Below are 72,089 nucleotides of genomic sequence, written 5' to 3' on the forward strand. Positions count from 1 at the left end.
TAATTGTAAAATAAACCATTTTTAAAGTTATAAATTAATTTTTTTTTCACTTTTTATATTTTCAATATTTATTATCTAACCACTTTTATAATTTTTTAATTTAAATTAAATTCATTTGACCATTTTAACTTTTTCAAATGTTTGTACTTTTATTGTACAATACTTTTTATTTATTTATTTTTGTTTGCAATGTTCGTTTTTATTAAGATCACTCGCCAATTGAATGACATATCTGCATTTTTACTTTTTGGGGTGGGTGGGTTGTGGTGAAATTCCCTATAAATTTATTTAAGCAAGATTTACCTCCTTTGAAAATCCTTCAAATTTCCCTGCCGTATTTGTAAACACTGGTTGCTATCGATATCTGTTATTGCCATGAAAGGAGGAGCTTATTGGTTGTATTGAACTTTGGTTCAAGAATTTCACTTCTGCTACTCTTGCTACGGTATATGTTGCCAGGCTTTTTTCGTACCCATGTATGGTTCCCATGTTTTATGTTGCCAGGCTTTCCCGTACCTGTATATGGTTCCGACGTTATATGCTGCCAGGCTTTCCCGTACCCATGTATGGTTCCCACGTTATATGTTGTCTGGCTTTCCCATACCTGTATATGGTTCCGACGTTATAAGTTGTCTGGCTTTCCCATACCTGTGTATGGTTCCAATGTTCTATGTTGTTTGGCTTTCCCATTCCTGTGTATGGTTCCGACGTTATATGTTGCCAAGCTTTCCCGTATCCATGTATGGTTCGGACGTTATATGCAGCATTGGCGTTGGCCTATATACCCGTTTCTTTAATAAGTTGTTTCAGATCGACATTTATATAGATTCTTAACAGACTTACTGGATCTGCCCAGTTTTTCAATTGTCTCGTTTCAAGGTTATGTTCTTTACTTTTCTTTTCACTTTTATCAATGATTCGGCTCCCATCAACAGCTAGAATGACTGTATATACGTTTGTATGTATATGAGTGTGTGCATATACGCATTAGTCCTTGTGCCCATCCATCAATATATTTGGTATGTATGTATGTATGTATGTATGTATGTATGTATGTATGTATGTATGTATGTATGTATGTATGTATGTATGTAAAATCAAAATAGCACCCTATCCTTTGTTTGTATAATAAATATATGTTTGTTGCTGTGGATGCATTTGTTAACAAGAATGCTTGTTAATAAGAATATGACTTTGTACATAAGTAGGTATTATTGAACCTCGCCTAGCCCATTTTCTTCCATTTTGTTTATATTGGTGGGTGTTTGCCTTTAAGATCACGTGTTGGTGACCATTTCATGTCATTTATCTTTCCATATTGGTTTATTTGTATGTATGGTTGTAATTACGTGTGCTATTCGCCATCAAATAAAACCTACTTACTCATCCTATTGTTTGAATATGTGGGTGTTTATCTTTCAGAACGTGTGTGGGTCAGTAAGAATACGTGTTAACCAACACAACGCGCTTTCTCCCTACCCATCTCTCTCACTTAAAATTTTACCGATTCCTTTCTAGTTCCCGCTAAATTCCAATTCAGTTTCGTGGTATTGGCATTGCTATTAGTCTCGGTCATTGAAATATACTTTTAATGGGTTTTTATTGTTGTTGATGTTGTTGTTTTACTGTTATTGTCTACGACAAATTCCGTTTCAGTTTCATAAAGACTACATAACTTTCAGTTTATGCTTCACCTTCAATATAATATTCTGGGAGTTTTCTTAGTCTCGGATGAATTCCGTTTCAGTGAAGATTTTAATAGCAACTTGTATCCCAATCATTTTAATAACATATTCAGATGTTTTCTTTTCCTTCAGCTTTCGATTTATTCTGCCTCACTTTCTGAAATTTAGTGATAATTTTAGTCTCAGTTATTTCAATAAAATATATCCGGAGCTTTCTTTTATCTCCGCTAGTCATCGATTTCGGAATTTTTCGAACGACCTTTAGCTTCGATCTAATGGCAGCTATGCTGAACAGAGGAGACCCTATATATTAAAACCACTCTTCTTTCACCAATAGAACACCATTACAGCCACCATTTTAATCTCAATTCATCTATTCACGCGAATGTTCATTAAGTCTTTAGGTGCTTATGTTGCTTTATGTCGACTGGTTGGTATGAATGTGTGTTGGATTCAGTATTAAATTCCTACAGAATCACATACCGACTACAATATAAAACCAGCATAAGCTTTTAATATTTCCATTTAGAATCTCATACTGGCCCACAATTTTAAATCTAAGGACGTTTTTAACATTAACTGCTCTTTGTAACTAGAGTGTCGCATTTTCAAAATGTTGGAGTTACTCTCAGAAGGTCACTTCTCCAGACTGTCCCCTTATACTACTGATAGTGTATACAATTGCCCCTTAAAATTATAAAAATGGGGTAAATTTTCGAGACCATGAAAGAACATTTTATTCCAGTACAAATATGTTTGCATTTGGAAATAAAAACAAGAACAAGAAATGCTACTATTATGAACACATAGAGAAAAAATGTGGATTCTTAAATTAAACTAAAACGATTTTGTATTGGCTTAAGTATTTGTTAACATAATTTATACATTTTGCTTTGGACAAATATTAAAGTGTATTTGATCATTTATTATCTTAACAATGTTTGGAATACTTTGAGATCTAGCAACTATAACAAGATAGTACCCTCTTTCTTTAGGCTTGAACACGATATTATCCACATTCTTTAGATTGCGTGTTCTGTCTAGAGATCAAAGATCAAGCCGAAATCATATGATAAGGTTCAGTAAATCTTTGTTTCCTCAACTTTCTATATATTGAAAACGAGGCATGCCTCAAAGTGTAATACATTCTCACTTTGCAATGACTTAAAACTCGATATTCATACAATTTAAACAAAATCGTCTGGGCCTCTAGAGCTATAAGACTAATAAAAAATAGTCGAAAAAGGCGAATCATATTCAGGATCTAGTTACGAATAATATTATCTCCGATTCCAGGAGGTCAATAACAGCCTTACCTTCGGGTACTCCGAAAGTGTGTGTGTGTCTGTGTGTGTGTGTGTGTGTGTGTGTGTGTGTGTGTGTGTGTGTGTGTGATTTGGATTTTTAACGTAGCTTTGACAATGTTTCAGTCATATCGCTACGATGCCTGTAGTGTGGCGGTTTATAGTGATGTCTAGCACTGGGGCATCATACCGCAGATATGTAGCATGATGTCCCACCCAGTCACATTATCCTGACACCAGGCCGACCAGTCCTGAAATTAACCTCTTAATACTGAGCGGTAAGAGAGGCAGCTGATATTACCATTTATTAGAGGTCTTTCGTACGACACGGTCGTGATTCGAACCCGCCACCTCCCGCATCCGATGCGGACGCTCTAACCACTATGCCATCGGAGCAGTCAGGTCCTCTGAAAGACATTTATATAAGTCGAAGTGATGAGGAATCACATGACCATTCTCCTCAAGATTTTCGGGAATAATTTATCACTGTTTTCAAGGGTGCAATACAATTAGTCAGCAAGTTCAATCAAAATCTGGTAAGAAATATCGCTGCAAGAGTGTTGATAAATTCAGCCAATCAAATGAAAGATCACATCCTTAATGTGAGTATTGGCAAACTCAGCCAATCAAATGAAAGATCACGTACTCAGTGCGAGTGGATCACGTTGGCAATCATAATCAACATATATCTTGAATATATATATATATATATATATATATATATATATATATATATATATATATATATATATATATATATATATATATCTTGACTATATAAGCTTTTATTTAACAACTTCATCAAAGTCATCTAAAATAGTGTGATAAACAAAAAATTTAGTGAATGATATTCAAGATGAACTAAAAATGTGTATCAGTCTGCTCATCATCATAATAAATCTTTTCAAATTCTGAAACATTAGAAAGAGTTTTGGATATAAAATTTACCTTTTTACACAGAATGAAGAAAAGGTGTCCCTGTTTGATTGCTAGATTATGTCTACTTAAACTGAACTCAAACGCATCGGACTAAACGACATCGTAAATACCCGCTTAAATAAGACTTGGACGTTGCAGGAATCTACGCTGAAACGGCACAAATAAACCTTTTCTAATATTGATAGCCAGACCTGTTTGAGTTTTAACCATGTTTTTAGATTCATATACGATCACGAGACACTGCCATGACTCATATCATTCTGTAGCAAAAACATCATTCCAAATTCAAACAGTCGCCGTATTTTCTTCCAAACTATATAAAATATTTTTTCTTCTAAAGCGCGCTGAATTAGCAATACGTTTATTAAATTATGTAAGTTTCGCCAAATATGATCTCTATATAAATATTATCTTACCCGACAAAGGAGGAAATAAGTTTCTACCAGCTTAATGCGCTTCGCAGACATAATAATGAACTCTTGTAGGAAAAATGCCTATTTTTGACCTCCAAACGTCTGGTCATTTTCCGCTTGATCCGTGTCGCTGGTGAGCTTGCATTTCTAGACATCCTCCTTTTTCTTATGAAAAACTGCTATTCCATGATCATCATTATACCTTTGAAAATAGCTGTCGTATCCTAAGCGACTCATCCGATTTTTTAGACCACTTATGTACATGCACTCGACTATGTGACTGAATTTTACGGTGGCAGGTAGCGATGGTTCCACCAGCTTTGTAATGGCCTCATGAAGCTGTTGGGTATCATGCGGAATATCTCCAAACTTTACGTCCTCAAAATCTAAACTTAAGGAATCCTTGTAATGAGTGATCCTAACGACCTCTTCTGGTGACAACGACTTACCCGATGCTTTTTCTGTGGAAAAGAAAACAAACTACGCTTAATATATCATGATTTAGCATTTATACTTGTGGTTGTGACGTAGCTTTAATTAATTCTGGCTAATGTTTTATTGAGAAGCAATCGTTATATTATGGGGGAGAGGGTTAAGTGGGGTGTACTTGTAAAGTTAATATGGAATTTTACCCTTTTAACTTTAACACTTTTCCGCAGAATATTACACCCTGTCATGAATTAAAGCAGGTTCGCAAGTTCAATACCCGCCTAAGCCAGGCCGGGTAGGCTGGCTCTGTCCTTGTGAAGGACACTTAACTCAAATTTCATCAACACGATCTCCCTCTCTCTCTCTCTCTCTCTCTCTCTACATATATATATAGTATGTACGCTGTATCAATGTTATACCTCGAGATGTATAAATGTTTCATTAAAAGGAACCGAGGCTTACCGAGTTTCCATTTAATGCAACATTTATACAATGAATGGTATATCATTGATATAGCGTACATACTATACATATAATTTATTTATATCACATACAAATACACATATTTGCACTTTGAACGGAGTTACGATATGGTCTGGGTAACTGTGTATTGACCGAGTGAATGAACTACTCCCTGCGAGTGTGTCCGCTACAAAATGTAGTTCACACATGCAAATTGATAAATTGATTGTTTTCTTTTTGATTTTCTATTTTTATTCAGATTTATTAAATCAGTATAAGACATACTCATGATTTAAACATGAAATATGGGTTTTATGAAGAAAGTAGTGCACTACAAAGCCTCTTGTACACTGAACCTGAACTGTCAGGCATTTACGTACAGGCGTATGGAAGTTAGCGTGGAATAGAAACTAAGCGAAATGACGAACCAGCAAGAGGTAATTAAAATATTTTAATATATTGACAGTTCATCTAAGTTATTATTCTGCTTTAATTGTCATTTCTATAGATTATAAAATTCTCTCTCTCATACACACACACATTCGTACACACATGCACGCGCACAACCCACTCCCCCCCCCCCTCGCTCGTGTTGTTTAACTGCTTTGTTAAGCACTATGTCCAAAATATTGCTGTCAACTTCAACTCTAATTTCTCGGAGGTAGATTACGTGAAATACTCGTCGCTACTTACGGTACACTCCCATTATTCCCAGCGTGAATTTCCCATTTTCATCCGATATGATTGTCTTTCTTAAAAGTGGACATTTTTGAATAATTTAAAATGTATTGCAATAACTCATTCCCGAACTTATATAAGTGGACTGTTTTAATGAATACTTCGATTTGTAAAATTAGCTCCAGGCTGGGCGTTTAATACGGAAATTTTAAGTGTGGGCTACAGAATCACAGATTAAACATCCGCATCGAACGCCAGATCAGCCATGTCAGATTAAATTGGTATGTAATAGATCTTTTTCTTTGCCTGACGTAGGAAAATCAAGATGTATAAAAATTGGAAAATGCTTTATATCACGACTGACATTCACCACATAACATCAACGAGAGTGTAACTTCCATGTCAAATTCGTCGAATATTTCATTCTTCTAACCAGAACTTGCTGAGTTGATTTTTCCCGTCATTTATGGTGTACCATGACTTTCAATTTATTATGTGCCGTTATTTGGAAGTACCACAATGTTATCACATATCTATTTCATTTGACTCGGTGGTAAGAGTTCAATAGTATAGTGTGCCAGCTACACGGTGTGTGTGTGCGCGCGCGTGCGTGCGTGCGTGCGTGTGTGTGTGTGTGTGTGTGTGTGTGTGATATTGTTGTTCTATGCTGTAGTAAGGACATTTTGTCAGTTTGTAATTCTGCTGAAGTAACGAACATGTGCCAGCTATAAGTATGTTCTTGATCGAATTGTTTATATTTTTGCGGTAGTACTAGGGCTATAATATCACGACGGTGGATGCTCTAGAAAAGGGGCTAATTGGGTGTTATTACAAGTCATGTAACTAGGCCACCATATTATTTTTTCTGTTGTGAATATGCACAACCCACGCCAAAAAATCTTGACTATTTTTGACACAACTACTCCTCCACGGCTCTCACTAGCCTGCTACTGACGAGTCTTTATTCACAAAGGGGATCACTGATTCTAAGAATAGTGTGCGCAAAATGACTGATCAATATGCATATCTTTTTGACGATGAACAAAATCTGTACTAAGTTGTAAAGCTACCTACTAGAACGTGCTGGAGTAATTGCATTCGCAGATTTCTAAAACATTACAGGCGACTGTATGTCAGCGAATGGGCACTGACTTTAACACACACATCATAACATCGTTAGATGATGATCGTTATATGCATCAAAGTTCACAGCGATCCATAAATAAAAGACTCTCGAAAGAACCTACGTTGTATTCGGCTAAAAGAATTTAAATGAATTCATAACAAGATCATTTATTCCTCGTAACTGTCGAGTATGGAAACCATCTCTCATATTCATCTGCGATAATACTATTTTATTTTAGATGATGTGGTACATATATTGGATATCAGCTTGAGACAATTTTCAAGCAATCTGTTTAAAATCAGATATTCACTATCCTAGGTGAAGATCTGTCAGCGACCGCTTAGGGATCATGTTCTGGTCACCTTTGAATTAGCTAATGAAAATGCACCTTTCAGAAATCTGAAAGTGAATCAAATCGTTCGGCATAGGACGCGCTCACTAGTTATGTACTTTTGAGAGAGCGACATATGTAAGGTGAAGTTGTTTGCATTTAAAACATGCACAATGGAGAGAATGTTGGCATACCTCTATGCTGCATTCATGTAATGTGGATGATATTTCTTTTGATATTGTACTTTGGGAAATTATACATGATCTAAGCACACTGCTAACTAAAATGACTGCTCCATTGTGCTAAAAAATCAGCCTGAATTAGTCGAAAGTACACTATGCATAGCAGTTATTAAAATAGGGGAAATGAGTTTTGCCAGACCAGACAATACCAGCTTCTGAAAGTGCAATGAATGAATTACCAAATATATAAAATGTAAAAATGTTATCGGCTCTTTTTTTTTATACAATTTACCTCTGAAGTTCAGGAAGTGAAAATGACCAAGTGGAGCTATGACGTTTTTGAAAGGTGCACATCTGGAGTAAAGCCAAGCTGTATACTCTATAATCCATATTACACCCATCAATCATATACCAAAATAAAGGGAATTAACGGTTCTTTGAATTACACATAAGATATTTGAATCCAACTGATTTTCAAGGAGACACCATTAGAAGTCTTTTGGTGAAAATCCCAAGTCATAATACAGTCAGGTGGATTAGTGAGAACATTATTTTAAAGCAATATTGGATGTTCGACTAGCACCGTTTTAATGTAGTACCAACTAGGTATCATAACATAAAACCCCATGTTTTTATCGCCATCAATCTGGAGAAGAGAAGAGATAACAATATCTTATAAATACGATTCAGGAGGAGTATCACAAACAAGATGTATAATATGTTAGTCGTGGCAGCCATGTTGAACGTCAGACCAACACCATTTTCGTTTAAGGCAAACCACATATCATTATAAATTTTCTGGTGAAATCCCAATGTGTGTGTGTGTGTGTGTGTGTGAGAGAGAGAGAGAGAGAGAGAGATTTGGATTTTTAACATAGCTTTAACAATTTTTCAGTCATTTCAATACGATGTCTGCAGTGTGACAGTGTATAGTGATGTCTAGCACTGGGGCATCATGCCGCAGGCATATAGCATGATGTCCCACCCAGTCATGTTATCCTGACGCCAGGCTCACCAGTCCTAACACTAAGCTCTTAATGCTGAGGGCCAAGCGAGGCGGCTGTTAGTACCATTTTTGTGAGTCTTTGGTATGACTCGGCCGGGGATCGAACCCACGACCTGCCACATCCGAGGCGGACGCTCTAACCACTAGGCCACCGGAGCAGTCTTGAAATCCCAATGTCAATATGAACTTAGAATTTGTGGCCATATTGTACGTCAGATGGGCACAATTTTTTAGCTAGGACTAGACATAATAAGAAGTCTTTTAGTGAAAACCACATAACCATCCATTCATCAGTAGTAATGATGGCAAGAGATCCAAAACAGCCGTTTTGGCGGCCATATCATACTACAACCATATCATTTATCACCAACACGACATCATAAGCAATCTTTTAGTGAAAACCCCATGTTGATATGACCATCCATTCAGGAAGAGCAGTGATAACAAGATTTTCAAGACAGCTGCCGTGGCAGTCATATTAAATGACATATCAGCACTATTTTCATTTAGGATCTTCTAGACTCTTTTTGTTGTTGTTGTTGAGTTTAATTATAGTGGCGTGCGCACAATTGTGCATGTGCCACTTTTTTCTGACTGCACCGCAGTCTGCTAGTTGTTACTGGGGAAGGGGATGGTGCCACCTCCCCAGGCTTTTATGGATTCAAGGAACCCTGATAGTTTGACCTCAATCTCGATTAATCGACGATATCACCACAGCACATCAATTAGTCGAGCTCATGTGGATACCGTCGCACATTGGAATCTCTGGCAACGAAACAGCAGACATAGTTGCAAAAACCAAACAAGGAGATCAAAATTCTATCAAGCTTAACTATAGCTCTACAGAAGCAATAAGCTTCGCACAAACATATATAGACCAAACATGGCAAGATTTTTGGAACTCCTCCACAAAAGGTAAAAAGCACCATGAAACCAAAAAAAACGTAGATAGGAACATACAGCTACCTAAGGGTACCTATTTAGAACAGAAAACCATAAACAGGATAATAACTGGAAAAACTAAACAAGCAAGCAGTTTTGGAAGGTTTATAGGACCCAAACCAGCAACCATTAACTGCTTTAGCTGCCACACCACCGAAGATCTACACCACGTATTCAATATATGCAAAAAATATCAACCCGCTCGGAAAATATTTATCAAAAACCAAAAAGAGATTGGATCACCTAACACATACCCAGAGTTGCTTATGGACTTTAATAAAAAATAAACAATCAGCATATAAAAATATAAATCAATTCATAGACTCAGCAGGACTTAGGAACATAATATAATTACTATCCCCACAAAACCAAAAGACCCAGTAACTAGCTAAATAAATTTAGAAGCCACCACATAAAAACCCATAACATATCATTCAGTTTTATAAAAGTATTAATAAATAATTCACTTACGAAGCACCTATAAAAAACTAAGGAAACCGCAAAATCGGATGTCCTAGATGTCCTTAACGAACCGAGTAATCAGCTACGATTCCGGTCCTAGATGTCCTTAACGAACCGTGTAATCGGCTAGGACTCCGGTCTCTTGCTAAATAAAGTATAAATAACATTCAATCTCTAAAAACATTAATTAATATATAACTGAAAGAGGTAATATCTAAAAACTTATAAAAAACATAACGTAGGAAACACACTCTAAACACCTCGACTAGTAATACCATAATAACCTTGAAAATCTCTCTTCATACATGATTTCTACTAAGAACCTCTATAAACAGCATAGAACATCCCCCTCCTTTTAGAACATTTTGAAGAAGAAAAAAAAAATCGAAAAAACAAAAGAAAGGACAAAAAAATCGCAAGAAACACCAGGCAAATGCAACAAGAAACCAGCGATGTAAAGCAAGCAAGACCGTTCCCGAGCTCTCCTTCCCACTAATGACAGCCAACCATTCAACTGTAGGGACCTTTATGGACCCACAGATTGAGGTCAAACAAACTTCTAGACTTCATAAGAAGTATTTCAGTGAAACTCCCGTGTTGATAACGGAAACCATTCAGGTGGAGTAGCCATAAAACTATTTGCAAGACTGGCCATTGTGGATGCCATATTGGAGGTCCGGGCAGCAGCATTTTCACTTAGAACCAACTCGACACTAGTATAATTGCTGTGTAAAGTTTCAAGGCAATCCTTCACAGAAAACAGAACATCCCATAAGCTCTTCTGGTCTATGGCCAATAGAGCTAAAATTACACAACATGTTACATACGAAAGATTTTACCTTACAACGCAGTCAGTTGCAAGGGCAATAAATCTGAAAGCAAGATTTTTGCGAAGAGATTGGTGTTCTACCGAAACGGGTTTCCAGGAATCGAAGATAAGATCATTTCTTCTTCCAACTACTGAGTGTTAAAATCAGTTTTCAACGATAATTTTTTTTTCTTCAAATCATCTGCTTTGGTGAACATCTTGGATGTGAGCTTGGCGCCATTTTCATTTATGACAAAGTAGACACCAGGAAATCTTTAGTGAAAACCCTATGTCATAATGAGCATCCATTTTCATGGGGAGTAGTGACAAAACCCCATGTCATAATGAGCATCCATTCATGGGGAGTAGTGACAAAACCCCATGTGATAATGAGCATCCATTCATGGGGAGTAGTGACAAAACCCTATGTGATAATGAGCATCCATTCATGGGGAGTAGTGACAAAACCGAATGTCATAATGAGCATCCATTCATGGGGAGTAGTGACAAAACCCCATGTCATAATGAGCATCCATTCATGGGGAGTAGTGACAAAACCCCATGTGATAATGAGCATCCATTCATGGGGAGTAGTGACAAAACCCCATGTCATAATGAGCATCCATTCATGGGGAGTAGTGACAAAACCCCATGTCATAATGAGCATCCATTCATGGGGAGTAGTGACAAAACCCTGTCATATTGAACATCCATTCATGGAGAGTAGTGACATTTAAATTTTAAGACAGTTGTCGTGGCAGCCTTGTCGGAGGAACGATGGACATCATTTTTATTTAGGACTAACTAGCTATCATAAGAAGTCTGTTGTTCAAAACCAAATGTTGATCAAGCTAACCATTAGGGAGAAGCAGAGATAACAATATTTTCAACAAGTCTACCAATGTGGCCACATTGAGGCATAGTCATTTTATTTAAGGACCACCTCGACACAATACGAACTCCTCTGATGAAAAGCCTTTGTCAAAGAATTATCCATTTAAGATGAGTAGCGAAAACAAGATGACCAGATACTGGACGTGAGATCAGCACAATTTTAATTAATAATCAACAAAACATTATAAGAAGTCTTTTTTAAAAAAATCTATGTTGATACGAGCAGGAGAAGTAGTGATAACAATATTTTCAATCTGACCACTGTGGAAGCCATATTGGATATCATAACGGCGCCATTTTAATTTAGGAGTGACTAGGCATCATAAGAAGTCTTCTGGTGAGTACATCATGTCAATATGATTTTAAATCCAGGACTAGCAGTGATAGCAAGATTTGTAAACTGCCACTTGAAAGGTCATACTACATATCAGATCGGCACTTGGGAGGTCATACTACATCTCAGATCAGCACTTGGGAGGCCATACTACATCTCAGATCAGCACTTGGGAGGACATACTACATCTCAGATCGGCACTTGGGAGGTCATACTACATCTCAGATCGGCACTTGGGAGGTCATATTACATCTCAGATCAGCACTTGGGAGATCATACTACATCTCAGATCAGCATTTGGGAGGTCATGCTACATCTCAGATCGGCACTTGGGAGGTCATACTACATCTCAGATAGGCACTTGGGAAGTCATACTATATCTCAGATCGGCGCTTGGGAGGTCATACTATATCTCAGATCGGCGCTTGGGAGGTCATACTATATCTCAGATCGGCGCTTGGGAGGTCATACTATATCTCAGATCAGCACTTGGGAGATCATACTACATCTCACTTGGGAGGTCATACAACATCTCAGATCAGCACTTCTGAGGTCATACTACATCTCATATCGGCTCCTGGAAGGTCATACTACATCTCAGATAGGCACTTGGGAGGTCATACTACATCTCAGATCGGCGCTTGGGAGTCATACTACATGTCAGATCGGCACTTGGTAGATTATACTAAATCTCAGATCGGCACTTGGGAGGTCATAACACATCTGAGATCGGCGCTTCTGAAGTAATACTATATCTCAGATCGGCGCTTGGGAGGTCATTCTACATCTCAGATCCGCACTTGGGGGATCATACTACATCTCACTTGACAGGTCATATTACATCTCAGATCGGCGCTTAGGAGGTCATACTACATCTCAGATCAGCACTTGGTAGGTCATACTACATCTCAGATCGGCTCTGGGAGGTCATACTATATCTCATATCGGCACTTGGGAGGTCATACTATATCTCAGATCGGCACTTGGGATGTCATACTAGATCTCAGATCGGCACTTGGGAGGTCATACTATATCTCAGATCGGCACTTGGGATGTCATACTACATCTCAGATCGGCTCTGGGAGGTCAAACTACATCTCATTGTCTCCATTTAGGACCAACTTAACATTATAAGCAGACTTTTGATGGAAACCCCCATGTCAATATGACTATCCGTTCAGACGCAGTAGTAATAATACTATTTTCGAAATGGACGTTAGTTCGGCACCATTTTCATTTAGTACCAACTAGAATATGTCTTTTGGTGAAACCCTACAGATATGATGTACTTCTGATAAACTAACAAGTGTAAGGTGAATCTTTTTGCATTTGCCTTTAACGTGTACTGTGGTTGAAATTTCGTTAAATATAGTACTCTTGTAAATTATATAAGATTTATTACACAAATTACCCAAATGACTCCTACATTGTTCTCGGAAGATCCGCGTGAACAATTCCTAATGTACACTAACGTTAGGAGTTATTGAAATCGGAAAAAAAACGAGTTTTGCGTTACCAGCGTATGAAAGTGCAGTGAATGAATTAGAAATATATAAAAGTAAAAAAGAAAACGAGTTATCGGCTCGGTTTTCTAAATAATTTACCTGTAATTTTCAGGAAGTGAAAATGACCAAGCAGAGAGAGCAACGATTTTTTAGGTGCACATCTGAAGTAAGGCCATGCTATACTCTATAACCCATATTCCACCCACCAATCATACACCAAAAAAGAAAAAAGAGAATTATAAGTTCTTTTAACAAGATCTAAGACATTCAATGTTATTTTGTAAATAGCTTGAATAACAAGAAAAGAAAGTGAGGAAATTTACTTTTCTGTCAGAACTAAACTGTATGCAGAGTGGTCACTGCAGAGCGCCATCTTTAGTGAAAACCTCGAATTGATAGGGCCATCCATTAGAAAAAGAAGTAGCGATAACATAATTTTGAAGATGATCAGTGTGTGGCAACCATATTTATACCAGATCGGCATTTTCATTCAAAACACCAAAAAGGGTAAAACGTCTAAAAGTAAGTCTGAGGGATCAAAACAAAGTTTTATGTCAACCTTTTTTTTTTTTTTTTTTTTTTTTTTTTGGTACGGTGATGAAATTATTATTACTTAGTTTCACGACAATCCATCAAAGACTACGATGATACCTACGCTAATAACATTGTGTGCCGCTTGAAAGACAAGAGTAAAATGGTAGACTTTTAATGTCTTTAACTCCCAACCACAAATCTTTCATTTCCGTTGTCTCATTTCATTAAGGTAACGAGTATCTACAGGAAAGAAATTCCTAATAACAGGACGTTCACCTTTTACCGTGGAGTCTTGGTCTCTCTTTTTCCATAGAAAAGCATTCTGCGTACTAGTATTTAATCCTTTGACCTAAAATAAAGAAACAATGTGTTATTTCACTTTTCCACGCACTGCAATCTTATACTAAGTATCTATATTTCTAATTTCCTAAGTGTCCCTAAACGTACAGGTTGCACCACATACGACTAGGGACATCTTTCAAAAATATCACGAGCAAGCAATTTCATATTGAAATAACTAGGGCCATCTTTCTATTCCAGACTATAACGAGCAAGCAATGTTATAGTGAAACAAATTGTTCGATATCTTCAACACAATAAGAGCGAAACAACTATACAAATTCCTCGTTATTTTCAAAACGATAATAGCGATACAACGATACGTTTGCAGGAGGATTCGAGGTGAAATGCTTTTGACTAGGAATAATTACGAAAGAAAAGAAAAAACCTGTACCAACTGGCGTAATGATTTATGATGTGGGCGAATACAGTACGTTACATAACTTCAGGTTTGTCGGCTGATGCGCATGCACGAAGGTGGCTAAAAATAAAACATACATACGTATTAATGTAAAAGATATTTAATTTAATTTAGACTCCATGGCGCATGTATACAATGACACACATATTAATTTAACATACAAAATTTATTGTAAACTTTTTAAAAAAAAGGCGATTTGTGTAATAATGCTGAGACAAATATACAACTACTATATGTATGTCAGTCAGGATGGATGTAAATACGTATAATCCATTATGGAAGGATGCAAATATGTATGTACAATCTACTGCCGGCTAGAGGATATAAAAAATACGATCTCCAGCACAGGCGATTGATTGAGGTAGAAGAGAATTGATAGAAGCTTCGCGATTAAAGATTCAAGATTCCATATTTTAGTAATTTAGGCTACCAGACAATACTGCAATCTGCTGGCTACCCAATAATATTTGACTGGAACAAAAAATAAATAAATAATAGAACAATATATAAATAAACAGATGTATGTATCCAAAAACATTATTCTTTGTTTCACATAATTTTCAAACACTTGCGAAATCTGTACATCTACATGTATTGGAGTGTCGGCTTTATTATCCCACAAGTCCAAATAAGTTATACAAAAGTAGGGAATTGGCGTGGGGAATCAGAAATAAGCAACGTTTTCCTACATTCCGATCTAAAACAAGTTCGTCAGGGGACTAGAAAGAAACACACTCGGACACAACGCACACAATTAACCAAGCGCACAAACTGAGCGAAGGTAAAGCAATCGATCAGCAAAGTCTCCATCCAATAATAATAATAATAATAATACTCACAGTGTTGTGTCCTGGGAGAAAATATCTTCGATAAGGAATGCTTTGCTCATCGAATCTCTGAACAGCAGCTCGGAAAACGTTTCTCAGAATTTCCATCGCTTTTGATGTCATGCAGACTGATTACAACACTCTGCTCACTCTGCTCTGTTGGCCAGTGACCCTATAAGCTTTTCTTAAATCTCGGTCATCCTGTGCGCATGTCCAAAATAGATTTTTCTGTGCACTAGCTGTTCCGTACAAGGTTGGTGTGACCTTGTTCTTACAGGACTCACGGTACTAATTATTTAACGGAATAGGAACCAGTCTAGTCATGGGAATGATCAATATAAAAGAGAGTATATACGTGTCTGGCTAGCCCGGATTGGTTTGATAGTGAAATTAATATTGTAGCAGAAAGAATCTTTTGCGAATTTATCCTAGTTGTAACTGAAAATAACGTAGACATTGATGGAATTTCAGTCCTTGTACAGACTTGAGTTTGGAAAACTCATTACCGAAATTAACCCTTGACTAAACACGTATAGATCCAGAAAATGTCACGACTCATATGGTTTTCTCCACACTGAAGCTGTCGTCAAGGATGAGTCTATACTGATAAATATAGGTTAGATCATGAGCATTCAATTATTTAAAGTTATTGATCTTTTTTATGTCAAGATGTTTGCACTATGGGGACCGAAGTATAGCCGCGAGTCCTACAGTTCTGCACCAAGCTTAATGTTGGAATAGCCTAGTGTCGAATAAAGAAAAGAAATATAATCATTTAAAAAATGTCCTCAGATACGCCTATGATCCGTCCTTAATCATTTCTACCTTTTCACACCGTTCTCAAATTGATGAAGGAATGTGTCTCATAGTCGCATATCTCTGTAAGTATCAGGAGTAGATCAACGTAATTTTTTGGGGGTAAGCAAAATGTGTGCGCTTCTTACAGTACGGGATCTCGTAACATCAATTTGGGCAACGCAGCAAAGTAAAAGATGACTTGATGAATAGAAAAATATACAATTAGTCACAGATTATGGCTGCTGAGTGTATTCATGGAAAGGAATAGCAACCTTTGATCAAGGGTCAGGTGTGGAAGTGAGTATTCCGAAGTTACATTTTAGACAGGGTCCGGTGTAAGTACGGGTCATGGGAGTAATCTGAGGAATTTTTTCAAACCGTATGATTTTTGTTTTCCAATAGGCTATTATTTTTATTCAATATTTAGCCTGCACCATGGTTTCCGGCCATGTGGATTTGTTTAAATGTCAGGTTATGAAGGTATCACGGTACCAATTGTTTTTCCATATACCTCAATGCTACTGTTTTGTGAAATAAATATATTTTCTATCCTATCTCAGAATGCATGTCACACACTGTCATAGAGAACAATGCTAGATTGTCAATTTGACAAAGACAAAACCAGGTACTCCATTGAATTTAAGAGAGATAACTCTGCTGGATCTAGACAGGGGTAAGAGTTATCTAGTCACAACAGATAAAGCTTCAGTCATGTGTACCTCATTCAGAAAAAAAAAAAAAAAAAAAAAAAATACAAAATATGATCTAGACATGAATTAACATAATCTCACATGTTGCCAAGAGGCACAACTTTTTTTAAGCCTAACAGAAAGTACAACTCTTGCATAATGCACCAATCACAGCTAGTGTTGTTTTGTATTTCTGAATGCAACACCTTAAGCTTCACCCACCTGGACTTGCGCAATTGGTACCGTTATACCTGAAAGGTACAATCGAGTACTATGCTTACATTAAGTTGTGGTGTTAGTTCATTTCTTTAGGCCTTAATCGGTTTAAAGTACATACCAAGAATATAATTAAAGAGAAAGCTAGTGAACTGTTGTATGAAACATACATTCAACCGAAATGAAACAGTTTTCTCACAGATACAAACTTTGTATCGTATGTGCTAAGAATGAACCAACAGGAAATGATATTTTGCCTGCTTCGCTTTCTGTGTATGAATAGTGGGGAAGGATGGTCAGCAGTAACAGAAACGTATAAAGCTGTAGTTTGAAAGCTAAGAACATGCTCTGAAACGAAACAATGACAATTCCCTTCAAGCTTATTCATCATATTTTCGTCATGGACATAATTTATGTTTAAGTGTCTGCGCAAATACATCGAACACTTTAAAGGGTCGGTTCGGAAAAGATTTACGCAATTTTGCATTAAAATTAGCAGCTAAATGGGGAGGGGGCACTTGCAGAAACAGTTTTATAAATGTCTCTAGCTTTTACTTTATATTCAATTTGCTTTTTTCTGTCTGATTCAATTTGTTGAAAAATTTTGAAATTAGGATTGTGTTCAACGAAACAAGCGAAACAGTGCATGTATAGAAGGTAATGTTTGATGAACGTATTTCCCATAAACGTAGAGCATGACTAGAGTAATAGGGTCGTATGACCCCTCAACGTTTAGCCTGAGATATCAATAGCAAGAATACTATGAGATCCTTTCACGTTATTTTTGTGGGAATACAGGACTAACTACTGCTGTATGAAATCGTTGTATGTACTGTAAAGTTTTCTTCAAGGAGTCAATCAGTTTTGAATCGCTTTTTTTTAGACCAATAGGTAAACAAGTCATTTGTTGTATGATGGCATCGTGGGAGTCATTTAATGTGTTAGCAAATAAAATTTTACGATAATATTACCGCCACCCCCCACCCCCACCCCCATTTAAGTTAGATATGTACAGAGATCAGGAGTGTCAATGGAAGCTGAACAGGCTATGTCAAGATTTTGGATTATGTACGGTTGAGACATAAATCAATATGATCTCCAGTAGGTCAATTCTCAGAACATTTGTATCCAAGTATAAGCTTGAAAGAAGAGAGAATTATTGCATTTCGATTGATTTCATGTTTTCACCTGGACTGATTTCATGTTTTTATTTGGACTTGTTTCAAGTTTCGTGCAATTTTTCACAAGCCTCTTCTTTGTAATTACCAGTTTTATTCTTGATTTTTTGGTCTTGTTAAACAAATTGTACAATAGTTTCTTTATTTTTACTTTTTATTTTTTTTAATGCTAACAGTTTTTTATATGGTAACTTTATAGTGGCTTTAGGCTGCGTGATGGAGAAAGATATGCACTGTGGATCAGAGCTTTTTTAATTACGGTGAATTGTGGCAGGTACAGTGTACACCACGTGCTCATTCTTTGAAGTTATTATAAGGTCTGTACTATGTAAGTAGAACATGATGCAATAGTGGTGAATAGGGACACCCTAGCGACAATGGGACTTAGCATTAAAAACACCCCTGGGACTGTCTAGCGACAATGGAAAATTAACATTAACCACCCTGGGACTGTCTAGCGACTATGTAAATTTAACATGGACGAAAAATCGTGGGACTGTCTAGCGACAAGGGAAATTAACATGGGAAATAGAGTTTGGGACTGTTGAGCGACAAGGGGAAATTAACATGGGAAATAGATTTTGGGACTGTTGAGAGACAAGGGGAAATTAACATGGGAAATAAATCGTGGGACTGTTGAGCGACAAGGGGAAATGGAACAGGGTCGCGACCCTATTTTAATACGGTCCCGACCTGATGGGTCTATGGGAATGGAACAGGGGAGAGGGATAGAACATACACACACACACAGAGGAATTTAACATGGTCGGCCTGTCTAGGGACAATGATGGTAGAAGGCCAAGCACAACAGAGACAGAGACAGACATACACTAGTAAAAGCCTGAGATTTATATATAAAGCATTACTACGACCTGAAATTGTGCTGGCGTGTTCAAAAATTTGCATAATTGTAATGATGCTATAAATAGCTATAATCAAGGAAATGCTCAACGACAAAATGGATGTGACTAAAAGTAACGCTAAAATGACGAAATTGTCCCAGAATTTAAAGGAAAATAAACATATCCCCGAAAATTAAGTTACAATGGTTTAGACTAAAATGGATAAAATTAGTAACTACTTACAATATCAACTTGTGTGACGATCGTGGATAAACACCCATGTATCTATTTATAGCTATAATCAGCTAACATTCCTATGAAATCCCACTATCTATTTATACTACAACTTGTGGGTTATTCCTTTGGAAAACCCCACTATCTTTTTATAGCCTCAGCTTGAATGACGTTCCTGTTTATGAACTCTAGTACATATGTATAGCTACAGCCTGTGGAAATCCCCAAGTCCATATCTATAGTCTCGAAATTTCCAGCGTCAGTGACGTCACTGTACTGAACACTAGGGGATAAATGTCAACAGTGTTGCAAGTGGCTGACCTGAATACACGCTACTGCAGGTAGGTAGGTAGAGTGTATCTGATAGGGATAAAGTGAGTTTTATAGGGACAAACAGAGACCAATACAAACACACACACACACACACACACACAACGTACGCGCGCAGACATACGCACACACACACATACACACACACACACACACACACAGAGGGAAGAGGAAAAAACAAACCCCAAATATACTATCAGCACAGAAGGGAGATAATACAAACCCCAAATAAACTATCCACACAAACGTACGCGAACGCATACAAACCCCAAATATACTATCCATACAAACGTACGCGAACGCATACAAACCCCAAATATACTATCCACACAAACGTACGCGAACGCATACAAACCCCAAATATACTATCCACACAAACGTACGCGAACGCAGTGAAGAAGAAAACGTTTTTTGAAAGCACCTAAGCCCTCACCTGCAATGACCAACTCTGCCTAGCACCTACACCCTACCCCCCACTCCCAACACTACAAAACCCATTTAACCCGTTATTTTATGGCATCAGTGTGTGATTTAGGAAACATCAAGACACAAAATGATGGATGAATAGACTGACTATTGTTTACCGACTTGCATGCCTAAAGAGCGTGCGTGAAGGAAAACATCCTTCCATTTCAATTCTAACTAAAACATGATCCAGAGGGATGGAGAGAGGTGAAAGAGCACAATTTCATAAAGTGTGAGTAAAAACAAAACACGCCATCCTTATTATACAATGTCAAGACCAAGAGACACTTACGTTTTCTTTCTGGTCTATTCTCTTTTAGAAGGTAGTATGAAATTTCACATCAGGGCCAACGCATCGGCTCACATTGTCAATTTTTCCATTTCCATGTCTTTACTGGCACAAGTTCTTCATCATCTTCAATTTCTTCTTCTTCTGAATCCCTCTTCTCTGTTTCGTCTTGTTTCTTCTCTTTTCTCGTAGGGCACTCTGAATTCCAGTGTCCTTTCTCCTGACAACGATATTAGGTATCTTGACTTTTGTCTCTCTTTCTTAGACGAAGCAGGTATTCTGGAGACAAATACCCTCTTACCTTTGCAGATATAGCAAACTTCATTAGCACTTACACACTTTCGTATGACTCTCACCAAATCAACGACCAAAAGAGTAAGTTTTGTTGCCACTTTCGCCTGTGAATTATGCTTTCGTATGACTTTTAGCAAATATTTGACCAGCAGGTCGATCTGTGCTGACTCTTCCATCTTCTTGATCGTTTGAGAGTGGAATGAATACTCTGATGCTAAGACACTCTCCTTATATACAGAGACCTGCTGCGTATGAAACCTAGTCAAATGTAATTTTGCAATAAGATGAAACGATTTCATTGAGAAAGTAAAAGGCAATGGCGTGCCGTGTCGCCTCACACAAGACCTGAAGTGTTAGTTCAAATCCGTGTCAGCGATTTCGAAGACGACATAACTGAGCTTTAATCAATGCTCTCCATTTATGCCACAAAACCACGAGTTCTGATTCACGCCAAAAGAAATTTCGTTCGGTCCATAAAAAATAGTATCACATCTGAGAAACGCAAAAACGAACTTCCAGAAAACTGAGAACGACGGCTTACACCTACAACGTGAAATGTATGAGTTCGAGTAGTGCGTAAAACTTAGTCAAATTAAATTTTTATAGCCAAGACAAAACGATCTCTTTTCGAAGAAGAAAGCAGACACCAAGCGACAATGGCGATCAGTGTCACACAACACTTTTCAAAATGTGTATTATTAGAGGTTTGTTCTAGCGATCTGCACGGTTAAATTAAATGTTGATGTATTTTGCAATAAGACGGACACAATTTCCATGGGATCGCCCATGGTACCATTGTTCGTGCATTAGTTTAATTTTTTTAAATATTTTTTTATATAAATCGCCTATAGGATAGACCCAGTAAAGCATGGCCATTCTCGTCACTGTCTGAATAGCTACTCAAGTCAATTCTAAGCGAACGCGGTAAGAAAATAAGTATAGCCAATAAAATGGCTTACAACGGGTGATGCATTGTTTTGTTCTAGGACTGTGTGGCATAATAATCCCTATGTTCTTGCGTTGTTACCATTACAGTGCAGACAGACTGGAATGTGAACTTACAAGCCCTCTTTGTGTGTGTTGTACCATTTCTTCTTACCACATCAAAATACTGAGCGTCACACTATTGGTTCGCGTTTTCAAGCTGACCATTTTTTTTATATCTTACTTAAACATTTTAACATAAACACTCACACTCACATCGGTAGAGTCAGAACAGACGTGTTACAGTATTGAGGGGCATGTTATCTTTTTTTTTCAAACTAATAAATTTGGGGTTTGTATGAAGTAAAGAACCGAAAGTACAGTGAACCTCAAGGATGATGACCCAATCTGCCTGTCTATTGATGCGTGTATTTACTTAAGAAGAAATATGACCTCTAAAACACAAAGAGATACGGCAAGCATGATTAGAATGAACACAACGATGTTTTCCTTCACGCCCGTGTAATTTAGAGTTTCAATCGTCTTTGAAGACAAACTTGGTCTCCTTTTGTAGGGCTTGAAATAATAAAAAAACTGAAAAATCTTAAGCACTTTGCTATAGATAATTTCATCAACAGACTAAACAACATAAATACCGTTACAACACTAGAAAGCCTTAAATCTTCTATCAAAAAGAAATGCATCAAAAAATTAAAGATTAACGATAACTAACCAATGAAACCGAATTTAACAAAGGCAATGACATGTGAAGAAATGCCTCTCACTTTGGAAAGGTAGGTGAATGTACTCTGTCATGCACCATCAACTTGAAAAAATTATAAACAGAGAGAAACCTGAATTCAAAATTCAGTTGTTTTTTTCTTCAAAATTGTTTCGTTTCTTTTTTCTTTTTTTGGAACAAATCTAAGCACTAATATAGAGTGGAAAAGGGAAAATGCACATACAAGCTTTGATATTTCTGAAAAAATGAGGGGATATTCCTAACGTTCATAACCACCTATGGACTTGGACTTGTCTGTGACTTATCCACAAAACAAGATGTACATATTTCTGGTCAAGCTGCAAGTGTGTGCGTGTTTTTGAAAATGGTAAAAATGGGATATACAATTTTCTCGTGACACTTATAAAGTGAAGAGTCTGTGCAAGTGTCAAAAGCCAAAGTCATATAAGTTTTGTATTTTGTACGGCTTAAAGATTTCCACTTTAGAAAATGTGAAGTATCACAAGTTATTATCACAAACAGAAGTGGAACATAGGGGCTTGCAAGAAAGAAAATAACCCAGACAGTTGGTGTCATCAAGAGTGCTAGAGACGGTACCCGAACTTGCTTGCTTGCTTACTTGAATTAAAGTGATTTTCGCTCTAATGGAGCATGTATCACTGGTTTAATCACGCAGCGCGTGATTTTTAATTACTCCTGGGGAAGGAAAGAGAGCCTCATCCCCCAGGCTTTTATGTACTCACAGACTACTTTTAAATTTAGCCACTCAGGTGTCGGACTAACTAGTCCTTAACAACCTGACCGAAAGGCTTTAAACATGAGTGGGAATAGTCTCACCACACACTCATTTTTCTGTCCGAGCGTGGTAAAGGAGGAAAAAGGTGCTCAAAAAGACAGCCATGGGTGTTAAGTACTCAACAAAACGCTAGCCCGTACTTATTTCAAATCAAGTCGTGTCACCAAAAAAGACGACGTGTACGACATCAAAGGCATTGTCAAACGCAGAAACCGTAAAGTGGGCAAACGACGTGTCAAAGAAGTCAAAGGACGTTGGAAAGGATATCCACCCAGTTTTCATTCTTGCATCGACGCTTCGCACTATAAAAAGAAGTGACCATCATGCCCTTTCACACAGATTCAGCTACTGCGATCACTCCTTCACCCAATTCTTCTCTGCAAGATTTACAAACACAACCCTTGTGGGTGTGGTATGGAAAACGTGTGCCTAAAACGCAAATCGTCTTTTTCTGCCAAACCTTCGTGGTGTATTGTGTCATCGGTGCAGCCATTGCCAATTTGAGTTTGCAACAAGGAGACAAACACTTGTGGACCATTGTATTGAGCAGTTACATCGGTTACCTGCTTCCGAATCCCTCCCTGAAATTCTCCTCGAACGGGAACAACGGGAACCTTGTGTCCAGTGTCAGTGCCAGTCACCACTCCAACAACAACCCCATTTTGGGCGGAGACACTCCTCTAACTTCCAGTATCACCTCGGAGAGCCACAAAACTCTGGAATTATGAGCAATAACAACCAATTTTACTTAACCTTACCCAGTGACATTTGCATGGAGGTGTTTCCCAAGAACACGTTGTGCTGTTACACGGTCAAATTACCTCAGACCATCCAGTTAGATCACGAAGCCCATTGGGAAGTGGCTTTAGTGGAAATCATTCACCCAACACAAATCAAAAACATCACCGAAAAGCAAAACACTTTCGAGGTGGAAATCCTGAATGCCCAATTGGAGGAAGAAATCAATAAAATCGGGTTTTTAGGGGACACAAGACCAGCCAGCAATCCAGCCTTCATTATCTACACCTTGAAAATTCCTTCAGGTTATTATTTTAGTGGTGAACATTTGGTGGACACTATTGCGGACAGGTTCAACTTAGCCTTTGGCAAAGCACTGAACAGAGCCAAAAAAAGTGTGAAGATTGAGTACCATAAAGTGGCTCATCGTCTCGTGATCAAATTTCAAGATACGGACACATTGACCCTCAGGTTCAATGGTAGTTTGTTTGAAATTTTGGGTGGACATGCAGAAATGGTCGCAAACAATTTGAGCCGCAAGATCAAAAGTAATATGGATTTTTACAGAGCTTTTGGAAACCCGGTAGAACTGAACCAAGGACTTAATTTGATCTTTGTGTATTCCGATGTGGTGGAGTACAACGTGGTGGGACACACCTCTGTTCCGTTACTGCGTGTCATTCCTTTCAAAGTGGATAGTACCACAAACAATGACCAGGAAGGTGCAAACACCTATCATGTACACCGTGAATTTGTACATCCTCACTATTTGCCCGTCAGTAAGTCGTATTTAGACACTGTCAACATTGCTATAAAAGGAGATCTGGGACAAAATATTCCATTCTCCAAAGGGAAAGTTACAGTGAAACTTCTTTTTCGAAAACGGTTCTCTAACGAATTGTAAGTCAAGACAGCGAGGAGGGACATTTTCACCCTATAAAATCCGGCCAGATGCGTGTGGAATTTCAGTTTGCAGAAAATCTACGCGCAGATAATACGGTGAACGTCATCCTGTATGCTGAATTGGACAATACGATATAAACCAACAGTTTGAGAGAAGTCATTCTGGACTATTAGAAGTCATGGAAGACTTTTATCAATGTTTGTATAGTAGGGATTCTTTGGACATGGAATGTGAAGATCCTGAGGAAGGAGAACCCCAAGACAAAGACGAAGAAGTCATCATGATGAAGTCTAGATGGTCAGAACAAGAATCACATTTAGTTTCCTGTTATGCTATAGTCTTGACAGAAAAAAATTAAGGAATTGATCAAGAAAGATTGCTATGGATGTCATAACGATCATCCCAGTCAAATTCAACACGATAAATGCCTGATGCTGAGTCAAGAAGAAAAATTGGACGAATATCTGGACGAAGCTTGGAGTCTCATCTCGGAAGAAGACGTGTTACAACAGTGGTATAAAGGCTTGCGTGAACATTATTGTCCTCCATTAACAACTCAAGAGATCCATCGCATCGAAGCTCTGTTGGATCAGAGTTGGGAGACAAGGCGAAGAAACGGTTACTTGTCAGACATTTTCAAGCAAAAAGTCAGGATCGAATTGATCACTTATCATTACCTGTGAAGAAGAAAAAAACAAAAAATGGATACCTGAGAACTTTATTACCTTTTGAACCACAGTTTGTACACTGCTTCTTGGAATCCTGTCGTCTGTGCTAAAGATGAACTCCCTCATTGCACATCTCAAAACCATCAAGCTTATGTGATCAACACGGACGACAGTCATCTCCCAGGAACCCACTGGGTAGCCATCTACTTTCCTCAAGAAGGATGTGTGGAATATTTTGATTCCTATGGACTGCCCCCTTTGGAAGACGATATCATTGACTTGATGAGAAGAAATGCTCAAACCACACGATTCAATAATGTGAAATAACAAGGCACATATTCCTTGGTGTGTGGACAGCACTGTGAGTATTTTCTGCATCATCGCAGCCTGGGCTATTCTTTAGAACATTTAGTGACTCATTTTGATCCTCGTCATTCTTCTAGAAACGATGTGAAAGTACATCGATGGTTTTGTGACCAGTATGCTTATCTTTTGTCTCAAGCTAGGAAACGTAGTGTCCATCAATGGCCTAATGACTTCCAACAGTGGAAATCACAATTTCATTCACAACGTTGTCAGCCCTCTCCAAAATAATGTGTTAGTTGAAAAAATGTTTGGTATTTGAAAAAAATGTTTGATGTTATATTGTTGGATTATTGTTAAAAATGTTAGAGTTGTTTGTTAGTATTAAGTGATTTTGAATAAAAAAAAATGTTGTGTTTTGAAGAAGAAAATGCCTTTGTGGTCTGTTTGGCTATAGGAATCTTGATTCATGCTCTTTAACTTCTCTCTATCCCTCCCATAACACTATTTGAACGTTCCGGCTCGAAAACCGTGTAGTAATGTTTTCCTTCACGTCCGCGCTTTGACCATAAAAACCTGACAGAGGCTTTGTCAACAGTTGTATCGACACCAAAGAGTTCTTCTTCTCTTTTCCGAAGAAGCAGACCTTATCCTGTGAGAAAGCCTGTCGTCAGAGGAGGCCGCCATCTTATAACCTAAGCGATCGCCATAGCTTCAAGTTCCAAAAAAAATAAAAAAATTTCAGGGCTACCCCATACTCTCGAAAAAAAATAACATTCCATTGCCTATGATATGTTAGTCAGTTAGAAGAAAAAATACAGAAGTGAGTCTATCAGCACATGATTTCTTTATCTTGGTTAGAAAGTGCGACTCTAAGTCCTTCGTTTCCGTCGCTTATCAAAATTTTAAAAATAGTAATGTTCTGTAAAAAAGTGAGTGAGTGTTTCTTTTAGGTCTGTGCGTTTTTTTTTGTTGGTGATAATATGGATAATATAAGTTCGGGTACAACGAAATTAAAAGAATTAGGCCCAGAACTCGGTGTGGAGGGAAGAAATATACGCAACAGTAGCGGGAGAAAGAAATGCAGACCTAGCCAGTTAGCACTCCACCCACCTCGAGAACACAAATAACATCTAGTCAACAGCCGACTATACCTAACAAACAACCTGCCCCGGAAAGAGTGGTGGCAAAACAAACGGCCAATTATGTTAGACAAACGGTATGGGAAACTCAAATGTAATTATCGGAGGCACTACGTTCTTTTCTGGGGCCCCGAGTGGCCGAGTGGTCTAAAGCGCTCTCCGTTACGGATCACTGTCATCTCACCTTTGTCTGCGCGGGTTCGAGTCTCGGATTCGGCTAATGTGGGTATGTGAGAAAGCTTGCCAGTAGCTTCTCGTGGGTCGGTGGTTCTTTCCGGGTTTTCTCGGGTTCTTCCTCCACCATTAATACTGGCCGCCATGTATAGCCTATCGCGTGCTGAAAAATGGCGTTAAACCCTACAACAACAACAACGTTCTTTTCTCACTCCGATACTACAGGCAATCTCAGCTGAAAGAACAACCACAACAACAATAACAGCGACAGACACCATAGCAGCGGATTTGAAACTATCTACCTCAACTGAAGAATTAGTATCAGAACCAGAAGAGGAAATTGAGGCGGTTGAGGAGGAAGAGGGGGACGCTGACCCTCGTTGAGAGGTACACCGAAATGGGGTTAGATCAAGCATTGTATGACGTCAACACACCAGGGCAGTTTATTAGAGCCATACAATACGTTGCCTACAAATCTCTAGACACCTTTAAACCAAGACCTTCTCAATGGGGATTAGGGTCAGAGTTCTTCCCCAATTCTACAGACAAACATACACTGGATACCCCCTCAGTCAACTGGTAGAAGCCGCTGCTTACATTGCCGCCCATCATGGCTACACATTTCCTGATATCAAGAATCATGAGACTAGGAGTGCGGGAAAGAACGTGAAAGCAAAAGAGAGACGTGTTACCTTCTAACATAAAAAACAGCCTTTTTTAGGGCTCCAAAAGATTGCTTTTTTATAGAATAGGGAACCATATTTGGCTTGGTATCCCTCCTTGACTAAACTATTCTCGAAACAAACTTGACCTATTGGAACACCGCAACAAACTTAACTTTTTAAACCTAACAGTGACCAAACTGGTATATGTCTCTTAGATATAATAATTTAAATAAGATCAGTATGGCTATTTTTATGTACACTAAGTACTAATATTAGATAGATATGTTAGGAAGTAGGAAATTTAACAGACTCGTTAGATTTGAACTAATTGCACAAGTGGTTAACACATTATTGGTACTTTTTACTGTCCATTAGCAAAAACGGGACTTGATTTGAAATAAGTACGGGCTAGCGTTTTGTTGAGTACTTAACACCCATGGCTGTCTTTTTGAGCACCTTTTTCCTCCTTTACCACGCTCGGACAGAAAAATGAGTGTGTGGTGAGACTATTCCCACTCATGTTTAAAGCCTTTCGGTCAGGTTGTTAAGGACTAGTTAGTCCGACACCTGAGTGGCTAAATTTAAAAGTAGTCTGTGAGTACATAAAAGCCTGGGGGATGAGGCTCTCTTTCCTTCCCCAGGAGTAATTAAAAATCACGCGCTGCGTGATTAAACCAGTGATACATGCTCCATTAGAGCGAAAATCACTTTAATTCAAGTAAGCAAGCAAGCAAGTTCGGGTACCGTCTCTAGCACTCTTGATGACACCAACTGTCTGGGTTATTTTCTTTCTTGCAAGCCCCTATGTTCCACTTCTGTTTGTGATAATAACTTGTGATACTTCACATTTTCTAAAGTGGAAATCTTTAAGCCGTACAAAATACAAAACTTATATGACTTTGGCTTTTGACACTTGCACAGACTCTTCACTTTATAAGTGTCACGAGAAAATTGTATATCCCATTTTTACCATTTTCAAAAACACGCACACACTTGCAGCTTGACCAGAAATATGTACATCTTGTTTTGTGGATAAGTCACAGACAAGTCCAAGTCCATAGGTGGTTATGAACGTTAGGAATATCCCCTCATTTTTTCAGAAATATCAAAGCTTGTATGTGCATTTTCCCTTTTCCACTCTATATTAGTGCTTAGATTTGTTCCAAAAAAAGAAAAAAGAAACGAAACAATTTTGAAGAAAAAAACAACTGAATTTTGAATTCAGGTTTCTCTCTGTTTATAATTTTTTCAAGTTGATGGTGCATGACAGAGTACATTCACCTACCTTTCCAAAGTGAGAGGCATTTCTTCACATGTCATTGCCTTTGTTAAATTCGGTTTCATTGGTTAGTTATCGTTAATCTTTAATTTTTTGATGCATTTCTTTTTGATAGAAGATTTAAGGCTTTCTAGTGTTGTAACGGTATTTATGTTGTTTAGTCTGTTGATGAAATTATCTATAGCAAAGTGCTTAAGATTTTTCAGTTTTTTTATTATTTCAAGCCCTACAAAAGGAGACCAAGTTTGTCTTCAAAGACGATTGAAACTCTAAATTACACGGGCGTGAAGGAAAACATCGTTGTGTTCATTCTAATCATGCTTGCCGTATCTCTTTGTGTTTTAGAGGTCATATTTCTTCTTAAGTAAATACACGCATCAATAGACAGGCAGATTGGGTCATCATCCTTGAGGTTCACTGTACTTTCGGTTCTTTACTTCATACAAACCCCAAATTTATTAGTTTGAAAAAAAAAGATAACATGCCCCTCAATACTGTAACACGTCTGTTCTGACTCTACCGATGTGAGTGTGAGTGTTTATGTTAAAATGTTTAAGTAAGATATAAAAAAAATGGTCAGCTTGAAAACGCGAACCAATAGTGTGACGCTCAGTATTTTGATGTGGTAAGAAGAAATGGTACAACACACACAAAGAGGGCTTGTAAGTTCACATTCCAGTCTGTCTGCACTGTAATGGTAACAACGCAAGAACATAGGGATTATTATGCCACACAGTCCTAGAACAAAACAATGCATCACCCGTTGTAAGCCATTTCATTGGCTATACTTATTTTCTTACCGCGTTCGCTTAGAATTGACTTGAGTAGCTATTCAGACAGTGACGAGAATGGCCATGCTTTACTGGGTCTATCCTATAGGCGATTTATATAAAAAAAATATTTAAAAAAATTAAACTAATGCACGAACAATGGTACCATGGGCGATCCCATGGAAATTGTGTCCGTCTTATTGCAAAATACATCAACATTTAATTTAACCGTGTAGATCGCTAGAACAAACCTCTAATAATACACATTTTGAAAAGTGTTGTGTGACACTGATCGCCATTGTCGCTTGGTGTCTGCTTTCTTCTTCGAAAAGAGATCGTTTTGTCTTGGCTATAAAAATTTAATTTGACTACGTTTTACGCACTACTCGAACTCATACATTTCACGTTGTAGGTGTAAGCCGTCGTTCTCAGTTTACTGGAAGTTCGTTTTTGCGTTTCTCAGATGTGATACTATTTTTTATGGACCGAACGAAATTTCTTTTGGCGTGAATCAGAACTCGTGGTTTTGTGGCATAAATGGAGAGCATTGATTAAAGCTCAGTTATGTCGTCTTCGAAATCGCTGACACGGATTTGAACTAACACTTCAGGTCTTGTGTGAGGCGACACGGCACGCCATTGCCTTTTATTTTCTCAATGAAATCGTTTCATCTTATTGCAAAATTACATTTGACTAGGTTTCATACGCAGCAGGTCCCTGTATATAAGGAGAGTGTCTTAGCATCAGAGTATTCATTCCACTCTCAAACGATCAAGAAGATGGAAGAGTCAGCACAGATCGACCTGCTGGTCAAATATTTGCTAAAAGTCATACGAAAGCATAATTCACAGGCGAAAGTGGCAACAAAACTTACTCTTTTGGTCGTTGATTTGGTGAGAGTCATACGAAAGTGTGTAAGTGCTAATGAAGTTTGCTATATCTGCAAAGGTAAGTGGGTATTTGTCTCCAGAATACCTGCTTCGTCTAAGAAAGAGAGACAAAAGTCAAGATACCTAATATCGTTGTCAGGAGAAAGGACACTGGAATTCAGAGTGCCCTACGAGAAAAGAGAAGAAACAAGACGAAACAGAGAAGAGGGATTCAGAAGAAGAAGAAATTGAAGATGATGAAGAACTTGTGCCAGTAAAGACATGGAAATGGAAAAATTGACAGTGTGAGCCGATGCGTTGGCCCTGATGTGAAATTTCATACTACCTTCTAAAAGAGAATAGACCAGAAAGAAAACGTAAGTGTCTCTTGGTCTTGACATTGTATAATAAGGATGGCGTGTTTTGTTTTTACTCACACTTTATGAAATTGTGCTCTTTCACCTCTCTCTATCCCTCTGGATCATGTTTTAGTTAGAATTGAAATGGAAGGATGTTTTCCTTCACGCACGCTCTTTAGGCATGCAAGTCGGTAAACAATAGTCAGTCTATTCATCCATCATTTTGTGTCTTGATGTTTCCTAAATCACACACTGATGCCATAAAATAACGGGTTAAATGGGTTTTGTAGTGTTGGGAGTGGGGGTGTAGGGTGTAGGTGCTAGGCAGAGTTGGTCATTGCAGGTGAGGGCTTAGGTGCTTTCAAAAAACGTTTTCTTCTTCACTCTGTGTTGATGGAATATAATGGGTTTTCTTCACTCTCTGTTGATAGTATATATAAAGGGTTATTTCTTCACTCCGTGTGGATAGTGTATAATGGTTTTCTTCTTCTTCCCTCTGTGGTGTGCGTGTGTGTGTGTGTGTGTGAGTGTTCGCGTACGTTGTGTAGATCGTATATTTTTGGTTGTTTTTTTCTTCTTCCTCCCGAGTGTGGATAGTATATTTGGGGTTTGTATGGGTTAGCGACGTTGTGTGGATAGTATATTTGGGGTTTTTATGCGTTTGCGTACGTTTGTGTCGATAGTATATTTGGGGTTTGTATGCGTTCGCGTACGTTTGTATGGATAGTATATTTGGGGTTTGTATGCGTTCGCGTACGTTTGTGTGGATAGTTTATTTGGGGTTTGTATTATCTCCCTTCTGTGCTGATAGTATATTTGGGGTTTGTTTTTTCCTCTTCCCTCTGTGTGTGTGTGTGTGTGTGTGTATGTGTGTGTGTGCGTATGTCTGCGCGCGTACGTTGTGTGTGTGTGTGTGTGTGTGTGTGTATTGGTCTCTGTTTGTCCCTATAAAACTCACTTTATCCCTATCAGATACACTCTACCTACCTACCTGCAGTAGCGTGTATTCAGGTCAGCCACTTGCAACACTGTTGACATTTATCCCCTAGTGTTCAGTACAGTGACGTCACTGACGCTGGAAATTTCGAGACTATAAATATGGACTTGGGGATTTCCACAGGCTGTAGCTATACATATGTACTAGAGTTCATAAACAGGAACGTCACTCAAGCTGAGGCTATAAAAAGATAGTGGGGTTTTCCAAAGGAATAACCCACAAGTTGTAGTATAAATAGATAGTGGGATTTCATAGGAATGTTAGCTGATTATAGCTATAAATAGATACATGGGTGTTTATCCACGATCGTCACACAAGTTGATATTGTAAGTAGTTACTAATTTTATCCATTTTAGTCTAAACCATTGTAACTTAATTTTCGGGGATATGTTTATTTTCCTTTAAATTCTGGGACAATTTCGTCATTTTAGCGTTACTTTTAGTCACATCCATTTTGTCGTTGAGCATTTCCTTGATTATAGCTATTTATAGCATCATTACAATTATGCAAATTTTTGAACACCCCAGCACAATTTCAGGTCGTAGTAATGCTTTATATATAAATCTCAGGCTTTTACTAGTGTATGTCTGTCTCTGTCTCTGTTGTGCTTGGCCTTCTACCATCATTGTCCCTAGACAGGCCGACCATGTTAAATTCCTCTGTGTGTGTTTGTGTGTGTGTGTTCTATCCCTCTCCTCTGTTCCATTCCCATAGACCCATCAGGTCGGGACCGTATTAAAATAGGGTCCCGACCCTGTTCCATTTTCCCTTGTCGCTCAACAGTCCAACGATTTATTTCCCATGTCAATTTCCCCTTGTCGCTCAACAGTCCCAAAATCTATTTCCCATGTTAATTTCCCCTTGTCGCTCAACAGTCCCAAACTCTATTTCCCATGTTAATTTCCCTTACGCTAGACAGTCCCACGATTTTTCGTCCATGTTAAACTTACATAGTCGCTAGACAGTCCCAGGGTGGTTAATGTTAATTTTCCATTGTCGCTAGACAGTCCCAGGGGTGTTTTTAATGCTAAGTCCCATTGTCGCTAGGGTGTCCCTATTCACTACTTGCAATTTCAACAGGGATCTTTTGTACTAAACCGTCAACGCTAGTAATATAGTCCTACCCAACATGTACCGAGTTAAGCCAGGTAGACATGTCTTAAAACTGTCTACCCAATAATCACGAAAATCCATGTCCATCCATTACACAAACAATATGTCTAAGCGATAAGTACAAAAGTCCATGTCTACTTGATTGCCAAAACACCTGTCGACCTGGCAAACACAGAAATCCGTGTCGACCGGATACACACGAAAATCCATTTCTACCGACTAGCAAGAATAACCATGTCTAACCGATAGGCACGTAAAACTTATGTCCATCCAATATCAACAAAAGCTTTGGTCTATATGAAATGCAGGAAAGCACGTTTCAACTTGACAGACACGAAGTCTCTCATCCACTCAGTCAATGTGCATATAAACCTTCTCGTTTCTCAATCCAATTGTCACGGAAACCAATGTCTACCTGTTACGTCGCCCTCTTAGTGACAGGGATGGTTAACTGGGTTTGGCTGACGTTATCTAGAGAATGACCTTCCTATTATATTCCGGCTGGAGTGAAAGAAGAATGGAATTTCAACAGAGAACTGAGGGAGAATACTGGGAAGAAATAAAGCAATACGAGCCCCCTTTGACAAGAAATAACAAATTTAATCAGAACAAATTGATAATGGCAATTCCAATTCAAGTTATATTATATCAATAGAATTTAACAGGTGTGTCTAATCTGGATTTATTTCATCATCATAACGAGAGGTGAAAAGAGCGCAATGTCCACGACCGATTTGCATCACCTTCCATATCTTTCTTTTTACACGACGACCATATGGTCCCTTCTTTGTTTCACGAGGAAACCACTAATCTCTTTATGCCTCCCCGGAGAAGAGACTAAGTTTCTTCTTCTAGGAAATTTCCAAACTAAAGAAATTCGATTAGGGTCGTCACTTTAAAGTCTGATTGCTCTAAAGCGTACGCCCTAATTTATTCTGCCCAATCGTAGGCAGCGGTCCCTAATTTTCCCCCAAAGAAATAATTCCTTTCATCAGGTTTAGACAGCACAGAATCTGTAAACGACAGTGCGTGACAATTTCCCTTTGAAAAAATGAAAAGTGAACAAAGGTTCCTACCAAGCGGTTAGGGTTGGTAGCTCAAATGTTGACTTTGTAAGGACCGTGGTCAATTTCATTAGGTCGGAATGTTGTCCCTTTGAAGTTTACACTGACATGGGGGGGGGGGGAAGATGAACAAAGAAAGGTAGAAGTGACCCTTCACAAAGACTTTTCTGGCTTAAATGCGAGAGAATTGTAATGCTCAATGCATTCGATCGTAAAATTTTCTGTAATTCAAAATTCGACACTTCACACTACTCGATATACAAAAATGGATGTCTGCACAATAACAACGAAAACTCATGTCAAGCTGACAGGCGCATGAACCCATATTGACCAGATAGTACGAAAATCTGTCTCTCTGATAAGCTTGTAAATTGATGTCTTCAAGATCGCACGAAAGTATGTTTACCTGATTTGTACACACATACACAGACACACTCACGCACGTAAACACACACACACACACACACACACACACACACACCAGTCTATGCAATGTGTATTTCGACGCTTTTGATTAAAACATATTGTTTAAACTTAATCATAACTCAGATCAGTTGTTGTTTTGGTTCCATCAAATTCTAAATATGACTGCGTTTCTCTTTATTGTTATGAAAGCGATTTTGTCTTATTTTGCTACGATAAGAAATTTGCCCATGGAGAGAGAGAGAAAGAGAGAGAGAGAGAGAAGAAAGAGTTCAGGCTCTCATAAGAAAGGGGTGTCACTCCTTACGATGTAGATACGCTTACATCTTAGGGAATATGGCAAGCGGATGTAAGGAATCGCTGTAAGGTAAAACAGCTGTTCTGACTCTCGATGAATGAATTTATTCTGCGTAAGCACACTCTCTATTTATACGCAGTGCTTGTGTGTCCTCTCATTTCGAATCAGAACAAGACCCTCTTTCTTTCCCACGGAAAATGCGTGGATCATCTAGCTTACTTATCAATTAGAGATTTAATAATTTTGATGTTTAGCAACTTCCCACCAAATCTAAATTAATGACCTTTGGATACAGGAGAAATATATTTTTATAGGTTTCTGCACTTGCTCGTAAAGCGCGATGTTTATTAAAATAGTATACAGTTGTAGTAAATTACAGAAACAGATAAAATAAATCTCAATATATTTTAGTGGAAAATTACTTTCAATATAATTTAATGTAAAATTACTTTTAATATAATTTAAAGAAAATTTCAATCTGAATACTTTACTCAAACATTCTGTCCTAATAATATCCTCCGGGTCGTTTGAACCGAATCCTAGAGGCTCGATGGAGGAAAAAATTACATTGATAAAAGAAGGGAAAAGGTGAAAGATCAAAAGTACAATGATAAAATCATTGTTAAGACAGGAGGTACAATTAGAAAATACTATGGAAAAAAAAAACATTGCAATACAGTTAGTAAAGTTCAACAATACAATGAGAAAAACTGCAAAATACTCAGTAAAATGCAAACAATACTATGAGAAGTACATTGCAAAATATTTTTAAAAAAATACAATGAAAAGAGAGTGGCACAACATTAAATAAAAACTGAAAGAATATAATGACCAAAAAGGTTGTAAAATATTTCAACAAAATTCTACGTAATCTACTTCTACGACCACTCCTGTCAGATAAATATATTTTTCTTTTTGTATGTTAGTTGACTCTTTTTGTTATTTTTATATAACGTCAGCAGAACATATTTATGGGTGACTACGGTTATTATTTTGCTTCGGCCAAGTGTGATGAAACGAATTATCATTCTTCTCGATATTATTGGTGTGTGTGTGTGTGTGTGTGTGTGCGATTTGGAATTTTAACGTAGCTTTAGCGTTATCGCAACGATGTCTGCAGTGTGGCAGTTTATAGTGATGTCTAGCACTGGGGCATCATGCCGCAGACATGTAGCATGATGTCCCACCCGGTAAAATTATCCTGACACCAGGTCGACCAGTCCTAACACCAACCTCTTAATGCTGAGCGCCAAACGAGGCAACTGTTAGTACCATTTTTGTAAGTCTTAGGCATGACTCGATCAGGGTTCAAACCCACGACCTCCCAAATCCGAGGAGGACACTCTAACCACTAGGCCACCGGAGCAGTCTATTGTGTGTTGGTAAGCCGATATTGAGTTTATCTTCCTATTGCATACATAATATCAACAAAGAAATAACCAGCAACATTGAAGTAACAATGTTTGCGAAGAGAATGTCAGAATTTGGTGCTAATCAAGATTTAGGAAAGTGAACATTTTAGTATTGTGTTAGTTGTTTTTGTTGTTGTGAGGTTTAAAGCCATTTTCAGCGACAGGCTTATACATGGCGGCCAGTATTCATGGTGGAGAACCCGAGAAAACCCCGGAAAGAACCACCGACCCACGAGAAGCTCCTGGCAAGCTTTCTCACATACCCACATTGGCTGAACCCGAAACTAGAACCCACGCAGACAGAGGTGAGATGGCAGTGATCCGTAATGCAGAGCGCTTTAGACCAATCGGTCACTCGGGGCCCCCAGTGTTGTTTTAGTCCTACCCTAATAACCATGACGTCTGTTTACTTACAATCAAACCTTGTCCTGCGCGTGTATGAAACAGAAATCGTATTTAAACTAACCTAAGAGCTATAAGTGAAAATATCTTTATAATCGTAAAACCGGTTAAGTGTGGTCTAGTGCAAGCGTGAAATTGATGTGTATTACTGACGCTCTATGTGACGTAAGAAAGAGAATGTATCGCCGTTATCGTTTCAAACAAATTTGACTCAGAAGTTGGCCGTATGTTAGCCAATAGCCGCTCATGTCTTATGAGAGCTATGCAACACACAGAGAAAACTCTGTGTCGAGCAATATTTTAGCATACATATATGATAAACATCACAATATCGACTGATGTTGCCAAACCAGGGAAGGAAGCACCTCTTCTGACTGGTTTGAAGGCATTAGAGCCGTATCTAAGGCGTTATCGCCGAGAGAAAATAACGTAAGGTACACAGTCATATGACTCTTGAAAATGTGAGAGAAAACCTCATTGAAATTATCGAACCCCATAGGGATGACAAAATAAAACAGCATCTGCGTCAATATGTTTGAGACGGCTAGGCGGAAATTACAATTCTCCTAAAAGAGGTAAATACGGTCAGACTTTGTGAAAGGTAGCGAAACACATATACATTGTTTTAAAACTGCAGTACGAACTGGTTTGATGTAAAAGCTTAGGTGGCAGAGTCCAGTTTCGTAAATTGGCCCCTCTGCAAATTTCTTAACGTAAGGCTATGGTGTGACTTTTTCAGCTATTATTGTTTACTATTGGAAGATATGGATATGTTTGTGAACTGAGTGTTTCTGGCTTGTGTTGTTCTTGAAATTGATTTCAGGCATGTACACTTTCCACAGTTACTCTGCAGTATGTTGATAGTGAAATACCAATAGTCGGCTATGAAGAAGTGCTAGCCTCCTATAGCAGTAAATACATGGGTTTGGGGCAAGTAGAATATCTCAAAAATGGCTTGGATGACATCTATTTTCAGTTGCATCAGCCTGTTTAGAACAACTGTTGTGCAGAATTGTCATCTAGGAAAAGGCTTGTGTTTGCACTGTGAGCATCACATTGTGTCAAAAATGACCTTCGATCATGAAAATTACATGTAGAAATTTTGGATTGGGGTGCATAAACTTCTTCCGCTATGAACTGCCATTGACTTCTCTGGTCAAGTGGATACTAGTCGTATGCTTTGTTTTAATATAGGTATCCAAAATTATGGTCTTTTTTGACCTCACTTGTGTATTTGATTTTTTCATGACTTTTTATACTAGGTCGCTGATTGCGGCATTACATTTGTACATGAAAACTGCCCCCTGCACACTTAAGGAAAACTAATAATTTTTATTTGTGCAGTCAGCTACATCAGTTATACTTTTCTGTTTCTTTGTGTACATTTAAATAATTTTTAAGCATTAACTTCATTATATTTACTTCCTTTTTCCATATATCACTAGTGTTGTATTTAACACTCCTTGGAGAGGGAGGTAACTGTGTTTTGTACCTCCATGTGAGAATTGTTTGCATCATGACAAAGTAGCATATTTTGGACTTAACGTACTAAATATGGGAACAAAATGGTGACCATAATGTATTGTCTTGCTCTTTCTGTAGTTGTAATGGTTTGCACCCCTATTTTTATAAATATTATTCACATTTCAATACAGACACACGGAAACAATTGGCATGGCATGTCAACATGCATTCTTAAAAGTAATTTAACTCCACAGGAGCAGATAGACTTCAGAGAAATCATACATAAATATACTGTTGTGAATGTTGAATGTCACCAGTGAAACAGTCTTAGAAATAGTGATGCGAATGGCATATTGCTTGCTATATTTTGGTGAAGAGAATGGAAGTTTTAGTACACATGGTTTCTACCTACATGACCCCACTATGAAGTTAACATAAGAGATTCATATCTCACACTTGGGTGATAATAGGAAATGTTTCAGTGTTTTGTATATATCTTGAAATTTCTAAATTCAGTTAACAAAGGGGGAAAAGCTTAAAATTAAGTGGCAGTTTCATGCATTTGACAATACACATATAGTTTCTCCTCTGAAATTCTTATGTTTTCACTGAATGTTAAACGTATATCAATATCACTTGTTTCTTTCCTTTTTGCAGGTCTCAGATTGAATGGTAAAAGATTAGAATTAATCGGTTAGTCATGCTGAAAGAAACAATAGCTTGAATCTCATCCAGATACTCATTCTGATCTAAGTGCACAAGAGAGTGACTTTGACGGACAGATTTTGCTTCCACAGGAGTTGTTTTATGTAAATGCTTAGTAAAAGCAAAGCAGGTGTAATGCTTTTTACCTTGAACTGAAATTTCCACTGTAAATATTTGTTCTATACCTTGTCTTATTTTTACTATGATTTTGTAAATTCCAGAAATCACTGAAGTCAGTTGTAAGTGAACTGGTGTCTGAGAAGACCGTTCTCTGTTAAATTGTATTGAGCAATTGTATATGTATGGTCAATTTCAGTGGCTATGTATCAATGAATTTATTTGATGTATCATGTTGTAAGTTTAACAGGGTCCCACACATTAGTATATCAATATTCCAGCATGGTTTAATGTTAATTGATTAAACTTTGATCTCTCCAGATTAGATGACTATTGTTGTGACTATCCCTCACCTCCCCAAAAAAAACATACAAACTGCTGCTATTAGCATCTCCAGAATGATAATGAAAATTTAGGAACTGCTTCTTTTATATCAGTCTAAATGTACTTCTAAAGCACATTATTTACTTAAATGTGTTTTGTGGTTTTTTTTTTAAGTTTGCTAGAAGAGTTTATAGAAACTTTTCACTTCTGACACTGACAACTAACATAGCATTTCTGTCATTCCCTCCTAACATTGATAACTTCCAAATCTCTTCTTGACATTCATGAAACATTTTAAAGGAATTTTGATTCTGTCCTGATGCTATGGTAGTAAACAAAGACCAAAAGCATTGTAGGTTGCAAACAATTTGAAATCTTGCAAAAAAACACAGGATATCATAACTCACAATGTAAATGATGTAATGCTTTGTGCCACAAAGTAGTCACTTTCTAAAAGCGTAATAACATTTTTAGTTTTGCGCACAAAAAGTTTTCCTTTATACGATTTTACTAGATAATGTCTAAATATGTGATATGTACACAAATTTTGACATAAACCATTGTCATCCAAATTTTTAAGGTGGCAGGGTCCAGTTTCGTAAATTGGCCACTGGCAAATTTCTTAACGTAAGGTTATGGTGTGACTTTGTCAGCTATTATTGTTTACTATTTGAAGATATGGATATATTTGTGAAATGGGTGTTTCTGGCTTGTGTTGTTCTTGAAATTGATTTCAGACATGTACACCTTCCGTAGTTACTTTGCAGTATGTTAATAGAGAAATACCAATAGTCTGCTAGGAAGAAGAGCTAGCCTCCCATAGCAGTAAACACATGGGTTTGGGGCAAGTAGAATATCTCAAAAACAGCTTGGATGACAACTATTTTCAGTTGCATCAGCCTGTTTAGTACAACTGTTTTGCAGAATTGTCATCTAGGAAAAGGGCCTGTGTTTGCACTGTGAGCATCACATTGTGTCAAAAATGACCTTCAGACATGAAAATTGCATGTAGAAATTTTGGGTTGGGGTGCATAAATTTCTTCTGCTATGAACTGCCATTTACTTCTTTGGTCAAGCGGATAATATTCTTATGCTTTGTTTTAATATAGGTATCCAAAAATATGGACCTTTTTGACCTCACTTGTGTGTTTTTTTAAAACTATTTTTTATACTAGGTCGCTGATTGCGGCATTACATTTGTACATAAAAACTGGCCCCTGCCCCCATAGTCTATGGAATGCAAGTTTGGGTCAGTAGGATTGTTCACACTCTCTGTGGTAGAAACCTTACCAGTAGTGATGAATTTTACTGTAGTAGGTATAGAAAAAATTATTGTTATTAAATAAGAAAATAAAAATAGCATAGACTAGATCAGGTTTTGGAAATATTTTGAAATTGATGCACTATCCTTGTAATTATGTAATTAAAAAAACAAAATATGGTATAGCAACAACATACCTGTGTGAGAATTACCACAGTCCAGAAATATTCTTCCTATGAAACAAATTGTATATTCGGCAGTAAACAATACAGGATTGCCTCTAATACTGAAAGAGTTCAGACTGTAAAAGATAAAGCCACTATCATTGAAAAGAAAACTGTAAATGCAGCTGTCATTGACTTGGAGATATTGCTGTTGGACCCATGGGATTCTCTGTGTAGGGCATGGTACTGTATGCATTCGACATGTCAGTGATTTCATGTGTTACTGCAAGAAGAATTCTCACTGGCAATGTATACATTTTTTGCTGGAAACCCTCATAGTCGTAATTGTATTCGTTTCTACTGTGATATTCCTGATGCTGATGTTTCAGAACAGACCCTTTGTAAAGTGTCGAATTTTTAACAAGTAGTGAACCTTAAAGCTGAATGCACTGAACATTGAAATTTTATCAAATTTAAGCCAGAAAAGTCTTTGTGAAGGATCACTTCGACCTTTCTTCCCCCCCCCCCCCATGTCAGTGTTAAATTTGAAAGGCTAGCATCTATGACTTTTTGAGATGTGACCAGGGCATAGCAACGCTGTCCTGAGAAAGTAAACATTTGAGCTACCAACCATAACAGCTTGATAGGAACCCATGTCAAATTTTCATTTTCAAAGGGAAATTGATATGCAACTTAGTTCAGAGATTCTAGGATGTCCAAAATATGTCGAAAGAAATGGTTATCTTGGAAAATTTAGGAACCGCTGCGTACGATTGGTCAGAGTAAATTAAGGCTTACACTTTGGAAGTAATGTGAATATAAATTGACGACCTAGGTCGAAATTCTTTAGTCCGAAAATCCTGAGGGAGGAGAAGTTTGGATCCGAGGAAGCCTAAAAAGAATAGTACTATCCTCGTTAAACAAGAAAAGGGGACCAGGTAGCTGTCTTGTAAGAAAGACAGGGTTTAGTGCTAGGATGCACAATTTCTAAAAGAGAACATCATTAAGATACGCAATTTTATTTTTTCACGTAATTTCCTATTTTTGATTGTTACTTTTATGCAAATGTGTTTGACACGACTAGGATCCATGTTATATATCGTTTATTCAATTTCATTGAAATCTGTTGATGCTATAGTTGTTATGCAATTTATCTCTTTACTTTTACAGTTGCTAGTTCATTGAGAGAATTGACGATTGTGTGCTATCCATATTCTCATATATGTAGGATTTCATGGGGTTTTATGAAATAATTTCCTTTGTCTGTTAGGACGATGCTGATTATCGCGAGTTAACGATATTCGCATATTTATATCTGATTTTGTAAGGTTTAAATAATGCTGTAAGTTAGGGATTGATGTGAGCTAGAATTTTGTGAATTTTATGCAGTAGTAATTAAGCATGTGGTAGTGTAGGTAAAGAGATACGGTAGTGTTAGATACCACTCACGTGCTAATTTATGGTCGGTCGCTGTGAAGCGAGAGTGATGATCAATCAAATTAGGTCAGAATTTATGCAGTGTTCGGATAGTTGTTATGCATTTGAGTAACGTAGGTGAGGGAATTTTGTGTACGTAAAGGAAGTGATACGTATAGAGATTTTGGGGTAATTTTGTCCTTGAAGGATACATCTTTCTGGGAGAGACTGGACAGTCCGAAGTCGGAAGTCCGGAAATAGATGACGTGTTCAGAGTAAGTCCAGAAGAGATGAATTAATCAGAATAGGAATGACTATAGAATAGGAAGACGTGATACACGGGTCACGAGAGCAAGGTGATGCAATCAGTCGTGGACAGTGCGCTCTGATCACTATTCATTATTATGATGAAATAAGTACAAATTAGACACTGCTGTTCTGACTCTCTATGAACGAATTCTATTTAAATAATTATATATATATATATATATATATATATATATATATATATATATATATATATATATATATATATATATATATATATCATACATTCTAGAGATACATCTATAAAGCCTTTATATTTAAAATACACGAAATACGTATAAGATTAACTTTTCCTTCGAGCTTACCAACTTCATACATTTGTATAATTTCTGCCTTTTAGAATATAATATAATACAGATAATTAAATCTCAATTAACTTCATGATAGCCAAAGAGTATAAAATTAAATAGCTGCGATTAATGCAACAGTCATGTTGAAAAAAAATGTATTTCACTAAATTTAAAATAGAATACTAATTTGGAATAGATTACTAAACGTTATTCTTTATTACTTAAAAAATCTTTTATTTCCAAATTAAATCTAAACATGAAGTTGGTAGTGAATTCGTCTTTTCCAATAGTACATGCCATTAATACAAATTAATAACATTCCATTACTTTATAAAATACAATAAATTACATAAAAATGTTGAAAAATCTGAACTTTACCGTTAAAATCTCAAATATTAAAAAGTGACTATTCTTCAAAGAAGTTTACGAACACAGACGATTCTTACCCATAAGGAAAGACAGCTGTTCTGACTCTCGAGGAACTAATTAATTATTCGTAAGACTTCTCTCTATTTATACGCAGTGTTTGTGTGTCCGCACATTACAAATAATAAGTTAAATAAATACTCTCACGGAAAACGCGTTAATCATCTAGCTTACTTATCCATTAGGGATTTAGTAATTTCCCTGTTTAGCAGCTTCCAACCAAATCTAAAATGCTGACCTTTGGATACAAGAGAAATGTATTTTATAGGATTTTGCACTTGATCGTAAAGCGTGATCTTTATTAAAATAGTACACAGTTGTAGTACAGTACAGAAATAAATAAAATTAATCTCAATATATTTTAGTGGAAAATTATTTTCAATATAATTTAATGAAAAATGAATTTTAACATAAATTAGCGAAAATTTCAATCTTCATACCTTTACTCAAAACTTCTGTCCTAATATTATTATCGGTAAGGTAACCAAAGGAATTAAAGACAGATTACAGACGAACCAGGGGGCCCGGAGTGGCCGAGTGGTCTAAAGCGCTATCCGTCACGGATCACTGCCATCTCACCTCTGTCTGCGTGGGTTCGAGTCTCGGGCTCGGCCAATGTGGATATGTGAGAAAGCTTGCCGGTATCTTCTCGTGGGTCGGTGGTTTTATCCGGTGTTTTCCCGGGTTCTTCCTCCACCATAAATACTGGCCGCCATGTATAGCCTATCTTTTGCTGAAAAATGACGTTAAACCCTATAACAACAACAACAACAACAGACGAACCAATTATCTGGTCACAGCGTTAGAACACAGCCCCGATATACATGAAAACACGTGGACTTGATGTGTATGGAAACCCGACAATCACAAAAGCACGTGTCGTCCCAATAAGTAAGAAAACTCAAATCTACATGATATGCTGTTGGAAACATGTCTATCAGATATGCACGGAAACTTGTTGACAAGGTATGCAGAGAAGTATGAGCCAACGATTATGCTTGAAGGCACATGTCTATCGAATAAACAAAACCCATGACACATAATAAGTAAGAAAATCCATGTCGACCCGATTATACACGAAAATCATGACCACCCAATAAGCACGAAAACACATATCTACCAAAAAGGAACGCAAACGCACAGGGACCACGTCAAACCAGCGGGCACATAAAATCATATGGATCCCAAAATCGAAAATCCATGTCCATCCGACAAGCTTGGAAACCTATGTGTTGATCCGAAACGCGTAGAAACTAGATAAGCGTTAAAAAAACAAAAAAAACACATGTTGACCTGACAAAGAAAAAATAATTCAACGTTATAATAAAAAAAAGCATGTGTTGACTCGATTAAAATGGAAACTTATGTTCGCACAGCACAGAGAAATGATTCAATGAAAATGAAACGAACAGTACACAAATGAAGGAATCTTGGTACACCTAATTTTCTTCCCCAGTAAATTATCTAAATCCTAGCTTTATCATGGCAAGTTATATAACAATAACCTAATCCTAACCCCAGTAGATTATCTAAATCCTAGCTTTATCATGGCAAGTCATATCACAATAACCTAATCCTAACCCCAGTAGATTATCTAAATTCTAGTTTTATCATGGCAAGTTATATATCCATAACTTAATCACAAACCCAGTAAAGTATTTAACTCGAAGTTGTATAATGGTAAATTAGATCTTGAATTTTTGTTATTTACTCTTCTATATATTTATATACTTTTTATAAAAGGACTTCATAATGCATTACATTCAATATACTCTGTAGAATGACTTCATAATGCATTACATTCTATAGACTCTATAGGATGACTTTATAATACATTACGTTACTCTATAGTATGACTTCATAATGCATTACATTCTATAGACTCTATAGGATGACTTCATAATGCATTACATTCAATATACTCTATAGAATGACTTCATAATGCATTACATTCTATAGACTCTATAGGATGACTTCATAATGCATTACATTCAATATACTCTATAGAATGACTTCATAATGCATTACATTCTATAGACTCTATAGGATGACTTTATAATACATTACGTTACTCTATAGAATGACTTCATAATGCATTACACATGACAGACTAAAGAATGACTTAATAATTGCATTACAATTTATCGGCTTTATAAGATGACATCATAAAGTATTATAAATGATACCTATGGAATGACTTCATAATGCATTACAAATGATAGACTCTATGGAATGACTTCATAATGCATTACAATTGATAGACGGTGGAATGACTTCATAATGCATTACAATTGATAGACTTTATGGAATGACTTCATAATGCATTACAGTTGATAGACTTTATGGAATGACTTCATAATGCATTACAATTGATATCCTTTTTAAACTGATTTTATTGGATTATGATGAGAAAATTACGTCTTTGAATCGAAATAATATAAAATCAAATATACATCAAAATAATGAACAATAAACAGTGTTTATTTTAATAATTTGTGCTCACTTTTGTTTCAGTAGGAGTTTTTGCAGGATGACCACACCTGTGCATTTGTACACAAAATCCGTAAGTTTGTAGATTATAGTACAGATAGCACGTCTAGACGTTCAATTAACTGACCTCATATGTAGATGATAACCTTCACGTAAACAATGCAGAGAGGATGTCAACAAGTTCAAATGACTGCCCTGATATGCAGATGATAGCCTACATGTAGACAATGTAAATGGCAATATATATATAGAGAGAGAGAGAGAGAGAGAGAGAGAGAGAGAGACCCCGTCCCACGGATTTCAGCTCTTTTTATTGTTTTGGCTTACATCCTAAAAAAATTAATAGCTGACAACTACATGTTTGCCCCCTCCTCCTTCCCCCGAAAATAATTCTGCGGGCGCCCATGTTCAGTTGTAACCAGGAAATAACGAGTAAAACTTTATATTATATATAAAATGGCAAGCGTTAGTCTGCATTTACCTATAACACCATAACAACTTCATCGTCCTATTCCAGAGTGCCTGTGTCAAACGTCCTGTTCCAGAAAACCGATGTAAACCCAATACGCACAAAAATCAATGTCAACCCTTTAGGCAAGTAAATCCACGTCGGGCCAATGAGCACTAAAACACATATAAAGCTGATGCGCACAGAAAACCATGTATATCAAATAACCACGGAAACCCATGGCAACCCAAAAGACACCCAAATCATATCGACCAAAAAGCAGAAAATCCCCTATTGACCTGCAAAGTACTGAACCACAAATCAACCCTATAGGCACGAATGTAGACCCTAAAGGTGGTAATGAAAATTGGTATGGACCCAAAAAAGTACAAAAAAATTAAGTCGACCCAAAATGTTGGAAAACCGATGTTGACTCAATGATCATTCGATCGTCTATGTAACACTTTGATAATCAAGCTGGATCAAGCTCCAGTACTTGCAAGTTGTATGTTTCAAGCCCAAATGCCGCCGTTACGTGCAAAAAGTCGTATATGACAAATCATCTGAATAATATTGAATCTTGAAAGATATTAGTCCTAAACATCGAGGGTTCCATTAAAACCAGATAATTTCGACGTGTCGTCACATTATGAGTCATGTAAGTTAAAATTTAAAAGATACAGCGTTGCGAATTAAATCCCAAATAAATCATAAATGCTCGTGGACTTGTTTTGATTAAAACACTACTTTTGGATTATTGAGAAATCAGGTCATTCAGAAATATTCTGGATTTCATCATTATGTACAAGACTTTGTCGGTTATTAACGTGATTCTTCATGTCAAACACACCCGAGGCAAGTTCAATATTCTGCCACGTGGCCCCCGAGTATGCTGAAGACATAAATGAGTTATTCGCGTGAATACCGCCAAACAGCTGTGATCGAATAATAGTTCAGCTGTAAAAAAAAAAAAAAAAAAAAAAAAAAATCGCAGAGACGCTAGTGCGATCTCAAGTGTGTGTGATTCCCTAGTTGTAACAGGTTTAGAAAAAGTCGTACTGAATTCTGGTTTCGTTGACGAGATTGTCATCATCGAGGTAGCGCGTTGGGTTGTATTTACAACAACCTGTTGCATCACAGATTTCGTGTAGCACACACAGCATCTCAAATCGTTTCAGAACTCATCATCTGTATATGAACTTCGTCCTTCGTATACATCATTGAACAACGTCATGCATCAGCATACGATATGTATTTATGTCCATGATGTCAACTGGTGAGCAGTTGGTGACAATCAATGTAGCTTCATTAATAATTTCTCTTGCGACTGTTCCCAATCAATGCGCGAGGTCGTTAGGGTCACACAGTCCACCAAGACCCTATCCTCGTTTTGGTTGTTGCATTTGTTGACTTTTTATTCGTTCGTCTATCTTTTTGTATTGTTCTCAAAGTAAATACCCGCCTATATAGTTCTACGCCCAGTGAGGATGGAGTTGATATACGTTAGATATTGCTGGTACCACCTAGTTTGTTCCTCTTCATCTGGTGAGGGTGCAACAGTTCTCCTTTTCCTCTTTGGTTGGAGGTGTGGATAGAGGTACAGGTGATACAAGCTTTTGTCGTCTACACTGCTGCTCCAGCCACCTATTTTGTTCATCATCAGAGGTGGGTGAAAAGGGCCTTTTTCACGTTAAAATGGTGTCGGTATATCTCTTGGTGGTGTTTGTCTTTTCTGATAATAACATTGTCGTTCAGCTTCAAAATGTGGTCGAAATTAGCAAAAATGTAATTTCGTTTGGTCTGGCGTTTTCCATTTTGCCTGTGAGTTAGACCTTTTACTTTGGGGGGGGGGGTATATGATTATCCAGGTTTTGCTGGTGGAGGAACAGGTAGCTCTTTGCTTTGGGGCACACGTGCAGCACGTTTTAGAATTGGGTTTTTTTTTTATTTGTGTAGCTGCTGTTGTTTTTGCTGTAAATATTTTTCTTGTTGTCTTGGCAATTTCTGGTTGTGTTACAGTGCCATATTTTCTCTGCAGATTTTCATCTTCTTGGCTCTCCCTGCTCATAAATGCCTTAAACGTTTGTAAAAAAATGACTTCACCGAGTACTGGAACATTGCTTCTTTCCAGCAAAATTCCTAAATACTATTTTAGGCCATTGAACGTCCATGTGTTTATCATATGCCTTTGATGGCATCTTTATTATGTGCTCTTTCCAATGTCGATCTTCGATCTATTTTCGCCCCATTTTTTTCATCAAACATTTTATCCGAACATCTATCACACATTTCATCTCAAAACTGAGTGTAAGCCACATTGATGTTGTCACGTTTGTTTGTTTAAATCTTCCCATTTAGAAAATATGAATTACAGTACAAACAGTCAAAATAGGCTTTAGGAGGGATGGAGTAAATCAATGCCACATACCCCTTCGCTTTTCATATCGGTGTGTGCGTGCGTGCGTATAAAAATTAAGTTGTGTTAGACGTCACTGTTCTGTGCGTAGTTTAACAGTTCTAAGACTCTCTTACATGAGCGCACTTTGATATAGTTTCAATGACTGTACAAGGGTTCCTTTACAAAACCTCGTTCTGCTTAAAGGAGACCAGAAATCAATGGAAATATAGAGTAATAATAAAAGCCCTATAGAAGTAATATATGATAATAATATTATAAGTTTCAAATCCTGAAAAGGTTAGCCTTCATGATTAGACTGCAGTATTAGTAAGCACTGTTCTTTAAACCTCATGAACCATACCCTTGTTCTGACACTCAGGCAAGGCTAGGTGATTTGAAACTCTTGGATATAATTTTCACTTACTATTTCAATGTATAGCCTTAAAGGAGACCAGAAACAAAAGGAGATAAAGAATAATAATAAAAGCACTATAGAAGAAAACCTTATTCTGAAGTATGATCTGCGAACATAATGCCAATATTTAAATATTGGCATATCTTCCAATAGCTGAATTTCCGTGACCTCGTATGCAAAATTTCCGCGCTTATGCGGTTACTTTCGTGGTGTAACGTCATAGAATGGACTCCAGTATTCCGACTGGAAGTTGCAATGCCGTTTTGCGTTTCTTACAGGTGTAATAGCACATTAAGAGAAGCCTGTGAACAACGTATTTTTTTTCTCCAAAAGGCATAAAGAAAGTATGGATACATTATTACAAGCGAGTCGATTTCAAAGCAACACGATACATACATTTCTGAAAGGAATGTTACGAGAGGGATCCTGAAAAAATGGCAGCTCTAGGATACGCAAATGCTAGGCCTAGACTAAAAGTTGTCGCTGTTCCAGACATACCGTTGGATATTTTAAATACTGGGAAAAGTGTTAAACGTGTGAGTTACGAAAAGAGGCAGAAAGCCGAGTAAGTGACTACAAAATGCAACAATCAAGTCACAGATCTTTGATCTACACCAGCAAGGCTAAAAAAAATCTGATAGCGCGACACCCGGGGCCTCTCTAATTTTAGTTCGGGCCCATTTTGTATTCAAAGTGAGGTGCCCGTCGGGCTTATCGAAAAAAAAATACTTTGCCTGATGAAACTTTGATGGCGCTGATGATATGAGTAAATGTATTTGCAAGATGTTGACACAGATGCCTTAACACGACACAATCTAAATCAAATCACCACTCTCCTAGGTGAAATTGAGATCTGATTTTAATCAAATGGAATCTTTGCATCAAATAAGATTCTAAACACCTGATACGATCGTGTTTCGCGAAAACACAATTTTCAGTAATCTTAAAAAAGAAATTTAAAAAAAAAACTTTTTCAGCAAACTGTGACTAAACTGCATACTAGCTAAAGGTTAGACTTAAGTATACAAGCATAAAGCTGGTGTGTATAATTAACAGTTAATCTTTATCCTTGCATATATCGTGTGAAAATGACTGCCCCTCGGACATACTTCAAAGAAACTGTGTTCTACAGTGTGTATATGTAAACATCAGCAACTGATTGGTAAATAAACGATGTCTTATTTTGTTGTAACATAGCCTATGACTTCATTTTAACGGTTCAAATCTGCAGTCACAGTTACCGTACATGTGGCAACTGTTTTCCCACATTTTATGTCCCACCTTATTCCCTTAGGTTTAAGTCTTAAGGCACGTAACAATGTTTACTGAATAAAATATTTATTCTGCCTTAGTTCTTTTGGGGCACATTTACTGCATGGCATATTTTGTTTCATTCCTTTTTTTAATTTAATCATGGGAATTAAATTTTACATATGTGGTAGAGGAATGTCAGGTGTCAAATGGCAGGGTTTCTTTGGCGGAAATGGAGATAGATGCGATGTTGTTTGCAGGGAAAATTACGCCTCATTTACAGTGATCATTCATGGGATTTAAGGTAATTGGTGATAGTTTTATTTTCTTAATTTTTTAAAACTACAATTCTGTTGTAGTGGTTAACAAAATATGAAATTTACATGAATAATGTTTAATCTTAACATTTTATTTACTGAAGGGTATATCAGCCAACTCTACTAGTTTTTCATTTGCAGCTTGATTTATTATTTTACTAATTTTTGCAGGCATAACTTCAGTACTGGGTACATTTACTGGTCATGGTTTTCTTCGTACTAATGGAGCTAGCCTTTCTTTGATTGCTGAAAATGCTTTAACAGCAACATTAGCAACAGCACCAATACCTTTATCGCGAACAGTTTCAATTGCTTTCATCCCTAATTGTTCTGCAATCGATATTACTTTTGGAGCTATTCTCTTAAATAAACCCTGAACAACATCACCAAGTCCATCTCCGAAGATCGCTTTGTAAATTGGCAATCGTGATTTTACTACCCTAACATATACACGCCCACGTTGTGCATTATGTATGATCATTTTTAAATTACATGCTGATTAATTAATTGTTTTCAGTCGCTGTAATAATCATCGACAATTTCATTAATGAGAGAATGATAAACATTACGATACATAACACCGCCTGTAAATAATCTTCGACACATATCAGATATTCATTAAGAATTTCTGGAGAATTATTTCCTGCGCGTTTTCCTCCGATCAAAACTTCTAGTCGGTCAACATCGGCGAGAACACAGGACAAATAATAAAGCCGCTTCCTGTTTCTGGACCAAATATTTATCATAAGCTTCATCAACTACTTCTTCTGCTGTAGGTTCTCATACTTCCTCACTTGTTATTTGGACTGTTTGCTTTGATTGCTGTTATCCCATCAATAAATTCAATATATTTTGGATCATCATTTTTGATATTTTCAGTTTCATGGAATGCTTTATAAATCCACTTGCACCAGGTTTTACAATTTACATATTTATTAGCGTACTCAGGTTTCAGAAATACTTTTCTATTATCATAACTGTGCACGGCAAGTGCAGGTAATCTTACCTCTTCAATTCTTTTTATGTAGGAAATATTCATCTCGGAAAAATTTATCATTTGATTTAGTCCCGATCCCTGCTTGTTTTGGTTCTGGTTCTTTTACAACAGCAGTTTCATGTTCTTCTTCACCTTCAAGTTCTTCTTCAAGTTGAGAAGCAGCTATTTCAGTTGGAAGCTCACGTAAAATCTTTTTTATGTTTGTCTAGTTCATTTTGCTATCTTTTCAGTTTGCTCAGCAGTTTGTTTTAACGTTGAAAGAAGAACTTCAGTAGCTTCTGAGACTCTTTCAGTGATCTTTCTGATAGGTTTAAATAATTTTTCTGTACCTTCTGCATATTATACTTGTGATTCTTCATGTTCTTGAAGATTTTGTCTAAAAGCATCACGAACAGGCAAAACGTTTGATCGCTTCTAATCTTTATCTAGCTAATCTAGTTGTATAAGATTCCGTACCGGTGTCATTATTGATATAATAATGATCTAATTATAGCAGCAGAGGAGGCGCGACCTCTATAAAACGTCAGGTGGGTAAACGAATATACACATGCAGATTTAGAAAAACACGAACGACAAAGAAAAGTAACCAAAAACTAACCCAATTAGAGAAACTCTCGGTAAAGTTAGAGGCTTTGGTTTAGCGTTATTACGCTTATATTTTTCATTTTTTCGTATGAGGTTTTACTTTTCAAAATGACGTTTCAGCAAAAGGTCTGTTCACCCTCTCTGAAGCTTCTCTTGGCAACATGCTCTATTATGTTTATTCAGATCTAGATTATATTTTGTATTCTTATGATTTTTCTAAACAACTGTGTTAACATAATTGAAACTGTTGTAACTGGATAACACTTACGGTTGTTTTGTTCCCGAAGAGTTATTTCTCTTTCATGCAATAGAGTACCTGGTTCTGTTCTGGTCAAATTGACAATCTAACATCGTTCTCTATGACAGTGTGTGACACACATGCTGAGGCAGGAAGAAAAGTATAAATATTTCATCAAACATTAACATTGAGGTCTATGGAAAAAACAATTCGTACCCTGATACCATATGGCATACTCTTACTCCGTCTCTATTGTCTGCTTGTGCGATAAGTCATATTTATTGAAAGGGAAAATTTAACTAAACAATAAATACAATCTTTGAAATTACATGTGGGCAAGGACGATGTCGTTATCAAAACAGGCGAGTAGTGCTTTGTTTTGCGTGCGCACGCGCACGCGAGAGAGAGCAGTTCACACCGAATAATACGTAGGTATTATGCGTTATCTCAGTCTGTCTAAAGAGGCTCACAACAATTATGAATAATCCCTCTCAGAAATTTCACTTTCCGTTTGGAACTCTGTCATTGGACTTAAAAAAAGAGTCAAGGTCTCAAGACTTTAGAACGCGGCTTAAAAAATCTGCCGTTAAGCAAAACGTTATCACTTTTTATCACCGGTTTAGACCCTCTCTCCCATTCTAGCATAATAGTTCTACCATCAGGCACCCCCCCCCCCCCCGATTCATTGGGGAAACCATACAGCATTGAAACTTTCCATTTGCAAGATCAGTATGGATAGTGATCAATCAACAGGATCTCACACATATGTTGTAATGTTAAGGAAGAGCTTATATAATACGAGGAATAAAACAGGACATAATGGTTTATTCACGTGGCATATAGCATCTCAGCAAGGTGTTTCTGCGCAAAGGCATATTTTCATTGTTTTTCAAAATAATGAACGAGTAAACTAGCAAGAAGAAAGTCCAATGATATTTGACAAACTTGGAGTTTCTGAAGTTTCACTGAGGATAAATGGACATCAAGAACCAGCTGAAGTATATTATTAAATTTTGAATTAAATCATGTAGCACGTGCATAGCATCGGTTAATGACACTTATCGGACGTGATCGAAATATAGATACTGGTTTACAAATATCACAACTAGATTTTACAAAATCTGTATCCGATTTATTACTTTTCGCTGGAACATCTTGATTTATTTAGACTTTCTGTCGTTGATATTTACTTTCGACCTCGCTTAAATAGATATGCTGGAGCTGTTCCTAATTAAAGAGCAGTTGCTGTTATAGTCGGCGATAAAGCAATGTTGCTTGAAGGTACTGGTGGACAAATGAGAGTTGTTGATGCTCCAGTAGAAAACGTGCAATTAAATCGCTCACGATATTTATAATGTCATATAGTCACGTTAATGTCACTCTGACTTCCGGTCAGGTGAAAAAATTGCAATCAAAACTAGCAAGTAAATGCGGAACAAAAATAAGGTAAAAAATAAATCAAATTTCTAATGGCGGTCCAAACAAATTATTATTAACTAAGACTCAGCTTAAACATTTTAATAAGGCTTTAGCATCAAAAACCGGAGTTCATCTTCATCTTTCTCAGAGTTCCATTGAATACTCAATTAAAACAGGCGGTGTATTTCCACTTCTTGTGGCTATACCAGCGTTAATAGCCGCTGCAGCTCCAGCTGTATCAAAAGCAGCTGCACTTGGTGCTGTTGGAACCGCCGTTGGAATGGTATTAAAGAAAGCAATAGGACAGGGATTTTAAAAACATGTGAGAGGCCTAAGATTAACAGGAACCCTTATTGGTACGGAAAAGGTCTGAGACATCCAAGAACACTTCGTTAATTATTCCAATGTCAAATTTGGATTTACTTGATGCTGCAAAAACAAATTAAATATAAACAAAATTAGAGGTGTTTTTATGCATGATCAGTTACCTTTCAAACCAAACAATGTTGAAACATGCATTATTAATCTCGATAATAGTTCTGGTCTAGGAACTCATTGAGTGGCATACACAACTGATCCACGTGGAATTGTTTATTTCGATTCGTATGGGTTGGCTCCACCAAAAGAATTTATAAATTACGTAAACACAATAAAACTCCAATTTGATATTCAACATTACCGGAAAAGAATCCAAAATAGCTATAACAGTTTACGAACCAAATGTATCAGCTGCAATTGAAATATATTCTGCAGATTACGTTGTAGATATTTATAAATCATTAATTAGATCTGTTTAAGGTTGGCCTGAAGTTTCTCCAGAGTGTAAAGGATCGCTAGAACCAAAGCTAAATTATTTTTTACAAATGAGAAAAAGTTTCTAACAACTCCAGAATATCGAAAAGGATTCCCGTGGTACAAAACTTATTGATTTAGAAGAACGTTTTTATTTTGCAACCAAAGAAGGGGGGAAACCCAATCATTGATGAAAATGATACTAAAATGTATTTTTTCGAAGATATTAGGTCCGAGCACTCTTAATCATTTTCAGGTCTTCAAAATATGTTTTCTTATCTATATCAGTATTATGATGCTGATATAAAACAGCAGGTCATTGAAACAATACAACATATAAACCAGGTTACACCAGGCCTTGAATATATCAATAAAAGTATTGTTGAAGTGGTAAATTTCCATGATGGTGAATTTATTAATCCTCCCTTGAGTATAATAACGCTAAAACATTATTGTCTTAATCATTTTAAAATAATCGAGGCATATCTACTGAAATGCGTGATACCAGGACTTAACGCAGATGAGCTACAAAAATCACGTAATGATCTTATCAAGAAAAATTTTCCTAAAATTGTTGAGTCATGGAGAAAAATAGCCACACAAGCATCTCTTCTCACAGAGGCCCCGAGTGGCCGAGTGGTCTAAAGCGCTCTCCGTTACGGATCACTGCCATCTCACCTCTATCTGCGTGGGTTCGAGTCTCGGATTCAGCCAGCGTGGGTATGTGAGAAAGCTTGCCAATAGCTTCTCGTGGGTCGGTGGTTCTTTCCGGGGGTTTTCCAGGGTTCTTCCTCCACCATTAATACTGGCCGCCATGTATAGCCTATCGTGTGCTGAAAAATGGCGTTAAACCCTACAACAACAATAACAACAACAACAAATCTCTTCTCACATAACAATGATCCGTACGGTGGAGGCAGACATATTTCATCAGGAATTGTAAATATAACTTTAACGATCGCAATCAATCTTGTATGTGATGCAATTGATGGCAGTTATCAAACAGATCTTGTAAAATCTAGTAAGGCTCAACAAGGGTATATTTTATATACATTTACATCGCAAATACCTCCTGGATATTTGATTGTACAAGAACCGATCAATCCATTTTATCTACGGTGTCATAATAATTTATTTTCAAGAATACACATCAAACATACTGACCAATCCGGACACTTAATTGATTTACGTTGAGAATTTCTTAATATAAAATTTATATGTAAGATCTCAACGATTTTTGATCTTGCAGAGTGTTTTATAAATTAATTATTTAATCAAGAGGTATTATATGATGTACCAACATGTGAGAGTTTTCATACACGACAAAGAGGTACTTGAAATCGCCATCAGAACAATAACGACACAGTCAATACAGAACAATTTAGTGTTAATATAATTATTGATGAATACAGCAAAGGAGACTTTTTGTTGACGCAAGAACAATTAAATGAACTGCGGCGAGAACATATTATTATGATCACGTGTGATACAGATCAGATTCTGAATTATGCGCATTCCTCCATGAAATTTTATCAACTTAAAAAATATTGTATAATTCTTCAGATTGATGGGTATATTACCATAAACTGAGATAATAAAAAAAATTACATACAGAGTTTTTTTCTCTCAGGTAGAATAAAAGTCAGAGGATAATTAACCACGACATTGCCGTAACTTTCATTTTTTTATCAGTGACGTTGTCAATACTTTCACTTTCGTCACTACTTTCACAATTAAGAGTCACTGACTGCACTTAGTGTCATGATAATGGTTTAGTTATGACAATGGTTCAGTCAAGAATAGTGACATGACATATAATCTTAATTCTAAGGAGGGCACAATACATCTTAATTCTAAGGACGGCATAATATATATACGGAGCCTTCTCTGCGTTCAACAGATTTGTGCAACCCCACCAAAAAAAAATCAACCAGGGAGAGTACAAACGAACACCCACCACACAGTGACATGGTGGGGAGGGTGTTTTTTTTTTTTTTGTCGAAGTTGGAGCAATTAGGGAGGACATTCATAGACGAACCTATGACTGGAATAATGTTTATTACCTTTAGTACTGATCGTGAGATAACTAGTATTAGTGACATAACCGACTGTATTCTTTAGTCGACAGTACTTGTCGATACCATCACGAGATGCTTCATAATTCTTGCTAATAGGATGTCTCACAAATTCTTTTTACTCCATTTATATATAATATAATTTGTTCTAATACTGATTTGTCTAAATCATTATTTTTAAAATCTAGGTAGATAGTCTTTTGCATTTAGGTTTTAATCATAATATCTTTTGAGCTTTCTGTATTATTTACCACCAATTGCACACATAACTGCGTGTTTCTTCTAACTCCAACACCACACTTCAGACATTGTTTAAGTCCTAAACTCCCTCCCCGTAAACTCTGTAAATGATATCTGCATAATTCGCTTGCACAAACTTTGTCACAAGGAGTTATAGATCCTATCATAAGCCATCTGCATTTGTTCTTTGTTTGAATCATTGTTTATTTATTTAATATCAATTTAAATATAAATTTGTCTTAATTATAATATGAACGAATTGGCTGAGATCAAAATTAAGCCTTCTGAAAATAAATGTAATCTTGATAGCGTATCTCCCGACTTACCGATGCGAGCTGTGGTTGATCCGAAGAATAAAAGTTTGATTAATACTTTTCATGAAGCCAAGAAAGAATTTAGCAAGAATGGTGAATATCATTTGTGGTCGACGTTTAAAATCATACCCAACACCGATGGTCTCGATAAAGTCGTCGATGCTACAATGAACGACAAACGAGCGGCAACCATTATTAATTATCTCAACAATCGAAAATATTTTTTCAGAGTAAAGTTTTATGTATTAGCAGAAATAATCAATACTTGGATTTTCAGTGACAAACGTGACCCTGTCCATCATAATGAACCAACTGCCGTATTAAGTAGTAATTCCAAACCAGGAATGATGATTGGTATTGACAAACCGTATTATGAAAAAGTGTATCTTGTAACCAGGGTTATTTATGGAATTTATCCGATAAATGATAAACCCGGCGTTAATAATCTAAAACCGATGAAATTTTCAAAAGTAAATTGTGTAGTCGAACGAGTAAAAGGAACATTTTACAAACGCAATACGTGGAAATGGTTTAACGGATAAAAGACGTACAATAATAAATGAATGGGAAGAAATAACTAAAGATATCGGAGCATCTGTCATAGACGTCGCTGAGCTAGGAAAGAAATTAAAATTTCCAATAATAGTAAGAACAACAACCAGAGAGATTTTATACGAATCAATGTATAAATCAAAAGCTTCGATCGAAATTATTGAACATAAAGCCCATGAGTGGACTAATGTAGTAAAAATATTTCCACGAAATCGAACTGTTAAATTTTACCAAGGAGATACATTTGATTTTATTAATGAAATAAGTAAGAATGATCCTGTATCAGTATGGTTATTTCAAAGTTCAGATAATGGAAATTATGATCAGTTTGTAAGGCCTAATGGCGTTATTTATATTACAGAATCTCTCTAAGAAGAAATGAAACATCTTGCGTCAAAATACACCCATGACCCCGACGATGTCAGGGCTAACTATTACTGTGCAATTATTTTACTGTCAGTTGCTGTTCATTTTGCTAGAGCAAAAAATTCGTGGAAACCAACACGATTGGATTTTCTTGAATAAATACAATGCAGATGTGTCGAATATCGACACGGTGGATTATATAATACTAAATATGATTATATATATGTTATTTCAGTTGATATGTTTGCATGTTATCCGGGAAGTTTTCATGGAATGAGAGAGTGTTCTAAGTATTTTGAGCGATTTGGACATCACACACACGAAATGATCAGATTATTGATTAATGGACATTACCAGATTTTGATTTTACTGGATTCACTTGTATCGAGTCATTTACGTTTGCCGTAAATCTTCATCCGATTTGTGATGTCTGGTTTGGCAAATATTTTTCAGAAAAAAATGTGGACACCAACAGTATTATTGCGGTATATGTTCGATGGAAAAATATTAATATTGTTAACAGTAAGTGAAGTAATTATATCATATCATCCGCAGAATGAAGTTTGGTTACCACAACAAAAGAAATACTGATGATGAAAATCCAGATATAACTGATTTTGAGAATAAAATCGCTAAAGATCTTGGTAGAAAAATAATCGGTAAATTCACCCAAGGAGGATCATATGATGCTGAACTACATTTTATAATTGCTGATACAACGAATAGAAACACATTCATAAGTCGAAGTAATGTTGATTTATCAGATGGAACTAAATTAGGTACAAATACGGGTTATATTGATGGTGAGTCACCGCAATTTACTCATTTAATATATTCAATGTTCGCGCACGTTTCGTTAAATTATTATCAATGAGAAATATAGTTTCTGAGTTTGCTGTCAGAGTCGCTACGGATTCATTTTATATCAATAAAAAATACAGAATTGCTAGAACAACTACATATCGGCACTTATGCATCATGGGGTGAATAGAGAATAAAACAAGAAATATACTTAATTATCCTGAATCAGCCGACGTTGAAATTAAGGGTATTTATTGCCCCCCCCCCCAAAAAAAAAATGAAATATCAAAATTATCATTTGCACCATCGGTATTTGATCCAGTAGCTAGACATAAAACAGTTTATCTCAATGAGCCTGGTGGTTGTTGATCCAGTAGCTAGACATAAAACAGTTTATCTCAATGAGCCTGTTAGTTGTGGTAAAACAACTCGTGTGATCGAATTATTCTTGAACAGTTGTTCAGAAATAGTTATATGAACACCTACACACAGACTCGCAAGAGAAATGAGAGAAAGAAATATTAAATCATGCACTTATCATAAATTCTTTCGATGGAAGGAAGATAAATGGACTCCGGAACGAATGGGAGAAAAAAATATTCCAAGGATTATTGTTTGGGATGAAATATACACTGTTTCATTAGAACCTTTAAAAATATATCTTGATTGGTTATTGACAAAACATACTGCTGTAATAACGTGTGGCGATCATGGTCCACCACCGCTTTTTGCTGGATTGTTTACACAAGAATGGTTAAAGAATTTTGTAGATGATTATGAAGAAATAACTGATGATAATAGATCGCTTGATCCAGAGTTAAGAGAGTCTAAGAAATTAATTAGGCTAAACCGAATAAAGTTCAATGAGAAATAATGCGTGAAATAATTTCAGAAACTTCTATAAACAATTTTTTTTTTGAATTAATGGAGACCAAATAATTTGATACTTCAGTTAGAAAGATAGTTCGTGATACACTTCAACAACAATTATTTATGTTGCATAAAGAAAAAATATAAAATCTACCCGTACCACAGTCCTATCGACCAGTTGATAAGCGATGGCAGACTATCGACATTGATATATACCAGGATCATCAAAAAAACTAAATCTTGCATGAAATGATATTGTCTTAGTTCCTGTCAGTGTTGTTGAGAGCGCGTTAACTATGGACAAAACTCCCTGAAAGCTAGGATACGTAATGACTATTTATTCATCACAAGGATTAACCATCTCTGATACAAATGTTTGGATCGTCGATGATCGTATCGAATGGTCAAACTTAGTTTATCTCGCAGTGTCTCGAGTCAGAAGAATATCTCCACTGCGGAGAAATGTCATGGACTTTACAAAAACCTCTGGCAATAGCGATGTTTATTGACAATGATATAGTAAGAAAAAAAATTAAGCAGTCATAAACAGTGTGACCAAAAAAACGCGACTTTGATCTCGATGCTGAATTTATCATGACATTGAAACAACATCAAAATAATTATTGAACGAGCTGTAAGACAGTAATGTTGTGGCAGTAATCAAATAATAATCCAAGACAAATTACTGTAGACAGAATTAATGGTAATTTTGGTCATAGACACGAAAATGTAACGCTGACCTGTCTTGAATGTAATCGACGTCGATGTGCTAGTTCACAAAAGTGAATGCAGTGGTAATTGTGTGTCTTCAAGAATTACTTGTAATCGCTCGCGTACAAATCCACGCTGAGGAGCAGTTGAATCTAATCTGTAGATTGCAGGTCTACCCGTAGATCTTACCACTCTAGAAATGTTATGTGTCGTAATACACCAAATAGGATCAGTCGTTCATTTTTTTTACCACCTTCAAGTTCACCAGGTTCATATAAATATCTTACAGTAACATTGCATAGTACTGGTCGTTTTGAAAAGTCACGTAGTTGTATTGGTATATGTTTTCTTCTTGTAAATGCATTAATAGTTTTCATGGCAGTTATTCGAGTGATTTCATTATTTTATGCAGCTATCACACTTGGTAATCTTACAACCCAATCGCGGGATCTTATATTTTTCTGAATTGTTTTCTTCGCATATTGATACTCATATCACCGCTCATCAAGTGTTCGATTAAATCATTCAACAATTGTCTGATCAGGATGAACTGCAGTATGTCCTAGTCTAATTTTGACACTGTGTTACTTCATCAACGACGATACTGCACTAATAAATTCTTTGTCAGGATCAACCTGTAATAGTTGTGGCCATCGTAAAAGTAAATTTGTTCAAAAGCAGAAGAAAATTCAGTTGCTGTTTTAGGTCATAATGGTTATGCTTCCTTATATCTACTTGCAACATCAACGACAATTAACGCGTGTTTGTATGTTAATTGATGTCTTCCAATCGTAATGGTATCATGTGGTAAAAATAAAATATCTGCTTGATGAACTTCATTAGGAATGCTGACAACAAAATGTGCATGCTGATATTTTTTAGGTGGTGGTAGGTAATTATTTGCCATATTGCTTGTCGTGCTAACCATTTTCAACAACAGAACGTGTAACATTTGCTGCATCAGCGAGTTTACTAATCGCTGCTCTACCCCTCCAATATCCCCATGGACTATTATAAATTGATTCCATTAATTCAGTTATCAGTTAATTAATTACCGGTTCCAAAAAATAATTTACCTTTCATCGCAGATCTTACCATCCAATTAGCTAATTATTCTCTGAAAGATTTTTTATATAGAATTTAATGCATGAATCAACTCCAAGTCTGCAATATGTCTTTGTTGTAAATCTTTACTTTTATAACCTACATCATGAATATGACATGCTTTATCAATCGGATTTATTAGATATTCACCAGGTCTTGGTTAATCTCGCTCGTGAAGTCGGATATCAAGTCAGGTTCCAGAATCACAATAATTATATGCAGGAAGATGTTTTTCTCCTGGGTTTTTAGCCCATGGAGTTCCTGGTAATTTTTCTAATGAAGTAGCGATATCGACACCAATTTTCCTTGACTTGTCAAGGGAAATAAATTTATATTTATATGTACCACATCTTACACATTTACTTGTAAGTGCACACTTTTCAATTTTTGTTATTATTGTTTTTAATTAACTTGTGGGGGTGGATGCTCTACATCGAACACAATATAGATCCATATTATTCTATTTCTACAACATGGATGTCATTGATTTCTCAGCAACACGAAAACAAGAACCAGTAAAACATATTTCAGCATTACCGAATTCTATCAGAATGATCCTAATAGGTCCATCTGGGTCCGGTAAAGCACAATTATTACTTAATTTGATTATGAGATGGTTAAATTGGGATAAACTGTATTTAGTAGCACCGTCAGTTGAGGACCAGAGATGTTATGCCGTACTTAAAGATTTTAATGAAAACGCAAAGTTATTAAATGAAGATGGCGATAATATTATTAATTTTATCAGAGATATTAACGAGGCACCGTCCGCAGATGAATTAGATGGATTTATGAATAATTTAGTTGTGTATGATGACGTTATGCTTGACAAACAAACAAATCAAGCAAGAATATTTTTTCGTGGAAGGCATACAAATACTGATGCGATTGATGTTACTGAGCGATGTACACAAAAACCTAAAGTCATGAGAGATAATTGTAATGTTTTAGTTGTGTTTAATGGAGTCGACACACATACTCTGAGAAATATTCATCAAACCTTGTGTACTGGAGACGTGGACATGATTAAGTTCAAAAACTTCTTTGCAAAAGCACAATCTGCTGCACACGAATTTATAGCAATAAATTTACACAATCCCAGAACAAGATATCGTGTAGATCTTGATAAGAATTTTGGTTGATATAATAATGATTTAATTACAGCAGCAGAAAGGGTGCGACCTCAATAAAACGTACGGTGGGTCAACGAAAACACCCATACAAATTTAGAAAAACACGAACGACAAAGATAAAGTAACAAAATAAAACTAACCCAATTAGAGAAACTCTCGGTAAAGTTATAGGCTTTGGTTTAGCGTTATTACGCTTATATTGTTCCTCTTTTCAGCAAAAGGTCTGTTCACCCTCTCTGCTGCTAGAGACCAGCTTTTTGTTTAAGCCAGACAGAAAATACAGGTCATACATAATGCATCATTCACAGCTAGTTTTTTTAAATTATATATTTCTGAATAGTGTTCACTAAACCTTAAGCTTCGCCCACCTGGATTACACAATTTGTACCGTTATACCATATACAACTTCGCTTCCCAAAACGGCGTCTGTATGTGCGTGTGTATAAATATTAATTGGTTTGAACATAGTCGTTGGCGTACTTCAACAATTTTTACAGTTTGATGTAGTTTCAATGACTGTACAAGTTTATTTTACAGAGCCTCGTTCTGCTTGAGCGAGAGGGCAAGTTCTAGGGCCAGATGAATGTTCTCAATCATTGAAGCTAGAGCAGCAGACGATCTCATTAAAGCGGACTTTCAATGTTCTACGTCAAGACCGGAAGGCGATCGATTAGGGGTCATATTCTGGTGACATGTGTTATCACCATTATCGCTAATTTTATCAGCCAATCAGATGAAGATTTATATATTCGCGTTTGGGAGACTGAGCAGCATGGACTCGGATCACAATCATTTTTGCTATATATTCTCAACATTTCTTTCTTCTCAGTACTGAGCTTCCCATTGTATCCAAATGGTACTAAATCATATCTTTTTCAAAATTCCCTTGAAAGATGACCTCACGGTGAAGTTCTTGACATAGGTCATTCGACATTTGTTTTTGTTTAGAGGCTGGGCTATAAACAAAACACCATACATGGATCACATATTTCACTACCGGATCATCATCAATTGCTCATTACTCGCTGTGTACTGTCACCGAAGTACAGACAGACAAAATACGATAATGCTCATTTCTAAAGGACAAACAATTAACTTTAAATCAGTACCAAGAATGCCAAAATCTAACTCTTGTCTTACCACCAAAAGGAGACATCAAACAATGCTCTAAAAATTGACTGGGATTAAATTCTTGGGTTCTGAAGGACACACGATACTAATTGTATTGAAAAATGGGAACCTGATTGGAAATGGGTGAGCTTAAAATGAGTATATATGGGTTTGGCTGGCCAGGATTGGTTAATAATGTAAGTTATTTTTAAGAAAAAGAATCTTTTGAGAGATTATCCTAGTTGTAAATAAAAATCATAAAGACGTAATTTCAGTCCCTTTAATAGTCTTGAGTTTGGAACACTTTTTAATGAAATTAGTATGTGTCTCTTTGATGCGGAATTGAAAGCACATGTTTCAAACACATGCAGAAAATGCTGCGGCTCATGTCCTTTTCTCTACACAGAAGCTGACATCCAGGTTTCATCTATGCTGATATATATAGGTGTAACGTCGCCCTCTTAGTAAGAGGGGTGGTTAATTGAGTTCGGCTGGCGTTATCCAGAGGATGACCTCCCTCTATATTATAGCCCGGCGGGAGTGAAAGAAGAATGGAATTTCAACAGAGAAATACTGAGAAGAAATAAAGAATACGAGCCCCTTTTGACAAGAAAATAACAAATTTAATCAGAACAAATTAAAACGGCAATTCCGCTTCAAGTTAGATTATCAAAGTTAAATTTAGCTGGTGAGTCCAATTTGGATTTATGACATCATCATAACGAGAGATGAAGAAAAAAAAAACTGTCTCGTCTTCCTCTCCGAAACTGTTCCTTGTCACTGTTTCTTTCGGGACTTGTGCATCCTAGCACTAAACATGCCTTTCTTTTACACGACCACTTGGTCCCTTCCTTGTTTCACGAGGAAAGCACTAATGTCTTTAGACTTTCCACGGAGTCAACTAAGTTTCCTCTTCTAGGAAATGTACAGACTAAAGAATTTCGACTAGGGTCGTCACTTTAAAGTCAGGTTACTCTAAAGTGTACGCCCTAATTTATTCTACCCAGTCGTAGGCGGTGATCTCTAATCTTTCCCAAAGAAATAATTCCTTTCATCAGATTTAAACAGCTCAAAATCTGTGTACGATAGTGCGCGACAATTTCCCTTTGAAAATATGATAAGTGGACATAGGTTCCTACCAAGTGGTTAGGGTTGGTAGCTCAGATGTTTACTTTCTAAGGACCGTGTTAAGATACCCCGGTCAATATCACTGGGTCGGAATGCTATTACTTTGAAGTTTACACTGACATGGGGGAGATGAACGAAGAAAAGTCGAAGTGACCCTTCACAAAGACTTTCTGGCTTAAATGCGACAAGACTTTAATTGCTCAATGCATTCAACTTTAAATTTTCTGTAATGCAAAATTCTACACTTCACAATAGGTTTGATCATGAGCACTCATAAATTTTAAGTTACAGAATTTTTAATATCATGGTGTTTTATTAGGTTTAATATATGGGAACTAAATTAGTACCGTGAGTCCTGAACCGGAACTAATAATTATTATCTGATTCTGTATGGCTGAAGAGCATCACTGTGTGCCAAATGGTTGATTCACTTTCAGGTTTCTACTGGCTAATTCAAAGGTCACCAGAACACGATCCCAAAGCGGTTACTGTCAAATCTACATGTAGGACAAATGAGATCTGATTTTAAACATAGTGTAGCCATAATGTTACAAGCCTACGATGTAAGCACGTTTCTCGTATGTTGATATGTTAGGGGTGTGTTTGTGTTTGTTATACTACTCATCAACGAATGTTTGTTTTAATCCTCGGCTCATATAAGCTCTGCCTTAACATTACAACATATGTGTGAGATCCTGTTGATTGATCACCATCAATACTAATCAAGCAAACAGAAAGTTTCAATGCTGAATGCTTTCTCCAGTAATTGGGTGGCGGGGTGATGGCATAAATATCGGAACGGGAGAGAAGATCTAAACCTGAAATAAAACGTAATAAATAATAAAGTTTTGCTCCACTGAAGATTTCAAGTTTATAAGCTGCGCTCTGAAGTCGTGAGGCCGTGATTCTATTACATTTTAAAAAAACAAATAAATTTTGTCTTAACATTTTTAAGTCCAATGTCAGAGTTCCAAACGCGAGGTGAAACTTTTGAGAAGGATTATTCATAATTGTTATACGTCCCTTTTAAAAGTTCACATTAAATTCAACGATCGTTGTGATCACCTAAACACCGACCATATCCATCGGAATCCTATATCCGCTCTAAACGTTGTGATAGTAGTTGGGCAACATTGCACAAGCCCGTGTGCACAAACATGCTGAGATATCACATAATATCCACACATTCTTACATGGGAGTTCTCTCGCTAGAAAGCGAGCGAGCGTACAACAAACAAAATCTTCATGGATTTATTAATGAAGATGTTAATTATTCCTCCCCCACCTACGTTACCGGAAAAATGTAACCCCCGCAAGACATGAAATTTGAAGGAGTCGTTAAATGAAGATTGATATTTTTTAATCTCACGGCCTGTAGCTTTGCAAAAAAGTAAAACGTCCATAATGTAGACGCGTAAAACAAAGCACACCCTAATTCTCCCTCAAAAGAATCGTTAATTAGTATAAAGTATACCCATCTCTCTCTCTTTCTCTCTCTGTCTCTGTCTCTGTCTCTCTCTCGTGTACTTTGCTACACAGACGTGTACTTATCTTGCACCACTGTTACCGTATACACGGTTTCTATATTTGAACTTTCAATAAAAAAAGACAACCCATAGAGTGTATCTGTATAGAGATTTAAGGGTCAAAAAATAGGACATGTCAGGAACAAAAGAGGACGTATCACGAACCGTTCAGGAATATATGCAACACTGTTTTGGTGCGTTCTAGAATTTGCACCGCGCCTTCGAAAAGGAAACCTTTGTAAGGAATCCGGACCAAGTGAAATGCAAGAAAGAAGTAGCTGAAATTGATGGCATTATTAATCGTTTCATTTTTATTCCCACCCCACCACCTTTTTGAGATTAATAATAACATCTAGAAATAGTACAGATACGACAGTGACAAGGCCATGACGTACAATTACATGTATTAATCACCAACGTATGCATACATGATGAAGAATACGAATTGTTGTAATTCCCCGTACTATAACAGCTTCACCAGATGAAGTTTTTCCATTGAGAAGGATGGTGGTGTGGTGGTGAAAATAGTAAAATGGGAGAGAGGATCTAATCCGGAGATAAAACGTGATAAGTTTTTTTTTTAAATGTCAAATTCCAACTTGTTTAAGCTTCGTTCTGAAGTCTTGAATCCTTGTCTCTGACAGTTATATTTTAATCATAACTTTTTGTCTTAACATTTATAAGTCTCTGTCAGAGTTCAAAACTTGAAGTGAAACTTTTGAGAGGGATTATTCATAATCGTTATGCGTCCCTTTCGACAGACTGATATGTCACAAGATACCCACATATTCTTCCGTGCGAGCTGTTCTCTCCCCTCCCCCTCTCTCTCTTTCTCGCGCGCGCATGCCAATGAATAATTGTTACTCGCCTGTTTTCTTTTTTTATTTTATTCTTTATTTCAGTAAATATGAATTATAGCACAAACAGCCAAGATTGACTTTAGTAAAGACGGAGTAAGTGTATGCCATACTCTACTTCGCTTCTTGACAATTCGTCTGTATTTGCATGTGTGTAAATAAATAGTAAGTTGTTTGAAAGTAGTCATTGGCGTACTTCAGCAATTTCTACAGTTTGATGTAGTTTCAATGGCTGTACAAGTTTCTTTTACAGAGCCTCGTTCTGCTTAAGCGAGAGGGTAAATTCTACGACCAGATGAATGTTCTCAGCCTTTGAAGCTATAGAAATAAACAATCTGATTAAAATCAGATCTCCACTATCTTACGTGAAGATCGGACAGCGACCGCTTAGGCGTCATGTTATGGTGATGTGTTATCTCTGTCATCGCTGATTTTATCAGCCTATCAGATTAAGTCTTATATTTTCGCATTTGGGAGACTTGATTAGTATGGCTCAAAAGCATCATTGTGTGCAAAGGCGGCAGGGGCCAGATTTTATGTACAAATGTAATGCCGCAATCAGCGACCTAGTATAAAAAAATATATAAAAATTCAAATACACAAGTGAGGTCAAAAAGGTCCAATTTTTGGATAACTATATTAAAACAAAGCATAAGAAAGTATCCACTTGACCAATGAAGTCAGTGGCACTTAAAAGCAGAAGTTTATGAACCCCAACCCCAAATTTCTACCTGCAATTTTCATGTCTGAAGGTCAGTTTTGACACAATGTGATGCTCACAGTGCAAACAAAAGCCCTTTTCCGAGATGACAGTTCTGTAAAATAGCGTGCACGAAACAAGCTGATACAACTGAAAATAGTTGTCATCCAAGCTGGGTTTCTTTATAGATATTCTACTTGCCCCAAACCCACGTGTTTACTGCTATGGGAGACTAGCTCTTCTTCCTAGCCGACTATTGGGGTATTTCACTATCAACATACTGCAAAGTAACTACGGAAGGTGTACATGCATGATATCAATTTCAAGAACAACACAAGCCCGAAACACCCAGTTCACAAATATATGCATATCTTCAAAAAGTAAACAATAATAGCTGAAAACGTCACACCATAGCCTTACGTTAAGAAATTTGCCAGGGGCCAATTTACGAAACTGGATCTTGCCACCAGAACGGATTAATTTACTTTCAGATTTCTAAAAGCTTCATTTCCAATGGCTAATTCAAAGGTCACCAGAACTTGACCCGTAAGCGGTCACTGTCACATCTTCATGTAGGACAGATCAGATCTGATTTTAATCATATTGCAACAATAATAATACAAGCACGTGTCTTGTGTGTTAACATGTATGGGGGTGGGGGTGTACACTACTCATCAACGAACGCCTGTTTTAATCATCAGATCATGTACGCTCTTCCTGAACATGACAGCTCTGGTGGCCTAATGTTTAGAGCGTCAGCCTCGCACGCAGGAGGTCGGGGGTTTGAACCCCAGCCATGTCATACTAAAGAATTATAAAAATGGTACTAACAACTGACTCGCTAGGCGCTCAGCAGTAATAGGTTAGTGTTAGGACTGGTCGGCCTGATGTCAGGATAATGTGACTGGGTGGGAAATCATGCTACATATCAGTAGTGAAGTGGGGCTGTTTAGCCTCAATGGGAATTAGCATTAAAAACACCCCTGGGCCTGTTTAGCCTTAATGGAAATTTAACATGGGAGAAACACCTGGGCCTGTTTAGCCTCAAGGGGAATTTAACATGGGAAAAAAAATAATCTTGGGCCTGTTTAGCCTCAAGGGGAATTTAACATAGGGAATAAATCGTTGGACTGTCTAGGGACAAGGGGAATTGAACAGGGGAATAGAGTTTGGGCCTGTCTAGAGACAAGGGAAATTAACATGGGAAATTGAAACAGGGAGGGGGTCTCTATTTTTTAAAAATAAAAAAATAAAAAATGGGGTAGGCAATTGAAAGTCTATCTCTTTTAGAGAGATTGGAGTGGCCCTGAAAAGGGCCTTTTGGGTGTTATGTTAATATTAAGATATATTAACATAAAGGGCACCGCATTGGTCTTCTTCTTGTCCTTAGGCTGCGCCTGACTGCAGGACCGTAAATCAGGACTCTTTTGAAGCATCCTTGACGCTCCACATATACTCTTCGCATCCACAGACTGGTGTCTGTCCTATGGACAACTGTCCAGTTGGATCGGACATACATTGGTATGTCCGTCCGGAACATCATCGAAGACACAAGCGTGGAAGACTGTACGTCGGTCCACATGTTGAGGCGCCGAGAACAGGTGAATCAATGCAGTGAACTGTACTTATTTATAGGTAGAGGAAGGATTGAAACGGATTGAGTTCATTGACCAATCCAAACGCGCGTTACAAAATTCAGTCAGCCCGCATCCAATCCGAAGAGAGCAGTCTGTGACGTCACGTGGTCTATATAGATTCGCTAGCGCCTGTGCGCAGTCAATTCATGCGACAGTTTTTCAACATGACGGAAACTCAGAAAACGATAAATTGGGGTGCACCAGCAGTGGAGACCACCCAAGGGAACCCGGACTTACTTTCAGAAGAGGTAAATTGGGATTTTGTGGATTTTCTTACCTCGCAAGAATTTGTTCCGGAACCTTCGCCACTTTCTCCTTCATTACCACACGTAGAGAATTTTAGACAGAGACAGAAAGAAGAATTGGAGAAATTTATACAACAGCAAAAGGAAGCGGAACATGCTTTTCTCCTACAGCAACAACAGAAAGAAGAAGAGGTAAGAAAAAAACAGCAACAAGAAGAAGCAGCAGCAAAGAAACAAGGGTGTGAAAATCAAACGGTCACGGTACTGTTAGACATTTTAGCGGAGTTAAGAAGTCTGAAACAAATGTATCAGACTTCTTTATTACGACCGAAGAGAATACGACCTTCCCGAGCTAAACACTCCAACCCTGTGACTAAGACTACCGTGCCACCCTTAGTGATTTCAGCCAAATCATCATCAACAGTACGCAGTCCAGAAGTAGGCCTTGGCCGTGGCACAGGTTTAAGACAGTTAAAGTTGATTGCTTAAACTCACCCCTACACCAAAAAAGGCCCTTTTCAGGGCCACCCACCTCTCTCGAAAAGAGATAGACTTTCAATTGCCAACATACATTCAAACTAAAAAAAAAAAACCATTTTACCCTTATAGTACGTGTGTATGAGTGTGCGTGAGTGTAGGTTCTTATTTTAAAATCAAAACTCAAAGACACTTACCTTTTATACCTAATTTATTCTTTTATAAATATTTACAATCCAATTCACAATTCACAATTCTCAACAGAACACTTTAAAAAGTTCATACACTTCTTTTGTCTCATTGTTTAGTCTCTCTGTTTTTTAAATTTCTTCACCGTCACAGTCTTTTCCTCCTCTTCCTCCTCACTTTCTTCCCTTCTTCTTTTCTTCTCCGGTTTCTTTTTCTTTACCCGGCTGCTTTCTTCCTCTGAAGAATCCCTCTCTTCCTCTGAAGAATCCCTCTCTTCTTCTGAAGAATCCCTCTTTTCTTCTGACTCCTCTTGTTTCTTTTTTGGGCAATCTGGAGACCAATGTCCTTTTTCTTGACAATAATAACAGGTATCTTGACTTTTGTCTTTTCTAGCCCCTTTTTTCTTTTTTGACGGTCTGGACACTCTGAAGACCAATGCCCTTTCTTCTGACAGATAATGCAAGTATCTTGACTTTTATCTTGAAAGGAAGGAGAGTAGTCCGTCGGCTGGTCTGAAGAGAATTTTCGGATGACCCCTCGCAAAGCTCTGATGAAACGTTCGATCTGGGTAGTCTCTTCCATCGTTGTGCTCGGTTTGAGAGTGAAATGAATAGTGAAAGGACAAGACACAAACCCTTTTATATACGCTGGTCTGCTATGACTATAAATTAGTCCATGGTGTTTAAACCTTGCTCATTTGACGTTTTGCTATCAAGATGAAACGATCCAAATCATTTGAGAAGAAAGAAGAAGAAGAAAGTAAGAGGCAGAAACGTGATCTATCGCCTCGTACCAGGGCTGAAGTCTTGGCACAAATTCATGCCAGTGATTTTGAAGAGGACATGAGTGAACCAGAATCCGAACCCTCTAAACAAAGTTCATTACCCTTAGTCAACCCTGAAAAATACTATTCCATTCGAGAGACGGAAAAGCGTCCCTCTAGAAAATTTAGAACCACGGCTTACAAATACACGGTGAAGTTTAAAGATTTCAAATCCGAAATACCGTTAGAGAAAGCAGAAGGGTTCGTCACCGACATGTGGGATTCTTTGCTCACCACACTCAAGCGACAATGTCAACCCAAAGAAGACGATCGCTTGAGACTTTCCATATAACACGACGGTTTGAAATCCCCTGTTTGGATCGAGTTTAGCAGCCCTGCAGAATTGACCGCTTCCAAAGTCATGGACAAGATTCAACACGTGCAACAA

The 72,089-nt window shown here is 37.1% G+C and overlaps 1 protein-coding gene and 1 long non-coding RNA gene across 3 annotated transcripts; one reads left to right on the forward strand and one right to left on the reverse strand.

Moving 5' to 3' along the window:
- Positions 1 to 2,397: 2,397 nt before the first annotated feature.
- LOC149785173 (uncharacterized) lies at positions 2,398 to 15,839 on the reverse strand. Its single transcript, XM_089978967.1, has 3 exons — positions 15,634 to 15,839; positions 14,311 to 14,383; positions 2,398 to 4,802 (listed from the first exon to the last, which is right to left on the reverse strand). The coding sequence occupies exons 1-3, from the start codon at positions 15,742 to 15,744 to the stop codon at positions 4,489 to 4,491; spliced, it is 498 nt and encodes a 165-aa protein (XP_089835093.1). The 5' UTR covers positions 15,745 to 15,839; the 3' UTR covers positions 2,398 to 4,488.
- Positions 15,840 to 37,451: 21,612 nt separating this feature from the next.
- On the forward strand, positions 37,452 to 39,610 carry LOC149785174 (uncharacterized). Of its 2 annotated transcripts, none has more exons than XR_016413491.1 (2): positions 37,452 to 37,574; positions 39,121 to 39,610. It is a non-coding gene; the product is annotated as an uncharacterized LOC149785174 (long non-coding RNA). The 2 variants fall into 2 exon arrangements; XR_016413492.1 differs by lacking the exon at positions 37,452 to 37,574 and adding an exon at positions 37,904 to 38,043.
- The last annotated feature ends 32,479 nt before the right edge of the window (positions 39,611 to 72,089 follow it).

The sequence above is a fragment of the Sinohyriopsis cumingii genome, chromosome 13 (assembly GCF_028554795.1).
Source record: "Sinohyriopsis cumingii isolate HCF-2022 chromosome 13, ASM2855479v2, whole genome shotgun sequence".
In the NCBI taxonomy this organism is placed as follows: Eukaryota; Metazoa; Mollusca; class Bivalvia; order Unionida; family Unionidae; genus Sinohyriopsis; species Sinohyriopsis cumingii.

Excerpts from the sequence above, each read along its gene's own strand:
- LOC149785173 (XM_089978967.1), bottom strand. The coding sequence starts at position 15,744 with ATGACATCAAAAGCGATGGAAATTCTGAGAAACGTTTTCCGAGCTGCT. Across the intron at positions 14,384-15,633 it reads TTCTCCCAGGACACAACACT|GTCAAAGGATTAAATACTAG; the intron begins GTGAGTATTATT and ends TCTTTATTTTAG. Across the intron at positions 4,803-14,310 it reads CCAAGACTCCACGGTAAAAG|AAAAAGCATCGGGTAAGTCG; the intron begins GTGAACGTCCTG and ends TCTTTTCCACAG.